The sequence below is a fragment of the Hydra viridissima genome, unplaced genomic scaffold (genome assembly GCF_058129835.1).
Source record: "Hydra viridissima isolate aposymbiotic clone 2 unplaced genomic scaffold, HvirCarnegie_v1 scaffold_14, whole genome shotgun sequence".
NCBI classification, from domain to species: Eukaryota; Metazoa; Cnidaria; class Hydrozoa; order Anthoathecata; family Hydridae; genus Hydra; species Hydra viridissima.
In genome coordinates, this window is record NW_028324313.1 from 3,664,927 (window position 1) to 3,736,622 (window position 71,696).

At 31.6% G+C, this 71,696-nt stretch overlaps 5 protein-coding genes and 1 non-coding gene across 12 annotated transcripts; 4 read left to right on the top strand and 2 right to left on the bottom strand.

Annotated features, from left to right (window-relative positions):
• Window positions 1-20,086: 20,086 nt before the first annotated feature.
• LOC145193049 (xylosyltransferase 1-like) lies at window positions 20,087-29,182 on the top strand. Its single transcript, XM_090071899.1, has 9 exons — window positions 20,087-20,315; window positions 21,063-21,434; window positions 21,535-21,737; window positions 21,888-21,968; window positions 22,262-22,478; window positions 26,990-27,166; window positions 27,316-27,768; window positions 27,867-28,020; window positions 28,276-29,182. Exons 1-9 carry the CDS (start codon window positions 20,124-20,126, stop codon window positions 28,782-28,784), a joined length of 2,358 nt encoding a protein of 785 aa, XP_089928025.1. The 5' UTR covers window positions 20,087-20,123; the 3' UTR covers window positions 28,785-29,182.
• Window positions 29,183-36,807: 7,625 nt separating this feature from the next.
• On the top strand, window positions 36,808-36,878 carry Trnag-gcc (transfer RNA glycine (anticodon GCC)). Its single transcript has one exon. It is a non-coding gene; the product is annotated as a tRNA-Gly (tRNA).
• Window positions 36,879-44,564: 7,686 nt separating this feature from the next.
• LOC149878893 (uncharacterized) lies at window positions 44,565-47,491 on the bottom strand. 3 transcript variants are annotated; one of them, XM_090071073.1, is made up of 5 exons: window positions 47,296-47,491; window positions 46,435-46,491; window positions 45,738-45,919; window positions 45,313-45,502; window positions 44,565-44,841 (listed from the first exon to the last, which is right to left on the bottom strand). In XM_090071073.1, the coding sequence occupies exons 3-5, from the start codon at window positions 45,804-45,806 to the stop codon at window positions 44,771-44,773; spliced, it is 330 nt and encodes a 109-aa protein (XP_089927199.1). In that variant the 5' UTR covers window positions 45,807-45,919; window positions 46,435-46,491; window positions 47,296-47,491; the 3' UTR covers window positions 44,565-44,770. The 3 variants fall into 3 exon arrangements, with proteins under 3 accessions (XP_089927199.1, XP_089927198.1, XP_089927200.1); XM_090071072.1 differs by having other exon boundaries at window positions 46,435-46,505; XM_090071074.1 differs by lacking the exon at window positions 47,296-47,491 and adding an exon at window positions 46,829-46,976.
• Window positions 47,492-50,448: 2,957 nt separating this feature from the next.
• Window positions 50,449-55,803, top strand: LOC145192833 (mitogen-activated protein kinase kinase kinase 3-like). 5 transcript variants are annotated; one of them, XR_016447021.1, is made up of 12 exons: window positions 50,449-50,507; window positions 50,660-50,788; window positions 50,901-51,002; window positions 51,078-51,176; window positions 51,254-51,331; window positions 53,036-53,113; window positions 53,210-53,302; window positions 53,609-53,737; window positions 53,898-54,101; window positions 54,227-54,326; window positions 55,083-55,247; window positions 55,378-55,394. XR_016447021.1 is itself a non-coding variant. In XM_090072213.1 (12 exons), the coding sequence occupies exons 1-12, from the start codon at window positions 50,454-50,456 to the stop codon at window positions 55,607-55,609; spliced, it is 1,482 nt and encodes a 493-aa protein (XP_089928339.1). In that variant the 5' UTR covers window positions 50,449-50,453; the 3' UTR covers window positions 55,610-55,803. The 5 variants fall into 5 exon arrangements, 4 of the variants coding, with proteins under 4 accessions (XP_089928339.1, XP_089928340.1, XP_089928342.1 ...); XM_090072213.1 differs by having other exon boundaries at window positions 54,227-54,345; window positions 55,378-55,803; XM_090072214.1 differs by lacking the exons at window positions 53,609-53,737; window positions 53,898-54,101 and having other exon boundaries at window positions 54,227-54,345; window positions 55,378-55,803.
• Window positions 55,804-56,405: 602 nt separating this feature from the next.
• Window positions 56,406-58,614, top strand: LOC145193524 (uncharacterized). Its single transcript, XM_090072302.1, has 2 exons — window positions 56,406-56,560; window positions 57,607-58,614. Exons 1-2 carry the CDS (start codon window positions 56,491-56,493, stop codon window positions 58,182-58,184), a joined length of 648 nt encoding a protein of 215 aa, XP_089928428.1. The 5' UTR covers window positions 56,406-56,490; the 3' UTR covers window positions 58,185-58,614.
• A 6,800-nt stretch (window positions 58,615-65,414) lies between these two features.
• LOC149878894 (uncharacterized) lies at window positions 65,415-69,526 on the bottom strand. The gene is made up of 4 exons (XM_090072182.1): window positions 69,403-69,526; window positions 66,528-66,650; window positions 66,099-66,398; window positions 65,415-65,947 (listed from the first exon to the last, which is right to left on the bottom strand). The coding sequence occupies exons 2-4, from the start codon at window positions 66,619-66,621 to the stop codon at window positions 65,562-65,564; spliced, it is 780 nt and encodes a 259-aa protein (XP_089928308.1). The 5' UTR covers window positions 66,622-66,650; window positions 69,403-69,526; the 3' UTR covers window positions 65,415-65,561.
• Between the last annotated feature and the right edge of the window lie 2,170 nt (window positions 69,527-71,696).

Consider the following 71,696-nt stretch of genomic DNA (forward strand, 5'->3'; position numbering starts at 1 on the left):
TTTTCCGTTCATTTTAATATGTCAAGAAAAAAAAATTTTTTTTTAAAGGATTTTTGAGAATGGGTCCGAGAAGCAATCAAGATAAGATGGGCACATATTTTCTGTCTCTTTTGAAGTATAATCCATCTTTGAGTGAGCTTCCTGAGACCCAGGGTGTTAAAAACAGTCCGTCTCCTTTTTATGTGGCAATTTTCATTCCTTTTCCATTGCTTTTGAGGTAAGCAATACCATTTCCAACAATTTTTTCGATCAAAGTGGGTGCAAGAGCTCCCAATAAAGGTAAAAGAAGAGGAAGAAACCCTCCTTCTGATTTTATTCCATTTCCTAAAATTTTGTCGATCATATTGGAACCAAGAGAAGAGGCGACACCGCCCAAAGCGGCCTTGCCAAAAACTGGGACGGCTTTGGCTGCAACCCTTCCCAATAAAGGCAAAAGAGCACCAAGAAATCCTCCTTCAACTTTTGCGTTGTGTTCCAATTGAGTTTTGCTCATTTTTATGGTGACTCCAACTCCTCGATGGAGAGCGTCCACAATTTTTCGGTGTTGGCTTTCTGTTAAAAGTAAAATGTCGTTTCCGTGAAGATTATCATTTGAAATGCGGATGCTCGCGGGTTTTCCTTCAATGATTGATTTTTTTATTTTGTCGATCTGTCCCTGAGACACATTTAATTTGACACGAATGTAATTGCTCATTTTTAAAATGCCTGAAAAAAAAATTTATTTCACTTCTCGAATGTGATAACGGATCGTGATGTCCTCGCCGCGAAAGTCGATTAGATTTTCGTTTTGATCGACAATGCGTGTGATCATCGTGGAAATTTCGGGTACTTTGACAGGGAGGTAAACCAAATGGGTGGGTCTTTCAATGATTTTAAAGCCAGGACCCACAGAGGGGTAAAAGGAGTAAATGCAATTTAATTGCGAGCCGTTGATGTATGCCGATCCGATAACGTTGTTGACGATTCTGATCGTGTTGACGTTTGTGATTCTGACAATGTCGTCGGACTCGTATTCGGAATTGGAGTCTAATTGTCTTTTTGTGAAGCCCAAAAGGGATGCGATGCTGCTTTCCACGTTCAAATCCATCAAATAATTTAATCCAAGTTTGATGGTTGATTTTAAAGTGTTTGAATTGGATCCAATCTTGATGTTTTCTGGTGAGTAGTTGATTTTATTTGTGGTGATGTAACTTGCGCTTTGAGACGCATAATTTTTGATTGTGTTTGAGACGGACTTTTGCAAATAATTGTTGATGTCGATGATGTCGTAGCTTCCTTCTGGAATGACGACGTTTTCCCAATTGGCACCGTTGGTCATGCTGTACCTGAAAGAATTGTTTTTGCTGGTGATGTTTGGAAAGCTGTTGTACGTCTCAAGACCGAGAAAAGCCATCTCATATTTTTTTTCTTTTTCAAAAACAATTTTGTCCAAAAAATCTGTTGTTATTATGTTGGATGTTCCATCCACATCGATGATTATTCCTGACATTTTTTTAAATGGGTGAAAAAATTTTTTTAAATGGCTTCTTTTGGAAAATAAAAATCGTCAAATCCGCTTCGATATTTTCCATTGTATTTTTTTGACGACAAATCGATAACAGCAAATCCGTGAGGTTCAGACCAGCATTGTCTGCAAAACTTTTTAAACTCTTCTTTTTTCATGTCGCTCGAAACGTGGTCTCGATAAATGTGGTCAATATTTTTTGAGTCTTGAGGAAACAAGCAAATAAAATTGGTGTTTTCTCGGATGGTTTGTCGGGGGAGCATAAAATAATTTTGAGCAAGGTAAAAGCAGTCGACGTTGGAGTGTCTTCCTCGGATGTAATATTTTTCGCATTTGTTTTGTTTGGTCAATTGCAAATCGTCAAAGATCATTAAATTGTTTTTTGTTGAGTTGAGATCTTCGGGTTCAGGCACATCGTCAGCCGTTTCAAAAAATTGGCACTCCATGTCCTCGGTTTCGGAATAATTTTTTGAAAGGTCGTTGATGACGCATTCAGGGTTTAGATTTAATTTTTCCATTTCTTTTTGCACCTTGAACAAATCGAGGATGATCTCTTTTGGCAAATTTTTTTCGAACGAGCTTTTCAGTATTTTGTACTCGGGTTGGAAAAGAGATTTGCCAAAGACTTGCAAATGGTTATAATCCAACCATCCAGGTTTGAGCAGTAAATTGAGAAGCAAGGTTGTTTTTCCGCAACCGGACTTTCCAACGATGATTCCTCGAATGCTTCTTGGTAAAAGCTCGTTGTTGTTCCTTTTGTTTTTTCCAATATTCCATGACAAATCGGTCACTTCCATTTTTTTGTTTAAAAAAAAATATTTTAAATAAAAAATGTATTGCATCAGATGTAAAAGAGAAACCAGAACCATTAACATGAGAAACGAGAGGACAAAAAACAACAGATCCATTTTGAAAGGGACTTGCGACTCTTGTGGAACGACCAAATGCCAGTTTGTTTCTTCGAATGCAACAAAAGGGGGTGACTTGGTCGAATCGATCAACAATTTTTCAAAAAAAATAAAGCTTCCGTGGGCAAAATTTCCAGGAGAAATGCATATTCCAGGAATGAATTTTGCAGGGCCTGGCACAAACCTGGACAAAAGGCTCACATCCACCGACATGTATCAAGAATGGAGCAAACCGGTGGACAGAGTGGACAATGCGGCATATCACCACGATTTGGCATATAAATATTTAAACGACGTTCAAAGCAGAAATTTGGCAGATCAAATGATGCTTGAAGAAATGAACTCCATTCCAAACCCCACTCAAAAAGAAATAAACGAAAGAAAGCTTATCACACCCATCATCAAAGCCAAAGCCAAATTCGGACTGGGTGTCTCAAAAAAAAAAAAATTCCCCTGAAATGGACGGATCAGCTTGCAGAGGAGCTTCACAAACCGATCATTCGTCATTTTAAAAAAAGAAAAGTGTTTGTGAACGACATCGATGAAATATGGGCTGTCGATTTGGTTGACATGCAATCGTTTTCAAAGTTCAACAAGGGTGTGAAATATTTGCTCATGGTGATCGACGTGTTTTCAAAGTATGGGTGGATCGTTCCGTTCAAAAGCAAAACGGGACTTGAAGTGGCTGAAGCGTTGAAAAAGATTTTTGGTGAAAGAAAATGTGTCAAAATGTGGGTGGACAAAGGAAAAGAGTTTTACAACAAGCACGTGAAAGCGCTGGGTGTTCAATTGTATTTCACTGAAAACGAGGAAAAAAGCTGTGTCGTTGAGCGATGGAACAGAACGATGAAAGAAAAAATGTTTAAATATTTTTCAGCCAACAGCACCAATAAATACATTGATGTTTTGGACGAAATGGTGAAAAATTACAACAGCACAAAGCACTCATCCATCAAAATGACACCGATTGAAGCCAGCGAGGAAAAGAATAAAAATATGGTCTGGATGAACCTGAATGGAAAGATGCCAAAAGAAAGACCAGAGCCGAAATTTTTAATGGGAGACAAAGTGAGGATCACAAAAAAGAAGCCCCATTTTGAAAAAGGGTACACGCCGAGATGGACTGAAGAGGTTTTCACAGTGTCAAAAATTCAGCGAACGGATCCACCCACGTACAAAGTCACTGACGCCAACGGTGAAGACATTCAAGGCACTTTTTATGAGCAGGAGATGCAAAAGACGCATCAAGAAATATTCAGAATTGAAAAAATCGTTCGCAGAACAAAAAGCAAATCACTGGTCAAATGGAAAGGATATCCAGACTCGTTCAACTCATGGGTGAACAATAATGAATTGATCCGTTTGAAAAAAACGAGTTAAAAATATTTTCTTTTCATATTAAAAAGATGAATTTCGTGACGATTGAGAATTTTGACGAGAGCAAATTATCGGTTGGAGAGATTTATTCAGCAACCAAACCCATTCAGTTCCAAAAGATTCCGCTTTTTTATGAGTACGCCTCTGGAAAAGGTCCTTTTGTTTTGAGAACCTCCGTTTTGTTTTCTCTGGGTGTGTTTGAGAACTGCAGTTTTGGAACGAACGAGTTGGAAGGATATTCCATGTCCTTTCTCGGTTTCAACGAAAAAAACGGAATGAGCGAAAAAGAAAAAAAGTTTATCGAGATGACCGAAAAAATATCAAAATTTCTTCGCGAAAAAGTCAAGGAAATGATTCCCACTTTGAAAAAAGGAGGAAGAACCAAAAAAATAATGACAGAATATTTGTCCATTTTCAAAAACAAATCCGATAATCCACATGCATCTCCAATTTTTTTCGGAAAATTGTTCACAAAGAAAATTGAAAAAAACATTGAGGTTTCTTCTTTGTTTTTCAAAAAGGAGAACAAAAAGATGGTTAAAGTGAATCCTTTGGAATATGTTCGACAAAAGTGTTTTGCCGTTGCCTCTTTGAGAATCGAAGGTGTTTTTGTCGGAGCTCAGATCGAGTCCATTCAGGTTAGGATTCCTGAAGTGGTCATCGCAAAAAATGAGACTTCAGTCCAAAGCATCATGGGTGATGATTTGGATTTGGGGGAAATGGAATCTGACGAAGAAATGTGAAAAAAATAAAATGAGTTAAAAAAATTTTCTTTTCATATTAAAAATGCAAAGAATTCCAGAAGTGATCAATGCAAAAAATGCGCATGATAAAGACAATTGGACGTCGTTGCACTCGACATCACATAAAGGTTGTCTCAAAACTGTCGAATTGCTGTTGCAAAACGGGGCCGATGTGAACGCTTAAGATAAATACAAATGGACGCCATTGCACTATGCATCTCGCGAAGGTAATCTTGACTGCGTCAAATTGCTGTTGCAAAACGGAGCCAACGTTAACGTGAAGTGCAAAAGCATGTGGACTCCGCTGAAAATAGCAGCCAATAAAGGTCATCTTGTAGTCTCCAAATTGTTGTTGGAAAACGGAGACGATGTGAACGCACAAGATATACACGGATGCACTCCTCTGCACACGACATGTATTTTCGGTCATCTCAAAGTTGTCGAATTGCTGTTGCAAAACGGGGCTGATGTGAACGCTCAAAATGATTATCGAGTAACACCTCTGGACATGGCATCTCATCACGGCCATGTTAAAGTTGCCGAATTGCTGTTGCAAAACGGAGCTGATGTGAACGTGCGAAATCGTCTCCTCGAAACTCCTCTTCATACTGCATCTCATCACGGCCATGTTAAAGTTGTCGAATTGCTGTTGCAAAACGGAGCTGATGTGAACGTGCGAAATCGTCTCCTCGAAACTCCTCTTCATACTGCCTCTCGAGAAGGACATGTCGAAGTTGTAGAATTGCTGTTGCTAAACGGAGCTGATATGAACGCACAAAACCATAAAAAAAAAATGCCTCTTCAAAATGCCTCAAAAAAAGGTCATGTCGAATTGGTCGAATTGCTGTTGCTAAACGGAGCCGAAGTCAACGCTTAAGATGACGAAGAAATGTGAAAACACGAAGAAAAAAAATGAAAATAAAATGAGTTAAAACATTTTCTTTTCATATTAAAAAAATGCATGCCCCTCACAAGTTTTTTAAAAACGTTTCCTCGGCAGAAAAACACGTCGATTCGAGTTTGGAGATCTCGAAAATGTATTTGGGACACATGGATGAGAGGATCAAAGTGTTGGAGAGATTCAAAGAGTCGGATCGAACCAAAAATTTGGAAAATTTGGTGGAACGGATCAAAGAGCTGGAAAATTTGGTGGAGACAATCAAAAACCTGCAAAAAAAGACATCGCAAAATATTGTTGTGGCAAAAAAAGATTTGGATCATCCAAATTGTTATGACATAAAAGGCCATCATGAGATTTTTGCTCAGAAAGACATAAAATTTGCTGCTCTTTCTCTCACGACAATATCGTTGTCTATTGGATTGAGTTTTGACAAAGGAATTGCTGTCGTCACTTTGATGAATAAAATAAGTGACAAATTAAACTTTTTCAAAAACGATGTTATTTTTTCAGAGTCTGTGGATGACGTCATTTTGGATGTGAGCAACAACAGCACCAATGACGTCATCGTCAAAAAAGGTGAAAAGCTTTGCAAAATAAATCACATCGATTCGAATTAAAAAAATCTGTCTTTGTTAAAAAGATGGAGATATTAAAAAATACTGGAAAAATTTATCCAGTTCTTCCAACGGCACCATCCGATGACGCTTTTCGTCTTCAAAAAATAGGTGAGATCCAAAAAGAAATGGAGGAAGAAAAAGTGAAAAGAATGGCTTTGAGCAAAAAGTACCATAGAGTAGCCAAAATTATTCGTTTCGCAGACGACGGGTTGCAAACGTTGTGCATTGGTTTGGGGATTACAGGCATTGCACTTTTGTCGACCGTTGTTGCCACTCCAGTTTCGATTGCGTGCGAGGGGGTTGCAATTGGATTAGGGGCTTTGTCCATTTTCGGAAATCACCAAAACAAAAAATTGATGCTGAAGGCTGAAAAGCACGAAAAAATAAAAGTTCTTTCCGAGTCAAAATTGAACACGATTAACGATCACATTTCAAAATCGCTCATGGACGGGTTTGTGAGCGATTCCGAATACGAATTGGTTCTCAGCGAGCTTCAAAAATTTAAAACCATGACCGAAGAAATCCGAACAAAAGCAAAAAGCAGCATTGATGAATTGACAAAACATTCGTTAATCCAGAAAGGAAGAGAAGAAGCAATTCAAGCATTTAACAACCTTTACAAAAAAATGAACGCAAAACGCAAACTCGTTTTTGTTTAAGTTTTTTTTCTTCGTATTTTAAAAAAATGGAATTCTTTAAAATACAAGATCCGAAAAAGAGAGATGAGATTGTGAAAAATTACATGGCCAACAGGGAGAAGATTTACAATGAGAGCCTCAACGCAAACATTTCAGATGCAAATTATCAGACTGATTTGTCCAAGTTTTTCAAGCCACTCATCGAGAGCAATGAAAAAGTGAAAAACGAGCTGAAAAGCATCGCATACAGAGAGGTTGAAAAAAGTCCACTGGCTTTGACTTATCCAGAAAGTGAGACGTCTTGTGAAAGTTCAAATAGTGCTGAAAAAACGTTTGGAAAAATGAATGTTGGAAATACAGCATTGGAATATTTGTCAAAATACGCTGCCAAAAAATTTTCTGCAGACAGAGTTTTTGGAATTCACGCAAAAGAACGAGGAAAAATGTTTATTGGGAACAAAGAAATTACCATCAATGAAAACGACGTCATTATTGATGGAGAAAAGTTCGAGGGGACTTTAGGTTTTTGGGAGTTGATCACAAGATCAAGACCTGATATGACAAAGGTGACAGACGAGGACTTGAAAAATTATGAAAAAATTCTTGTCGAAACGCATGCAATGGAAAGAGAAGGGAAACCAACCGTACCAAAAGCTTCGAGAAGCGAAAAGTGGGAAACAATTGTTTCAAAAATTTGGGAAAAAAATTACACAAAAACGAGGGGAAAAAAAGGTCATGGAGTGATCATTCTTCCGAGCGATCCAAATGCGCTTGTTCAAAGACTAAGCTTGAGCATCGCCGCTGGTCATGCTGGAAATATCGCATCGAGAAACGAAGCTGTTGCCATTTGTGACGAGCTTTTGAGGTAGGGGGAAATCAACAAAGAGGAATATCGATCGATTCAAAAATACATCGATTCGTGAAACACGGATCTGAAGAATCTAAAAAAAATATTTTCTCATTTTTAAAATGCTCATTGTGAACAACAGAAGATATATTAAAAAGAACGTGGGAGGAGGAGGAGGGATCGTGGACACGTTTAAAAATTTTTTGAGGAGAATGATGGCTTCAAACGCATCGAGATCTTCTCTTCATTTATTGAGGAAAGCAGCAGCAAGCGAAATTGGAAGAGAAGCGATAACCGCCGCCAAATCTGCAGGAAAAGAATTGGCCTCTTCAGCCATATCAACCGCCAGAGACGTTGCCATCGACAAAGGAAAAAAAGCGATTGAAAAAGTTTACGCCAAGACAGGAACGCCAAATCCATTGGTTAACACGATTTTTTTTTTCTCATTTTAAAAAATGATAAACACCGACAGATTAAGAGTTGATGAAATGCCCGAGTTCGACACCGGAGTTGAAAAAGTTGATTTTTTCGAGTACCTTCCAACAAACCTCGATTTGAATTCTTCAGGATCGATTGTTTTTGAGATTGATTGCCAGTCTGTGCAGACAGTTCCGTCTGATGCTTACATCCTCGTCGAAGGGGTTCTGAAAAAAGCGGACGGAACCGCTTACACAGCAACAGATAACATTGCTCTGGTGAACAACGCCATCATGTATTTGTTCAGTGACGTCACTTATGACTTGTCAGGACAGCAAGTGGAAAGAGTCATGTATCCAGGTCAGGGAACAACCATGCTTGGATTGTTGATATATCCTTTTGGTTTTCAGCTTGCCGATGGTTTGAAGCAAATGTGGTACAAAGACACTTCAAACGCAACTGGAAACTCTGGATTCAACGTCAGGAGAGATCACTTGTTTGCAGACACCACGTCCATTGGAGCATTTTCTTTTAGGATTCCTTTAAAGCACATTTTTGGTTTTTGTGAAACTTATGACAAAATTGTTTATGGTTTCAGACACACATTGACCTTTACAAAAAAAGAATACGATGACGCCATTTACAGAGCCGGAACTGTTACTGCAGGAATGATCGACATCAAAAAATTCCGACTTTTCATGCCAAGGATTGAGCTGGATGCTTTGAGAAAATCCGAATTTTTGAACCTGATGGCAAAGAAAATTACCGTTCCAGTGGCTTACAAAGCAAACAAAGTCGAAAGGCAAGCCATTCCAGCTGGTCTCACTGAATTCACTTGGACACTTGGAAGGATCACAGACAAAAGCGTTCCGAGATATGTCGTGTTTGGTCTTCAGACAAACAGAGGTTCCAGTCAAACCGCAAATCCATCCGTGTTCGATCATTGTGACGTCAGCAATTTTTTCGTGACCGTCAATGGGATAAAATATCCAAATTATAATTACGACTTGAATTTTGGAGAAAAGAAAATTGTCATGGCCCATTCCGACGCGTTCACTTTTGACGAAAAATATTATGGAACAAACGAGCTTGTTTGTCAATCAGGTTTGTCTCTGCTTGAATATAAAAATTTGTTTCCGTTGTTTTTTGTCGACATCAGCAAGCAAAAGGAAAGGGTTGTTTCCGAAACGTCTGAAGTGGTTGTCAACCTAAAATTCCGAACAGCAGTGCCAGAAAGCACCGTTATTTTTGCAGTGATCATTTCTGACAAATTGATCAAATTTGTTTCAGACGGAACAAACATGAACGCTGTTTATTAGATAAAAAAAAAACAGTCATGAGGTTCTTGACAAAAAATTGATTTAAAAAATTTTTTTCTTTTCAAAAATAAAACATGAGACTGACAAAAAATTACTTGAAAAATTTGCTGAGAGAAAATGGTGTCACAAAAACCTCAAACAATTTTTTGACTTTGATGATGATTGCGATTGAGAACAATCTCGTAAGCAAAGATTCTCTTTTGGAAGGTGCAAAAGAATGCAGACAGGTGGGTCGACCAAAAAAAGAAATAAAAACGGAAAATGTGAAAGAGGAAAATTCAAAAAAACCGATCGATCCAAAATACGAGAGGCTTGGTTCGATTCGAAAAAAACCTGTGTCTGTGAAAACGACCAACATCGAAACAGGGGATGTGGTTGAATACAGATCCCTTTACGAAGCGATGAAAAATACGGGGCATGGCTGGAGATATTTGGAGCGTCGAAATGGAAAAGTGGAGGATGGGATCAAGATTGAGATTTTCAATTCTGAAAAACTCGAAAACAGAAAAAAAACTCCAAGTCCGAAAAAATGAAAAAAACTCCAAGTCCGAAAAAAAAATTTTCAATTCTCGGAAAAAAAGAATTGAAAAAAATTCTCGGAAAAAAAGAAAAAAAATTTTTTTTTTCTTGGCAATAAAAAATGGAAAGCAAAATGCGAAAAATCGGCAAGTCCGAAAAAATCGGAAAAACCAAAAAAATTGAATTTGAGTTAAATAATTTTCTTGGCAATAAAAAAATGGAAAGCAAAATCGCCAAAGAAAAAAAAGTTTCGATGGCAACATTGAAAAATCAAGCTCGAGACAGAGCGATAAAAGGATTTTCAAAAATGACGAGGGAACAACTCGTTGAAGCCATAAAAACAACAAGACCTGTCATTGGTCATCCTCGTAGACGGACGACAGATGCGAGGCCTGCTCCACGTTCGATTGATCCACGCCCTGCGATTGCTCCGCGTCCTGAGATTGCTCCGCGTCCTGAGATTGCTCCGCGTCAAACTGTTCAAAAGCCTGTCATCGCTCAAAAGCCTGTCATCGCTCAAAAGCCTGTCATCGCTCAAAAGCCTGTCAACACTCAAAAGCCTGTCATCGCTCAAAAGCCTGTCATCGCTCAAAAGCCTGTCATCGCTCAAAAACCTGTCATCGCTCCGAAACCATCAACAATTCCACCAAGCATGTTGAAACCAGCTCTTACTCAAAAACCAGCTCTTCCTCCAAAGCCGTCATCACAATATATGCTTGACGATCCTGTTCCAGATTCGTCTCCTGTTATGGTTCCTGGAGTTTTTTCAAGGTTTGCGACGTCTGTGACAAATGCTGCTGTTAGCAGTTTCAACAGCTTGCTTGAGTTTGTTGATCCATACGTTCCAGAGATGGTGAAAAAAAGATTGAAAAATACAAAAAGAGAGTTGAAAAAAAGAATCACGTCTCTCAAATCGCTCGTGTTCGCAAACCCACCAATTGATTTTCATTTGACCGATCACGTGCTGAGACATGTTGCCAAACAATTTTCACATCAAGTCAAAGGAAACCAAAAGGACGCTTCAGACTTTTTGAATTTGGCAAAAAACGGCGTGATCAAAATTCTTCAAGAGAATAAAAACAAAAAAGCGAGCCTCGTTTTGACAATCGATATGGAGAGCGTCAGCCTTACAACTGGAGAGGAGGTGCATCGAATCGTTCCTTTTTTGTCAAAAGCTGTGATTATTTTGGAGTCGACGGACTTGGGAGAATTTTATGAAAAAGCAAAAGATGAGATCCTGGAAAATATGGAAAAATACAACAAAATGGGCTCGAATTGCACAGTGTCAGCCATCTTGAAAATGGACATCAATTTAATTGACTACAGACCCATCGGTGGTCGGTCGTATATCCCTCTCGACGATTTTCTGTCGAGCAAAAAAGCAATCATCAACATGGTGAACGAAGACAATGAATGCTTCAAGTGGAGCGTCACCAGGGCGTTGAACATGAAAGAAAAACATGGAGAAAGAATTGACAAAGACTTGATTGAACAATCAAAAAATTTTAACTGGGAAGGGATTGAATTTCCTGTCAAACTCGATCAAATCAAAAAATTTGAAAAAAACAATCCAGACATCAGCGTCAACGTTTTTGGTTACGAAAAAGAATCCATTCACCCTTTGCGAATATCGAAATGCTTGAACAGAAAGCATGAAATAGATTTGCTGATTGTTTCAGACGAAAAAACGAATCATTATTGCCTGATCAAAAATCTAAGTCGACTCATTTCATCCCAAGCATCCAACAGAAACGGGAGAAAATATTTTTGCAGAAATTGCTTGCAGGGGATGAAAAGCGAGGAGGATCTTTCAAAACATTCGACCTATTGCAGAGAGCACAGTGCGACACGAATGGATCTTCCTCCAGAAAATTCGTTCATGAAATTTGGACACATGGAAAGGTCGATGAGGGTTCCATTCATCGTTTACGCGGATTTTGAAAGCTTTGTCAAATCGATGTACTCGTGCGAACAAAACCCAGACCAGTCTTACACCAAAAAGTTTCAAAGTCACATTCCGAGCTCATTTTCCTTTTTCATCAAATGTTTTGACGAAACCGTTTATGATGGCGAACCATCCATTTCCGAATCGTCAAACGAGAACCAAGACGTGGCTCAATTTTTTGTTGAAAGTTTGGAAAAAGAAATAAAAGAAATATTTGGAAAAAACTTGAAAAAAAATATGGTCTTCACAAAGGAGGATGAAAATAATTTCAAATCAGCGACGGTTTGTCACATTTGCGAAGAAAAAATTCACAATGCAGAAAAGGTGCGCGATCACTGCCATTTTACTGGAAAATATCGAGGAGCGGCACACAACGAATGCAATTTAAAATACAAAGTCCCAAAATTCATTCCTGTCGTTTTTCACAATCTGTCAGGTTACGACAGCCATTTGTTTATCAAAAAATTGGGAGGAGAAATAACCTGCGTCCCATGCAACGAGGAAAAATACATCAGCTTCTCGAAAAAAATCAAAGTGGGAGAGTACACTGGGAAAAACGGAAAACCCAAAGAAAAAAAAATTGAATTGAGGTTCATCGACAGTTTTAAATTCATGGCCTCCAGTTTGGAAACTTTGTCAAAAAATTTAAAGCCGGAAGAGTTCAAAAACCTGTCAAAATATTTTGAAGGAGAAAAATTCGATTTGCTTCGAAAAAAAGGCGTTTACCCTTACGGTTGGGTGGATGGATTCGATAAATTTCAAGAAACGCAATTGCCTCCAAAAGAAGCGTTTTTCTCAGAACTCAACCACAAGGAAATAAGCGACGAAGATTACTCGCATGCGCAAAAGGTTTGGAACGTGTTTCAATGCAAAACGTTCAGAGATTATCACGATTTGTACAACGTGTCGGACGTTTTGATTCTGGCGGACGTTTTTGAAAATTTCAGGGACGTTTGCATTAAAAATTACAAGCTCGACCCAGCCTGGTATTACACGTCTCCCGGGTTGGCTTGGGACGCTTGTTTGAAAATGACAAAATAAAATTGGAATTGTTGAGCGACCCAGACATGCTTCGAATGACTCAAAAAGGAACACGTGGAGGGATCAGCATGATCTCCAACCGGCATGGAAAATCGAACAATAAATACATGGTGACTCGTTCGATCCAAGCCAACCATCAAAATTCATTCAATACTTGGACGCCAACAACCTGTACGGATGGGCCATGTGCAAACCCCTTCCCACTCACGGTTTCAAATGGATGTCAGAAGATGAACTGTCCAATTGGAGACATTATCCATGCATTTTGGAGGTTGATTTGGATTATCCGGAAAGCCTTCACGATGAACACAACGATTATCCGTTGGCCCCTGAGAGAATGAAAATTGAAAAAGTTGATAAGCTCGTTCCAAATTTAAACGACAAAAAAAATTATGTCCTTCACTGTGAAAACCTGACATTGTATGAACGATTGGGAATGAAAATTTCAAATGTGCACAGAGGCATGAAATTTGAGCAACGGGATTGGTTGAAACCTTACATTGACCTCAACACAGAATTGAGAACAAAAGCAACCAGTGAATTTGAGAAGGAATTTTTCAAGCTGATGAACAATTCGGTGTTTGGAAAAACCATGGAGAACATTGAAAAGCGAGTGGACGTTAGACTGGTGACAGAAAAGGAAAAGGCAATCAAGTTGTCGGCCGAACCAAATTACGACCGGCACACGATTTTCGACGAAAACTTGATTGCCGTTCACATGAAAAGGACAAAAATTTTTTACAACAAACCAATTTATTTGGGGATGTCCATTTTGGATTTGAGCAAAACCTTAATGTTCGAGTTCCATTATGATTTCATCAAAAAAAAATATCCTGGTGACGCAAAGCTGTTGATGACAGACACGGACTCGCTGGTTTATGAAATAAAAACGGACGATTTTTACAAGGACATTGCCGGCGATGTGGAAAAAAAATTCGACACGAGCAATTTCGTCAAAAGCCATCCAGCCATTCAAAGCGTCGGGTTCAAAGTGGGTTTAAACAAAAAGGTCATTGGGATGTTCAAAGACGAAACCGGAGGAAAACAGATTAAAGAGTTTGTCGGTCTCAGGTCAAAATTGTACTCTTACAAAATACATCAAGAAGAGTACAAAAAATGAAAAGGAGTCAAAAAATATGTCGTCCAAAAATACATCACACATGACGATTACAAAAAATGCCTCGAAACCAAAAAAGAAAAGATTAACAAAATGAATGTCATCCGATCCCATTTGCATGACGTTTACACGGAGGAGATCAACAAAACCTCTCTCAGCTCCGACGATGACAAAAGAATCATTTTAGATGATGGTATCCACACGTTGGCTTATGGTCACCACAAATTAAAAAAATTTCAGAGCCAGAGGCAGAATCAGATCAAGAGCCAGATCCAGAGGCAGATCCAGAGGCAGAGATCTCAGAGCCAGATGAAGAGGCAGAGTCAGATGAAGAGGAAGATCCAGAGGAAGAGGCAGAATGCCGAAAGATAATCGCAGAGAACAAAGAAATCTCAAATAGGTCAAAAATGTTGATCGCAGAGTGCAGAGGGATAATCGAGGAGACAAAAAGGTAAGTGACAAAAATGATGAGACAAAAATGATGAGACAAAAATGATGAGACAAAAATGATGAGACAAAAATGATGAGACAAAAATGATGAGACAAAAATGATGAGACAAAAATGATGAGACAAAAATGATGAGACAAAATAAAAAAAATGAACAAAATTAAAAAAATGATCAATGTGGAAGGAATTATTTTGCCGAACGAGGCTTTGACCAATTTTCAATTGCTGGAAGCAGCAAAAAAACTAAAAATAAAAAATTTTCGCGGGGTTTTTGTCAGAGACATACTGCCAAAAAAACCGAGAAAAAAAGAATGCGGGGTTATCAACACGGGGGATTCAAGCACCGGAGGGTTTCATTGGGTGTGTTGGTTCAAAGACGGAGACGAAAAGTTCAGCTTTGACTCTTACGCTCAACCCCCTCTCGTTGAATTGGTTCAATATCTGAAAAGCCCTGTCTTTTACAACAGCGAAAGGGTCCAATTTGGAAACACGTCTTATTGCGGTCACTTGTGTCTTTACGTCTTGAAAAAATGTGAAGAGGGAAACAGCTTTCAAGACGTTGTCAACACCCTTTGGTGATCACTTGCGAATTAAAAAAAATTTTCACCCTTTTAAAAAATGATTGACAAATTCAACAGAAACGAGTTCAGCGATTATTTAGAAAATCTTACAGCAGACTCAACAAGCAACGTTTATATCAAAACTGATGGATCCAGCACCATCACTTCAGACATTGATTTTAACTCTCAAAAAATCATCAACCTGGCAGAACCAACCAACTCGCACGACGCCGCCACAAAAAATTACGTGGACACGCATTCGACAGGAGGAGGAGGAACTTCAGTTGGCACAGCGGACTTGGATTTGAATTCGCATAAACTGATCAATGTGCTCGACCCTTCAAACGCGCAAGACGCCGCGACAAAAAGTTACGCAGACGTTTTGTTGCAAAAATCCAACTTTTTAGGGCTTGTTCCCAATTCAGGATTTTCGTCCTTGGGATTAAAATCGCAAACAATAGCATCAGCCGCCACGACAACAGTTTTCACTTACTCGGACGGACCTGGAGTTCTGAGAAGGTTGTGGTTGGCTCTCAGTGGAACTTTTCCTGGAAATGTTTTCATTCGAATATTTACAGATGGTGAGATTAACGTTGGAAATTATTCAGAAACCACAGAAGGAATAGGACAACACTGGACTTGCTTGCGACTTGCTTTTTTCACCCATCGGCGGACCTTTTTACGCCAATTCTTTGCAAGGATGCAACGTTTTGAGCAACACTTCGTTGGGAGGATATTTTACTCTTGACATGCCGTTCAGGACAAACATCAGCATCCAATTGGTCAACAAAAATACCTCCACAATCACTTACTGGATTCAACCGTTTATTTCCACTCTTGCCTCCATTCCTGCCTCCATCCCTCTTTTCAAACTTTACTGCAAGACCTTCAGATATTTAAACACCACTTACGGAAACGAATATGTTTTGCTTGACACAAATGGAAAAGGAAATGGAGTTTTTCTAAAATACATCAGGATGCACATCATCGGCGCTTCTGGAAGCTGGTGGGAATCGTCAGAATGTACGACGGCAATTGGCCTCCTGGAAACGGAACCGTTCTCAGTCCTTGGACACCATACAACACCAACAATTACACCACTTTTTCTGGATATGACGGTAACAGCAAATGCATCTTTTCCTCGTCTGGATTGGAAGATTTTTATTTGTCTTCTTGGAACGGATCAAACGTATCCTCATTCAACAACACATCGACTGGACTGCTGTTACGATCCAACTCCACCATCGAATCCACCACCACCATCTCCTTTTACAGAAATTTTGCAAATGCAGACTCCATGCCCAGCGTCGCAGCCGGAAGAAGGCTCGTCGTCACTCTAAACTCCGGCGACGCTCACGTCGGTCAATCCGGAAGCTTTAACCTTCTTCTCGGACAAGCATATTATTACGCATAACTTCGCGCAAGATTCAAACACCTTTACAAAAATTAAATTTTTTTTCATGATGCTTTATCACGTCATGAAAAAACGTTTTTCCCGACACCCCAAACATCCAAAATCATCAAAACATTTTCACATCCCTCACCCCCAAAATCATCAAAACATTTTCACACCCCTCAATTATCAAAAAAATACAAAACGGAGATCAAAACATTTTTACACTCCTCAATTATCAAAAAAATACAAAACGGAGATCAAAAATGGGTTTGTCCCAGAACTCTCCTTTTCTAGTAGTTTCAACGCCAAAATAGCTCTCTTAGAACCCATTGAGATAAAAAAACAAATAATAATAAAATAACCATAAAGTGAATGGTGACAGTTAGCAAAGGTGTGTTACAGAAATTAACAGTAAAAGCTTTAAATAGCCTCAAAATTTATTGCTGCATGTGTAAAGATAAGAATTTTTTTAAAAGTTGCCATGGATGCCAATAATTGTAAATTAAAAGGAAATTATGTTCAATTTTTTATTTATATTAATTTTTTGCAAACAAAAGTACAAAACTATCAGGGCACTAAAGGTCTGCGTCTCGGAATCGTTTTCTCGAAATGAACCAGGAAAAGCGTAACGAGACGAGAAATTTCCCGGAAAAAAATAACGAGACAAAGGAAACGATTATCCCGGAATAAAGTTTGTCGTTTCTGTCAGTCCGTTCAGGGAGAGGCACACAGCAGACAACATTGCCAAAAAAATCGACAAGTAAGTTAAATTACAAAATGTACTTTTTTACATGAGTTAAGTTAATTGTGTTCAACAGTTAAAGTGATATGACTGATCTCGCCGTTATGCACGTTTTTAATCAGTGCAAAGAAAAGTTAGTTATTTTAGTGTTTGTATAAGACATAAATTACCATACTGTGACAATACTAGACATTTCAATTTGCTGTATTTTTTGTTACTTTTTTAGGGTTGTTGCCGATATACCTGCATCAGGAGCTGTTTCAGTTGTCGTAACTCATGACAATGCTGCCAATGTCCAAGCTGCAATTCCAAAGTGCACATTTATTGATGAGTCTTTGCTTTGTGTGGACCATACCTTGACTTTGGCCATCAAGGACACTATTGATGCCACCACAACAGTAGATCATGCAATCACTTGTGCTCAAAGGCTAGCAGAAAAGATGCACAAGAGTCATTTGGCGAATGAAAGAATCAAGGCCGAAATTGCAGCTATGAACAGGGACATTCATCTTGCCATGGAAACCGATTTAAAGAAAAATGTTACAGAGTTGGTCTACAAAAAGTTCATCACTGCCAACAACACTCGCTGGAATTCTATATACATGTTTGTGCAGAGTGTCTTTGACATGAAAGAACCTCTTTTGGCAATAAAAGCAAGGCCAGGCATTGACCCAGTAGATGTTGCAACTCTCGTACCCTCTGAATCGGAGTTTAAAATCTTTGAGGAACTGTTGCCTACTCTCAAACTGTTGGCAAAGACATCTGAGAGACTTAGTGCAGATAAAAAGCCAACTCTACACATCGTTGTTGGTGGTCTCCACAATTTACAGCACCACATCAACAGGCTTGAATTAGTCAAGGATGATTTGTCAGACACAAGCAAATATTTTTTAAGAACTTTTTCAGCCAAGCTTTATAAAAGGTTTCCCAATGCTGGCGCTCATACCATGTTTCTTGGTGTTGGTCATCTCCTTAATCCTTACTACAAAGGTGTGGCATCCAAAATATTTTGGCATCCAAAAAATCATCCAAAAAGCTGCCTTGTTGATATATATTATGCTTTTTTATACAAAATCCTAAACATTTATTGTTAATGTATCAATAGTAGAAATCATACTATTTTTAGAAAAGTATCATTTTTTTAAATGTAGAACAGATGAAAAATTATGTTCTTTTTTACGGGCACATTGCGATGAGGATTTCGGACAAGTCCGACATTGCCAAGGAATGGGATGTCTACAAGAATATGCATCCCTGGCCAAGGAAAGAGGCCCAGGAAAATGTTCTTGGGTTTTGGAAAAAACATGAAATGACTTTACCTCTTTTGGCTGAAGCAGCACGGCGTTACCTAGCAATTCCAGCATCTTTGACCACTTCCGAGAGGGCCTTCTCCGCAGGAGGAAACATAGTCACAGACAAAAGGACCAAGTTTCAGCCGGAAAATGTTGAAAAGTTGCTCTATATCCAACAGAACTATGACTTTGTTCAAATCAAGTCTGGAAACTGACCTCAGAAGATGACAAAGATCCTGGTAGGGCATTCACAAAAATTCTAAAGAGAGATCTTAACTCTATCTTAGCATTTAGTAAAATCTTAAGTTTTGCCACTTCCATTTATTGTATCTATGTTTTTTGTTTTAACTTTAAACTTTTAAATTCTTTTCAAACTGAAATTTTGCTCAGTTTAAAAAAATTTTGTAAATTTCCTTCCAGATTTGTTGTCTCAAGAGAGTGATCAAGCCAATTTATTGAATCTAATGATGTGGTTGAGATTCACCTTAATCCAAGACTGCCAAGTCAGCCGATGTCAACGAGCAAGTATGGCCTCCTCTAGAATCTCTACTGCTACAACATCTCATGTACCAGGTATTACACCACTGATCACCAGTTCAAGGGGTTCTGCTCCAGCTCCTTTAGCTGGACCATCCAAAGTTCTAACTGATGCACCTTCAACTAGTGACACAAGTAAATGAATTGTTTGACAAAGTATGTAATTAAAAACTTTTATTTATTGCCAATAAAATTTAGTTAATGTGCATTATAGTACAACAATCACAAATAAAATTAATGAAACACATGCAAATTTTCACTTTAATTTTTATTTTTCTTGTTAAGTCTTGGTAAATAGTTTAATTACGATAAAGTAACCAAAACAATTGTAATGGCCGAGCCCCCCAGCAGAATACTAAATTTCACAATAAGGATTAACTAGTATGACTCGTTATGACTCGTTATGTCTCGTTACGTCTCGTTATGTCCCGTTAAAAAGATGTAAATTCCGGGAACTTGTGAAGCTTCTATTTTGTCTGGGAAATCTCGCCTCGTCTCGGTATCGTCTCGGATTTCGACTGAAAATTTAAAATTTTCTCGATTTTTATCGCTAATCGGGACAGAGCTTTTAGGATCGTCTCGTCTCGTCTCGATTTAAAGAAATAACGAGACGCAAACCCTTACAGGGCACATGCTATCCACCATAATCCATTACTCAATTCAAACCGATATGCAGTAATAAGATAAACACATATATGAGTAATATAACGATGGCTTAGAGTTGAAATATTGCATCTTCAACAAATCATGAGTAGTATATAAAAAAACAAACTTCTGACTGAAAATCCCAAAGGTTAACATTATATAAAAGACCTATCGTTGTTAAAAAAATTTCTTATAAAAAAAGGTAAATTTTTGTTAAATAAATAAATTTTGTGTTAAATATAAACTTTTGAAGATTTTGTTTTATTGCCTTTAAGAAATAGCTTTAGAGAGATATGCCTTACCCAAAAAACCAAAAAGAAGATCTGTTTTATCAATAACCAGGCAAATAATAGCCGTTTAAACAAATATTATGTTAGTTTAAAGTAACACTCTAACAATCATTTGTATTTTTTATGTGAGTTATGAATGTCTTTTTTTTAAAAAAAAAAATATAATCAATGCTTCTGTGTTTCTATTTAATGAATTTCGTTTGTTAAACTTCCTAAAACTAAAATCCGTTTAACCAAGGGGAATCACCTTTTCTAATAAAACACGTCGCTCGTATAATACATTAGAACTTAGTCTACTTTTTTGAAATCGCAAATAAATCATGGCTATACGATTAAGTTTTGTTAAAATAATTTTATCGATTGCTCTGTTAATAGCCATTGTGCAAGTTTTAACAATTTACCTTTTCTCCTCAAATTATACTTCCGCCTTAGACGAAAGGACCAGAAAAAGTCAGTATACATTCGATGAAACAGATTTTAATGATGACACAGAAAAACAGCAATTCCACAAGGTTAGCCTGTTTTCTTGTTAACAATCATGTTTTCTATTTTTGCGATTTGCTTGTTAGTTTTGTTAGCTTTGTAAATAATCTAACATTTTTATCTTAGAAATGCCTGGACGGTATAATGAATAAGTAAATTTTCTTTTTTAAACTTTTTTAATTTTTTCAATTTTTCAATTTTTGCAATTAAATAGGTTCAAAAACAAAAGTGTTAGCAAAGTCTAAATAATAATCCATATCTTAGTAGAAAATAGTATTCATAGTGAATGCATAGGGTATTTCCTGTGTTTAATTATGCTTTAAAAAAAAAAATTAATAACAGTTTAAGAATTGGCAACTTTTCTTTTTTTCTTTTCATTTTTGTACAAAGGTTTTCCAAGCGATCAAGTTACTTTTGTAGTCCAGAAAGCATCTAAAGATCTTATTTGGTTTTAAAGTCTAATTCTCCATATATTAAGAAAACCCATAGTAATTCTCCTTGTATTAGGGAAAAGCATAGTAGTTCTCCTTGTATTAGGGAAAAGCATAATAGTTCTCTTTGTATTAGGGAAAAGCATAGTAGCTCTCCTTATACTAGGGAAAAGCATAGTAGTTCTCTTTGTATTAAGGAAAACCATAGTAATTCTCCTTGTATTAGGGAAAAGCTTAAGAAATTCAATCAAATGCAGTTAGTATATCAGTATAAAAAAATTTTTATTTTTACTTTTTATTTATACATGTAAAGTAATAGTGACAACATAAATTTTATGTTACTAGATAGTAGATGAAGAAATAACGGAATCTAGAAGTTTACAAGAAAAGTCAACTGGTGGCAAATGTGTTGTAAAGCATAAAGATGCATTATCTGCAATTAAGCGAGCTAAAACAGAAAGTTGTCGAAATGAAATAAATACTATTGCATGTTTAGCTGAGGATGAGAACCTATACTGGACTAATATTACACGACTTTGTCCAGTGGATCGTTCAAAAGGAAGGCCTGCACATAGTGTGGAGCCAAAGGAAGAAGTTGGTCCTCCAATACGTATTATGTATGCAATGGTTGTTCATGGTCGTGCATTTCGGCAAGTTCAGCGATTATTTAAAGCTTTGTTTCACACAAATCACTATTTTTATTTTCATGTAGACTCAGTAAGTTGTTGTTGTTTTTTTTTATCAATAGATAAAAACTAAGATAAAGTTGTTTACTTTATTGTAAGATCCATTTGTTAATAGAAACATTTTTTTTAAGAGATCAGATTACCTTCATCAACAAGTTAAAAAGCTTGCATCGCAATTTAAAAATGTAGCTGTAGCACCATGGAGAATGGCTACCATTTGGGGTGGTGCAAGTTTGTTGTCAATGTTACTCAAAATGATGGAGGATACTCTGAAGATCAAGGAATGGAAATGGGACTTTTTTATTAACTTAAGTGCTTCTGACTATCCTGTACAGTACGTTATCTTCTGACTACCTTGTTTATATATATTATGCTTTTTTATACAAAATCCTAAACATTTATTGTTAATGTATCAATAGTAGAAATCATACTATTTTTAGAAGTATCATACTATTTTTAGAAGTATCTTTTTTTTTTAATGTAGAACAGATGAAAAATTATGTTCTTTTTTACGGGCACATCGCGATGAGAATTTTCTAAAGCCACATGGTGGAGCAGTTGAAAAGTAAGTGAGGAATTTTTTTGCAAATAAGTTCACTAGAATTGTCGTCAATTCAAATAAATCCCAACAGTGCTTTTAACTTTAAAAACATAATGTGTATTGCTGTAAATTTGTAGATGATTAGTTTTTTTGCCTAAACCTTTTGTTGAAGAAAACTTAAAAAGTAAACTGTTTTTAGTTGATGTTCATTGATCATTTGTTCACATGATCATATGATCGTTTAACCTTTCTTAGGCATTTTATTACCATCATTATATTGAATAATGATTTGATGATTTTTACTTTTTTAAATATAGATTTATTCGTAAGCAAGGTATTTCAAGAACTTTTCTTGAGTGTGATGAGCACATGTGGCGGCTAGGAGAAAGAAAACTTCCAGATTCTATTGATTTTGATGGAGGAAGTGATTGGATAGCTTTAAACAGAAAATTTGTAAACTATGTTACTTTCAGTAAAGATACATTAGTAGAAGGTTTAAAGCATTTTTATCGTTATGCTCTTCTTCCAGCAGAGGTAAAATATTTACTTCAAAATGATATTCTTAAGCATCATTGTCACAATTTTTGTTTTACATGCACTGTAAAATTCATTCTTGTTAAAATCTTTATTATCAGCATTTGTTATTCATATTTGTTTGTATAAAATTTAAAGCAAGTTTCAAATACTAAGATTGGACTATTTTACATTTTTTAAATGTAATCAACTTAATTGATTGTATAGTAAAGATTTTCTATGTTATTCTTATGGGGTCAAAGCTTAAAATGATTTTTTTTTACTGAATAAATGGATGTGATTATGTTTTTGCATTTAGCTCTAGATTCTTTTTACTTTGAAAGCTTTTCCTCAAATCAGGCCCATACTGAATTTCTTTTTATTATACAGCAACTAATTTATTGATTGATAAATTTATTAGTAAATTTAGTTTTAGTAATAAACTAAAAAGTTCAATAAGATAAAAATGGATCAAATTAGACAAATTAAATTATTTAAAGGAAGAAGTTTAAAGTTACTTAAATATTAGAAAAATTATTTAAATACTTTTTAATCCATGTATTTATTTGATTGTTTTGAAAAACTAGGTAATACTTAATCATAATTTGACAATTTTTATTAAAATAAAAATATTTAATATGTAGAATATTTATTGTTAAAATTCACTGTTTATTTTGATGAAAATAATTTACTACAATTAAAAATGAAAGGTCAATCTCCAGTAAAACAAATGCACATGTGTGTGTATTTTTTTCTGTGGGAACTCCTGTAGGTGAAGAATTTTCTGATATCCTTTGGCATGAAAAACTCCATCACAAAGTTTTCTTTTCCCTGTTTAATTGAGAAACAACATTAAATGAGAAAGCTCCCCAGACTATAACAGTTCCATTTTTAAAGATAGGAGCTATACAGTCTGACACCATTTTTTCATGCAGTAAGCATCACACATTGTATCTTCTGGTACTGAAGATCTTAAATTTGGACTCCATCTATCCACAGCACTTCAAGTCTTAAATACTTCAATTTTTATGTTACTTAGCCAATTGTAGTCATTTTTTTTAAAGACATTTTCTTGTTGTAACTCAATTGTAAAGAACATTTTCTCAGAGTCTTCTTTTTACAGTCAGGAGGAAATAAATTTTTCTTTGTCCAGAATTGAAATCTATTTTGATTCAAAGCAAAATAATTCACTTGTCTTCAACTTTCAATGTTATGCAAGGTCTTCCAATTTTTAGTTTTGTTCCTATTAGAATTCACTTCTTTTTATCACATGATTGCATCATGTACAGTAGATCTTGGTATTTTTAGTTTTGTGGCAATTGTACAGACAGAAAGGCTGTCTTGGGAGAGGTTTGCTTTTAGTTTCATTAAGTCTGTAATTGTAAGGTGCTATTACATAAAACGTAACTAATATATACACTTAGGTTTAATGAATGTATGTACTCACCTTGATGTTTTTAATAGAAACCAATGTACACAATAAGAGATTATGGCTTATAATATCTTAGAAAAAAGGATCTGAAACCTTGAAAATTCAAGTTGTAACATTTTAAGAAAATCCTAAAAAACTAAACTTACAGATGGCAAATTTTTATGATGTCTACTTTGACTTCCAGTAATCAGATTTCAATAATTTTTTTTTTTCTACAAAAATTTCTAAGAACTTTTAAAAAAGTATTTGATTAATTTTAAAACATGGTAGAAACTCTTATGTTTGTTTGCAAATTTTGTTTTGATTGCTCAAGTATGTGTGTATATGTAAATTGCATGTGTCTATTTAGCATTTAAAAATTGTTAATTATACAATAATCTATTTAAATCAAAAATTTTACTTAAAAAAAATATATTGGTTGGTTGGTTTTTTTTGTTTGTTTGTTTGTTTTTTTTTAAAAAAAAAAAAAAAAAAAAACAAGACTGTTTTATTTTAAACATCATTAGAAAATACTGAATAAAATAAAGATAAAAATTAAAGTAGATGTTTTTAGAATATTTCTTTAAATGTAAATAGATAAAAACTAATTAGATGATTAGATAATTAAATGTAAATTAAAGCAAAAATATAAAAGAGTTTTTAGTTTAATAAGTTAAAAAAATAAATCTGTTTGAATTTTTATTGATTAATTAAGTCAAAAGAATCCTGAAGAAAGATGATAAGACACCTCTTCCACTTACTTAGATTTTAGAATATGCAGAGAGAAGAAGTTTATTTCTATTTGTAAGTTTTAGTAATGTTTAGGGAAATCAACAGGATTTTATTTAAAATGGCTGAAGTTAAGACTCAATTTAGTCCACAAGAGATAAAAATAGTTTATAAAAATTTAATGCAAAATCTTTTTATGTAAAGGAAAGTTTCTAAAAATTCCATTGTGAAAACTTTTAATTATATTTTGAAATTAAGTTATGGTCAAGTCTCCTAAGTGTTATGGCATTTTAAAAGTTCTTTTCTCAATTAGTTTTATTAAGAGTTGGTAACTAAGCATTTTAGACATTATGCCTAGCATTACCTTCTATAAAAATAGCAAAAAAGGATTGATTTCTAACCAACTAGAGCTAAAGGAAATCAAACATCTGAAAATTCTTGAGAGATCATTTCTGTTAAAAAAAAAATGCATTTTTTTGCTTATGCATCTTCAGCTTTTAAAGCAAAATTGAAATTATGTTAACCATATAAAATACACAAATAAAATTTATTTATACAATTAAAATCATAAATCAGAAATGGAACAACCTTTATGCATGCTCTTAGTTAATTAATTACCCATCACTACTTTGTCATGAATGAGTTTATATGTTTAATTATTTATATGATTACCTATTTCTGCAGATTGATGTTTTTGACTTTTTCTTTCTGCTTTATTTTGCCTTAACTTCTAGTTTTTCCAACTCTTCCAAGTATTCATTATTAGTTATTACATTTGTATTAATAAGTTTTTTTTAGATAGGTCTTTAGTTTCACAAACATATTATGTTCTTCAGTCCAAAATCTTTTTAATTGATATGCAAATGTTTAAAAGTTGAAGTTTTATTGGTTGCATGAAGATTAGGGTTGACTCAAAGAACTTGTAAAATGGACTGTAAAAATGCTTTGCCCCTCCTAAGTGATTGCTAATCTATTGCAACTAAAGTCTGTCTATTAAAAAATCAAAAAAAAGTTTGATCTGAAAAAAATAAATGCATAGTACTTTAATTGGATTGCAGTCTTTTCTAGTAGGCCATTAAGTTTGATGCTTTTTTTGCTTGTACATAATTTTCAAGGGAGATGTATAATTTTTGAAACTTATTTATATATAGCTTCATTTTCTTATTAAAAAAAATGCAACTCTTAATGAGGACAAAAGTAATTTTTTATTAATATCTTCATAAAAAGAGTTTTCTTCCAATAGAAAAACTTTGAAAAAAAGTTTTTAAAAGTTTTTATTGATTTCTTGATAATCTGGTCTTTTTAGGTTTTATGTAGATTTTTTAGGTTTTATGTAGATTTTTTAGGTTTTATGTAGATTTTTTAGGTTTTATGTAGATTTTTTAGGTTTTATGTAGATTTTTTAGGTTTTATGAAGATTTTTTAGGTTTTATGTAGATTTTTTAGGTTTTATGTAGATTTTTTAGGTTTTATGAAGATTTTTTAGGTTTTATGAAGATTTTTTAGGTTTTATGTAGATTTTTTAGGTTTTATGTAGATTTTTTAGGTTTTATGAAGATTTTTTAGGTTTTATGTAGATTTTTTAGGTTTTATGTAGATTTTTTAGGTTTTATGAAGATTTTTTAGGTTTTATGAAGATTTTTTAGGTTTTATGTAGATTTTTAGTTAAAATTATCATTGTAAATGAGCATACATTTGCATGTGTAGAATAAAAATGATTAAGTTGTCTTAGTACTGGCATAAAGTCTTTTTATCTGATTTTAAAATTTTGAAATGGTTAAAATGCAGGTTATGATAAATTACTAATACAAAAATAGGTTTTTGAGGGCATTGATCTAATGATTTAGCTTTAGTTGTTTTAGTTTCTTTACATTTGAAGTTTGGAAGCACAACTCATCCCTTGAGAGCAAAATGTTAGTAAGTGAGACACAGTTATAGAGATAGTATTAAAAGTTAACTGAAATGTGTTCATCAAAAAGCTTTTTATGTGTCTACAGTATCCAAGTTCTCAGGATTAATTTATTTTATCAAAAATATTTTTGAATGCTGTAAAAATATATACACATTTACTAATCTCAATATTACTTATTATTTATTTTATAAAATGCAATAAGTTTTTTAACTTATAAAATAACAGTAGGTAATATTGAGATAAGGAAAAAATATGGATTTAGAATTTTACGAGTTTTAAAATAGTATATCTCTATAATTTAATTCTATAATATTTTTTTCTTACTAAATCTGACTCTCAAGGGACAAACCAAAGTCTTTTTTTTTTTTTTTTTTTTTTTTTTTTTTTTGCATATATTTTTTTTGTACATATAGCATTTGTCAAAGCAAAGGTAAAATGGCAGCAGTAGTATTTTTCCTCATTTTAAAATGTTTTTTTTAGTCTTTTTTCCATTCTGTGCTGAGAAACAGTCCTCACTGTGAAACTTATGCAAAAGGAAATCTTCGTTTAACAAATTGGAAGCGCAAACTTGGTTGTCGTTGTCAATATAAACACATTGTTGACTGGTGTGGTTGTTCTCCTAATAATTTTAAAACAGAAGATTTTGTCAGGCTAAAAGTACTTTTTGTATATATATTTTTTATCATATTTTCACATCAAAGTAAGAACGCACCATCTTGATTTTACCATTTAAAAAAATCTTTTTATGTTTGTATCTATCTTTTTATAAGACTTTATGTTAGTTAGTTACATGACGTTAAATTTAGAGTCAAACATTGAATCATTTTGCTCGAAAGTTTGAGCCAATCATTAATCAAGAAATCATCAATTTGCTTGACCAATGGTTGTATGGAGAACTGCAGCATGATTATAAAGGTTTAAATTCTTATTGGGAAAGTTTGTATGATGAAAAAATTGATAAAGTCTCAAAATTTGATATTCCAATGACCTTTTTACAATCATTTGCACGAATTGCTTCAAAATCTTTGTCTGAATTGAGTCAATGTCGCTATACACCCATTTGGAAACCAAAAGAAGCTACCTTGTATAATTTGAATGATAACTTTGAGGGTGTCTTGACAATATTTGATATTAAAGTTGCATCAAGTGCTATTAAAAGAGATTTCATGTCATTAGAGGCATTCTTCAAGCCTAAAAACACAATGATTCTTTTTAATGGAAATCGAACTGAACCAGCTAATAGGTTAAAAGGACTTAGTGTAAGTTGAACTAAAATTTTCTTTATCAATCTGATATCTCTTGTCTTCATTTTCTTGATGCAATTGAATTTTAATTCAAAAAACTCTGTTTTGTTTAGATTGGGACGTCTTGGGATCAAAAAGAGCGCATCTTTCGTAATATAGCTGGTATGATAGGTCCAGATGACAATCCCACACTTGTGCATCGGTGGGTACATGGTGAGGAATTCCATGTTCGAATTGTTTGGCAAGATCCTTTGAATGTTATTGCTGGTGTGTACATTATCTTATGTTTTACGATTTTTATTCTCTCTTGAGAATAATTACCCTCTATAAATTATATAAATGAGGGTAATTATTCTTAAGAAAGAATAAAAATCTGATATGAATATGATATAAATTATGATGTGATGTAAATTTAAATGAAAGTTAGAAAAAGACACATAATGAAGAAATGCACAATAAAATCTATCGCTTATTGTAACTTTCTTTTCCGATGTTATAAAACTTAACTATTTTATTTGTTAGGTATGTACCAAATGAAAGTGGAAAAGAACTGGGTGATTTCGTTTCATAAGCCAACATTTAATAAGCCTCTTAGACCTGGGACATGGGTGGTAAAGATCATGTACAACGATGACGATGTTTTAGGAGAAGTGAAATTTCTTGTGATACCGCAAGCCTTTTTTGATGGCAAATCGGCGCAACTAGAAGATGTGATTGCTACTAACAATGGACCTCCTGCGGGGCTTTACTCAAACGATTTTGTTATAGAGTTTGATCGAGAGGCGAACAATACGTTAGAACGCGTGAAAGAATTTAGCGAGAAAGCTACAAGTACGAGCTTTGAGTTAGACAGTTGGATCGATAAAAATATTCTAAACCATTGGGAACTTATAGCCGTGTGCTCTTTAAACGATAAACAGTTTAAAACATGCGGAGGCATCGAAATATGTTCAGGAACTACTTGGAGTTCAAAATCACCGGATCCGAAATCTGAGATTGGTAAGATAAATCTAAATGGGCGTCTAAGATGAAAATAAAGTGATTAGCTTAGTTTTTGCTTAGGTATGCAATATTTTCGTAGGCTTTTTATACCATTATTTAAGTAAATCAAATATCTAGGTTTATTTTTTAATATGTTGGAAAATAACCGAAGGATTTTTTTTGTTAAAGAGTTTTAAATTCGAATCTGTTTTGACGTTTTGATGCCATATATATGATTTCAACTTTTAAAACGTTGAATATTTTTATAATGAGTAAGATCTGTTGTGCGTGTGTGCAGAATCGTCAAATCATATGTATATTGTATTTATTAGCTGCGCGCGATTGCGAGCATGCTAAGTTAGTTTAACTTTACATATAATGATAAAAGAAATATTGTATTGTATGCATTTTAAAGCCGCAACCTAATCTGTTTTTCTGTTGTAGCTTTCTTACAAATTTAAAAGAGAAAATTCGATTTGAAATCTTTATAAGAAAAAAGTTCTTTCACTATTTTTTGTATTTTTGGAAAGAAATTGAATTTAAAAAATCAGTTTTTTCCAATTCTACCTGGCGGTTCGTTGCCGTTTTTTAGCAGTCAATTATCTTATAGTGGGATTATATTTTATAAAATGTTCGACAAATTAATATTTTAGTTAATATTTTCTTATTTATAGTTGTATAAAGACGGTGAACTTTATGAATATTTACCTGAATTATTTATTAAGCTATTTAATTGTATACAATTTAAAAATGAAATTTTTTCATAATATTTATATTTTCCTATCATTCTGAATTGATTTTTAAAAATTAAATGAAATAGCAGTTTATTAAGAATGAACCATTTCAATAGACTGCTGTTTCATTTTTTTTTGCCAAAATAGTTTTACTGATTTTCGCCTTGATTGGCTAAGAAAGACAAAGAAACGAATATGCGTTTAACATAATTGCTTGATATCGCTTGCTGAGTATTAGTTTATTCCATGTCCACTTTTCTGGTCATTTGAATTTGAACCTACGCCAGATGAATGAACATACTTCTCTGTTCCATGTTCCGCTCAAACCCATGGCGTTCTCTACTGCCTATTCATCGTGCAACCGGAATTTTTTGTGGGGGCCTATTTTTTACCGTTGTAAAGAATTATTTCTCCACCTTCATACTTTTAGCTTTTAAAGGTGAAAATATAATGTTGAATATGATATATTGTAAATTATTGTTACATATAATGTAAATAAACCTATTTAATTTAAACGTGGATTTTTAGAATTAATTTAAAGCAAATAATACTTTTTTAAATTTCAGATTAAATCCTTATATCATACCAAGAAATATTGTGTGTATGCATATCACACTAATTATTAAAATGAAAAAAAAAGGTATATCGAGTGAAGCTAATAAAAAATCTGTATCGACTTCCAAGTGATAGTGTTGAGCGTGAAAAATGGATAAAAGTCGTTCCAATTTCTAATTTAGTTGTTACCAATAATACTGTTATCTGTGAGTTACACTGACCTCCAAATTTTGAAACAATTACAGTACGTGGAGGAAAACGTCGATTAAAAATGTTCCATCTGTTAGGCTGGGAGTATCCTTATCTTAGATTCCGACTGCTAATCCAACTCAAAGAATCGTATCATAAGATTTTTAAGTGGCTACCATAAGAAGTTTAAGTTTTAAGGATTAGAAATACATTAAATGATGAGTGAGATGAAAATCTTAGCTTGGAAACATTTCAAATTCGGGTTAAGTGTCTCTAGTTTTTAACAGTCAATCGAATGATAACTGTTGACAATTTGTCTAACTTTCATAAGATACTTTGGTTTTTAAGTTCCATAAAAATAGACAATAAAAAAGAAGAAGTTATGCAACGTATTTCAGTTATGGGACCAAAAATAATTAGAGATTTAATTTATACATCAGACAGTTAAATGCTCTTTTGTATATTTTTCATCATCAAGAGCATTATATAATCGTATGAGAATGATTTTGTGGTATGGCTCGTAAAATGGCAGGTTCACAAGGTAAATGTTTTAAACAGCTTTCTAAAGATACTGCAACTTATACACATCAAACTTGTTATGACATGGTAGATTTATGTAGACATTTACTTAACACTACTCAAAATTATATTCTTCTTTGTTAATTTACATTACCATGGAAATTACCATAATCACCATGGAAATCACCAGGAAAAAGAGTAGTATACTTCATCATGCTTGATTTTCAACATTGAAAAGTTACTTATCAAACATGCATCTTTACTTTTGACAATTTTAATGTGATCATCATTGTGCATAATGCCAATGTAAATTGTCTGAAGACAGTTGTGAAGTTCTTGATAACTTGCAAGATCTGAAATCTTCTATTACTAAAGATGTTAAAATGTCACTTGTTCAAAATGCTGGCACGATGTTACACGAAATTATAAAGAAAGAAGTGAATTTGAACTTTTAGATCAAACAACATTCTAATATTAGAAATATGGTCAATTTTTTAAATTTTTTGGATTGTGGTGGATCAAAAATAATTCTTGCCAACGGACATTCTTTTATTTCATGATTTTTCAAATAATTAAAGATCGTGTCTGCAGAAATTTTTTAAATAATTTTTTTATGATAATATCAGAATGCTATTTATTGGATATGGAAAAATATAATTGTATGATACTCACGGTCGTTCATAAGCGACAAGTTATTATACGCAAGCGCAGTAGTAACTTTAAAAAAAGTCAAATTTTAATAATGGCTACGGTCCATAGCAACGAATTTTTTTATTTAGTTGACTGATCACTTATATATGTTTCCATATAAATCAACATTTTAAACTCTTTTTAAAACTGAAATCATAATAAGCATATCTCAGTTGCATAAGATAATGATTCAAATAAGATAAAGATTATATCAAAAAGTTTAAAGTTGCGCTTTTCGAAATAAATTAACATTCTTGAATATGCTGATTTGTTTACACTTTTAAAAACACATAATCTAATTTTCTGAGCGTAGAAATAAAGTAATTATTTTTTTAAAATTTAGATGAGTTTTTATAGTATTTAACACTTTTATCAGATCTTAGCACTCAATTTTTTCTTCTTGTAAATAAACATATAAACACCCACACAGATATATATGTACACACAGATACATTACATACATACATTACATTACATACATACATTTTTTCTTTTACATTTTGATACTTTTTACCTTCTGAATTGGGTTTGATTGCTACTCGTTTGCTTAGGCAAACCAATAGCAAGAATTGTTAAGTTTTTCATGTGTTTTTTTTTTTTTTTTAATTTTAATTACTTCTCTTCTCACTCCTTACTCTTGCAGGTTTATTTACTTTTGCTTTGTATTCATATTTGGTCTCTTTATTGTTTACTATTACAATAAACATTTGTGTGCTGTTTTAGGATCAAGGACATATATTGATGCAATGTTTTCAGCTGTTTGGCAATTTTTTACTGATCAACTCTAAAGATTTAATTTTTTAAAATTAGCTTGAAGTTTCCTTGAGTTGAAATTTTGTTCAAATTAGATTAAAAATGTGCTCTAAACAGAGTGGTTAGTTTTTTCTTTAACACTTTCAACATTTTTCACTGTATTATGTGATTAGCCTTTTATATATATATATATATATATATATATATATATATATATATATATATATATATATATATATACATAAATGGCTGATAGATAAAATTTTGGCTTATATCTATTGTGTTAAAAGATAAACTTGTTTTATCATGTTTATATATACAAATATATTTTAGAAATATTCATTTTGTTACGAAGGTCCGTAGCCATTTTGAAAGTTCTAAAATTTTCATAATCCAATTGCGCTTGCGCACAATAACCTGTCTCTTATTAAGAGAGTTTGAACGACCGTGTACTGAGTATCATTTTTTTATGATAATAATCTAGGGAGCAACATTTTTTTAAAAAAAAATTATGTGCTACTGTCACACAAAGATCTGGCAAAGAACCTGCGTTAAATGATATGGTTGTAAAAATATTACAATAGTTTATAAAAGTTTCATTTAGTTGTAGTGCTTTTTTTTCTATTTTTAAACAAAATTCAACTTATGTTTTTTGTTTGGTTACCATTTTCAAATCATTGTAAGAAAATATCAATTTTGTTGTTTCAGACAGTAAATTCTAATATGGGTGAAATTATAATTATGTAAACGTTAAGTTTTAAACTAAAAAATTTTTCAATGCATTTTATCTACTTTTTTCATTACTTTAGGTAATTCCTTTTTTTTTTATTTCATATAAAAAAAAAATTAATAGGTTATACATTTAAAATACGTTTTAGTTTTTAAAAATTAATTTTTGTTAAAGTTATTTTTTTTTTAGCGTAAAAAAGTAGGCCCTCGCAAAAAAATCTGGTTGTGTGATGAATAGGCCTGTAATAGAGAACGCCATGACTGAAACCTCTTCACTAAATTTGAAAGATGGAAAAGCTCGTTTTATTTGCTAGATTACTTTATCTCTTGTTATTACATATATCTTATCTATCTCTTGAAATATTAAAAGTGTTGTGACCAAAACTAAAAATTGTAACTAACCTAACTGAAAAAACCGTAACTAAAATTAGTAGACTAACTTTTTAGCTTAGCTAAATTTAGTCGACTAACATTTCAGTCAAACTAAATATAATTGGCTAACTTTTTAATCTAACTAAATTTAGTCGACTAACAATTTAGTTTAACTAAGATTAGTCGACTGACATTTTAGCGCAACTAATATTAGACAACTAACTTTGTAGTCCAACTAAATCTTGTTTTATTCAACTAATTTTAGTTTGACTAAAAAGTTAGTCGACTAAATTTAATTAGATTAAATTCTCAGTCGACTAATTTTAGTTCGACTAAAACTAACCTTAACTCCTATTCCTAAATACTAATCAAAATGATAAGATAAAAATATAAAAATTCAGAAAAAATCAGTAAATTATTATAAGATTGTTAGTCGCTTTAATATGATATCCAGCAACAAAAGTAGTATGTGCAAATTGCTGAATCCATGATGGCATCATGTAATTTAATTATCATTCTTTACCAAACTTTAGAATTCTACGCGATCCTGGTATTACATTGTAAATAACAGTTCACATAATTGTATGGTGTTATGCAACGATGTCGTTAATCCAAAGCATCGTTTGGAAATATTTATAGTTCAAGTTGAGCGCTGTATTAACAAATATTTACATTTGCTATTATATTAAAGTATTCACTATAAAATAGTGACCTAATGGAATATTTTACAGGACCAGACCCTAAAAGTTCATTTTGTAATATGTTAAATTTGCCGCTTGATTCATTTTTGAAATACATTTATTAAAATAAAATAACATACAAAGGCATTTTTAAAAGTGTGTTTACATAGGGAATTTCATTTGGCAACACCACTAAGCGATGTAATTTCATTTGGCAACACCACTAAGCGATGTAATTTCATTTGGCAACACCACTAAGCGATGTAATTTCATTTGGCAACACCACGAAGCGATGTAATTTGGATTGATCCTGTTCAAATGCCAATTTTAGAAATTTTAATGGTCAGGAAAATTTCTTTCCTATCTCTTCCCTCAGATACTGGGTCCAATCTTAGATATTGGGTCTCTACCTTAAATATTTTCCTATCTTTCTATTTCCTATCTTAGATACTGGGTCACTTGGTGAAGATCCAAGCTTTAACTTTAATTTCAAAACTGCAAAGTTGCCATATTTTAAGAATTCAAAAAAAACTAAAACAACTTTTAAAATTGTTGGTTCATAAAAAATAAATTGACACAACTGACACAATCGCAAGAGAACTGACACAATCGCATAACGTGGATAGAGGCACAACAAGCTTCATAAAACAAAGCATTAAATAAAAATGTTTTGTTTTTTTTTTATAGTTTTTATGGTTTTTATCGTAGAGCCTTTTTAGGTTAAAAAATGAAGAGTCCGTGGAAAAAAAGGGCAGGATAACCAGCTCTGATAGAGAAAGGCCGGTTTACAATCCAGTTTTTCAATGCGATACTTTATTCTGTTACTTAATGAATTGAGATTTTTTGCCAATGATTGCATTACTTTTCCTTTTAGTAAAATACCAAGCACTTTCAATTTGACAATTTTCATCCAAGATTGTATATTTAAAGTAAATGTTAGGGTGTGTATGTGTGTGTGTGTGTGTTGTGTGTGTATATATATATATTGCTTTGCTAAAATGAGGAGAGTGACCTTTGACAAAATAATTTAATAAATATAGTACAAATGAAGATACAATCAAGGTCACTTAAAAATAGTTTAAAACTAATCTTAACTAAATAATTATATATATATATATATATATATATATATATATATATATATATATATATATATATATATATATATATGCATATATATATTGAATGTATTTAAATATAATAATTTTAAAAATTGTTTATTTATAAGCTTGATTATCTTATAGTTATTGTGATTAAAACTTTTGATTTATCTTCTAACCTTTAAATAGCCTTTTCTTTTCACCATTTCTGTTTTATTATTAAATCAATATCTTGCATGAATGTTTTCAGGCTGTTTAACGTAAAAACCTTTATACGAAATTACTGTAATGATGTGTGCTAAAATAAGTGAAATTTACATTATTTATATTATACTGCATCCAAACCTTTTACAGTAGAAATTGCTACTGTAAGAGTTAGGTTGTAGCAAATGCAATTCTAATTGCACCATATTTATTGATGTTTTTACAAAAACATCAACATAATTTGTTGTAATAGCAAACGTACGTTTGCTATTATTTTAAATATACGTATTGTAATAGTAGCACAATAAAAAACTACCATAAACGCAAGAAATTTGCGAAAATATATCTTGTAAACCTTTGTTTTCGCTTCTAAAATCATTATGAAAAACGCAGAAAACAGTCAAAGACGTAATGATTATGGCAAAACGACATTCTGCCAAAACTCTGTAGCCACCACAATCGGGCAAGTGTTAGCCCAATAACAAATGCTGTCGCAGTGGCATACAACTACTCGCCAGAAGCTTGCCTGACTCGCGTCAGTACTGGCCTGTTACTAACATAGGCCCAGAGTCGTGTTCTGTCTAGGATCCTCGAGGATGTATGAATACAAGAAATTTTCATGTAAAACTCCTATCTGAAAAATATGGCCACAAAGCTTTTAAAGCAACTTTGCCACGTACTCGATTTCTTCTTCTTTGCAGAAGAAGAATCACACGAAGAAGAAGAAAAACGTTATTTATCATCAACTCTTCATAAAGCTGCTAAACAAAGTGATGGGAAGAAAAAGTCAGAGGAGATTTTTTGCTGCAATCCAAATAAATGTGGAGTTGATATGTTAGATTCAATGTGTCGACAAATGTGAACAAAATCTGCGTGCAGACGTTGGCCGCTGTTTTGGACTTGAACGGAGTAAATGGATCATTTTTAAGAAAGCTATTAGAACGAAAAAATTATAGACAAAAGTTTCTTTACACTTTATTTGAACAGCTAAGAGAATCAAATATTTCTTAAATCAGTTTACAATCATCAACGCGTTTGAGATGTCAGATCAAAACAGACTGCAAACATAAACTCATATCAACAGTATGTGCAAGCTGTAAGAAACCTGTTAGTGGAAATTGTTTGTCAAATATATGCACACAGTGCAAATAACCTGTCTGCTAGTGACAAAACTTTCAGTTACTAAACTACGTAAAGGCAAACTAGCACAGCAGATTTTGGGTTAGAAACGAATTTAAAACGAGCTTGGTTTTCTTAAAAAACTCATTTCATACCAATATGTAAAGGAAAATACTAACCTACGAAAAACTTACCTACGAAAAAATTAAGAATTAATTTTTATTTTTCAGTTCCTAATTCTTCGATAGAAGATGTCGAATAGGAGTTTAGCCGACAAAATACATGCTTAACTAGTTTAAAAAACAAAAAGTGGATTAGTCATGTTGTTACATAGTATCATGCAAAAATCTGTTGATCGAGACAAAATTTCAGCTTAAAGTTTAATATTAAATTTACAATTTATATATTTTGTACTCTATATTTATGTATGCATTGTTGGTTCAGTGGTAGAATTCTCGCCTGCCACGCGGGAGACCGGGGTTCGATTCCCCGACAATGCAGTTCCATTTTGTTTCTAAAATTTTGTTGGGAGAAAAGATATATTTTTAAACTGAAAAGAAAACATGCGTGGAATTTTTATTTTCCGAATATCACATAAGAAAAGTCAAAAAACTTACATTTGGGGGAACAATAGAGGTTTAACACAAAACTTTTGTGTGTAGTTTTTAATCCGGTCAAAATAAACATTTCAATTTACAATAATTCGCATAAAGCTGAAAATTGGTACATACCTTTAGTATATTATTACAAATAAAATATTAAAAGTCCCCACCGAGTCGGTGGCACCGACCCCATATCTGCAAAAAAAGTTATTAAAGGTTAAAGGTTAAAAAAAATAGTTTTTTCTTTTTTTCCAATTAATAATAAGTTTTATCATAATAAAGATCTAACAAAAGTATTGCATCATGAAAGTATTTAATAAAATTCCCTTTATACATTTTTATAAGAATCGTTATTCCTGAGATATTAATATGATTGCGAAAATATATTGCGAGAAGATATTGCAAGAATATATTGTGAGAAAATATATAGCGAAAATATATTAAGTATATGGCGATTTTATATAAGATACATTGCTAGAAAAGACATTTCAATTCTTGTGAAATTACGAAATTAATATTCATATAATATAATATTAATATTACAAAATTAATATACATATAAATAATATATATATAATATTTGCATTTATTATATATTATTAAATGCATATTATGTATTATATATTCGTATTATTGTGATATATTATATACATTTTCTTCGCTTTCTTCTTCTTCGTAGTCATCTTCTTTTTCAAGGTGGATATGTGAAAAAGATACATCAATTGTCTCCTCATTGATAGCATCAAAATCATCATTTATTTATTTGATCCAACGTTGGAGCAAGACTGGCGTCGGCAATTAGTACACACCGATGAACATAATAACCTGACTTTTTTACAGCTACATTTTGCATTACAACCCTTTTTGCAATTGCAGAAGAGGGTGTTGAGAAGTCTTTCCGGAGCTGGTGGAAGTAAAGTGTCAATTGGCTCTAATGTATTAGGGGAACCTGTTGTTCCTTTGACCACGTTGTACCTTTAGTCACTCTGTCATATTGGCCGACTATTATCATTTTGCAAAAAATTGAAGTGCCATTTGAAATATTAGTCCATGACGACTCTTTTTACCTTAAAATATCATGGTTGGGGAAGATTGTGTTGATCCACAAGAAATTATTAGTTTTAGCTCTTAAAAAGTAAATATTTATGTTTATCTTATTTTAATAACAAAACTGTCATAAATAGTTGTTTGGCTAATTTATGATATTACTTACATTAACCAACATCTTTTTTTTATTATGGAAAAGTTTAAATAATTATTTCTAACCCTAAATGGGGTTTGAGATGATAATTGTTGAAGAAACCCATCTCATGTACCTTTGACCAGCGTAGGACGTTGTACCTTTGACTGGTTTGTACTGCGCTTTAATTTTTTGCGAACTTAAAGAGGACACTTTTATGAAATTTTTCATCAAATTTATCAGACAGCTGTACTCTTGCATGTAAAAATCAGCGAAAAGCGTACTATTACTTTCTTGCTGGTATTTTGAAAGTTTTAAATATAATATAAGTGATAAAATAATATTAACAAATTATATTTTTATATATTTCTATATCTTATGCATTGTTTTATTTAATTTATTGATAAATAAGAGTAAATTTTACACTTGACACACAATCCATTATTGGAATGTATATTTTTATGTACTTATAATGCTTGATAATCAGTTTTAATAATTAAGTTAGTTGGCAGCTGTAGCAGCTTGATAATTAAGTTGATTATATAGTTGTACTTGATTTCTGTACAGCAATAAGGAAGTAAGAACAAATAAATATATAATCATTTCTGTTAATATGTTTTAATCTTAAAATGCCAAGGAGTAAGGTTGGTGTTTTTCGTAAGAAGATTTGCGAGAAGGATATGTTTGATGCAGTGAATTTTGTTCTTCAACAAAAAATGAGTCTAAGTAAAGCAGCAAGACATTGCAACATTAAAAAATCAACTTTGATATATCAGTTAAAGCAGTTTAAAAAATCTGGAAGAACCCAGTATTCATATTCACATAAGAAACCAAAAAAAGTATTCTCAACAAAAGAAGAATTAATTTTGGTAAAATACTTGGCAGATGCTGCAAATATGCATTATGGGCTTACATTAAAGCAAATCAGATTCTTTGCATATGAGTATGCTTTAGCAAACCATAAAAAAATTGAAACTTCATGGATAAAGAATAAATGTGCTGGTGAACAATGGCTACGAGATTTTCGGAAAAGATATAATGATAAGTTATCCCTACGTAAACCGCAGCCAACAAGTCTTGGTAGATCTTCTGCATTCAATAAAGAAACTGTAAGAATTGTGTTTAAAAATTATAGAAATGTTTTAGAACGTTATCATTTTGAGCCATCAAACATTTGGAATTGCGATGAAACAGGAATTACCACAGTTCATGTACCACCAAAAATCCTAGCCCCAAAGGGCAAAAAGCAAATAGGAAGTATGACTAGTGCAGAACGAGGCAATAATGTAACAATGATTGCAGCCATTAATGCTACTGGAAGTAGCATTCCACCATTACTTGTATTTCCGCGTGCAAAATTTAAGGACTACATGTTGAATGGTGCTCCTCCTGGAAGTGTAGGAGCAGCTAATAAGTCTGGATGGTCAAATGAAGTCATTTTTCTGCAGTTTCTTGAGCATTTTATTAGTAATGTACGACCTTCGGTAGAAAAACCAGTTCTTTTGTTAATGGATAACCATGAAAGTCATGTTAACATTTCTATTATTGAATTAGCTAAAAGATCGGGCATAATTTTAATGACATTTCATCCTCACACAACCCACAAAATGCAACCCCTTGATCGTGGTGTTTTTGGTCCATTTAAAATATTTTATAATAATGCCATGAATAATTGGATGATATCACCAGGAAATGCTGGTAAACCAGTTACAATTTATGATATATCTTACCTTGTTGGTCAAGCTTATCCTCATGCTTTTGTACCGATTAATATTGTTAACAGTTTTAAATGTACTGGGTTTTTTCCCTTTAATGAAAATATTTTTACTGATATTGACTTCTTAGCTGCAACTGTTACTGATAGGCCAATAGTGGATACTGAAACTTGCATTTCTAATGATAGCAATGAGGTTGAAACCACTCCTGGCAATTTACCATCAACATTGGAAATTGTTTCACCTGAAATAATACGACCTCACCCAAAAGCCAAATTAAGAAAGGCAGCTATTTCAAAAAGACGTAAGGGAAAATCACGCATTTTAACTGATACACCTGAAATGAAAGTTATTTTACATTCAAAATCTAATAATGAACAATGTCAAAAACCTTTTTCAAGACAAATAAAATCCATGGCAAAACAGATTATTTTTAATCAACATTCTGACACAAGTTTAACTAATGAAAGTTTTGATGAAATTGATTTTGGAATAAATATACTTGACAATGAATCAGAAAATAGTGAAATTGTTTCAGGAAGTTTCTTACTTGTCAAGTTAAGTGAAAAGAAATACTCTAGACATTATGTGGCAGAAGTTATTGAAGTTGTTGGTTTAGTTTACAAAGTTAAGTATCTTAAGAAATCAGGAGACAATAAATTTATACGAGAAGATGACAATGTTTATGATGTAGAACTTGAAGATATTATAATGAAAGTTCCATCACCAAGTGTTGGTCATGGATCATCTAGACGCCAGTATCTTATGTTTGATGTTGATCTGACATCTTTTACTGTACAGTAATGTTTTTTAATATAATATATTTTATTTTCATATTTTTCATTGTCTGCATTAAAAGATTTCCTCTAAAAAGCATTATGGTCAAATCTAAATGAATCTGACAACTAAAAATAGTTTTGGTTGGGTTTTAAGAGGTTTCTAAGTTAAAAACCTATTTAGGGGATATTAATCTACTTAGGGCCAGATTTTTTGTATGATCATATCATACAAATTACTTCCTATTGATATCGACATAATTACTTAAAATATAAAACTCCGCCAAGTAAAAGGGTTTTAAAATCGGTAAACTTAGGTACAATGAGTTCATTTCTAATTGCAAGTATAGCAAGTTATAGAAATATATTTTTGCTCTTAAATTATCTAAAAGAGAGTAACAACTTAATTAAAAACATTTTGTACAATTCAATCACATTTGAAGTTTCCAATCTTAACCCGAACCGTCCCATGTAAATAGCATCCAACTGAAAAAAATGTGACTAAATCGAAATAGTACTGATAATTGATGTCATTTTCTTTTATTTACTACAAAAAAACAAAAAAGCAAAATCATAAGGATTATGACCGTAGGTGTTACTTTAAAACACGGCCCTAAGTACAAGGACAATGAATGACCCTTTGTACAAGACTAGATACAAAACAAAATGTATCAAAAAATCCAAACTAAGGGAGACTTATGTAATGCTGCAGTTAGTAGTTATTTTTCAAAGCAAAATTAATAAATTGAATTACAACAAAACGTTTTACTTGAAATTGTAATATAAAAGTGACAAGAAACAAAATTTTACTTTAGACCATCAAAAAATGTTTTTTGGTTATAACTTGCTGCGGCTGTGTCTTTAATTTCTTACAAAATGGTTTTATATAAGCATTTATTGACATGTGGTTGGCTAGAAATTTCTTTATAACATATAGCAAAGCTGTAATATGTCATGATTACTTATTAAAAGTCCAAATAATTCATAAGAACTTATTAATAACATTACGGTCAAAGGAACAACACACCTCGGTCAAAGGTACAACGTACATGTTGTACCATTGACTATTTGAGTACTTTTTTAAAAACGCTCAAAAATGATACTTATTGGTTGAATGAGAAAAAAGTCAAAAGTATAATTTTTGCGCAAAATATAAGAGAATAACATTAACTTTGAATGGTATAAATTGATTCAACCGTCGAGCAAAAAAACGCCCGGAAACAAAAAGTGGTCAGAGGTACAACAGGTTCCCCTATCTACTAATTTCCAACCCCAGTCAGATGGGTTGATTGCCTAGCCATACTTGAACTTGATAATATACTCGATACAAGTGTTGACTTGAAGAAGCAGATGTTGTAGGTTTATGATTATCCTCATACATCAAAGTGTCATTGTAGGATGCGCATAAACCAAAAGACGAAAAGATTTGTATAACAAGTTTGGAACCGTCGATGGAAAAATACTGAGAGACCCAATTGCAATTTTGATTTAAAACAGACATAATGCTGTGGCTGATACTTGTACAAACTAATTTTAAATGTTCTAATTTAGATCGTTTATTTTTCAAAATAACTTGCTCTAAAAAATAAGTCAATGACTCTGGAATATCGCTGTTAATATCTTCAAACATTTGACTAGGCAAGGGATAATTGGTATTATCAAATACCAATGATTGAATGTCCTCTCGAATGATTGCTGCCGCAGTTTTTAAAATTCGAAATTGTTCTCCTTCTTTATTTTGGCTTTTCTTCTCATACCAAGCTTGGTTAAGAATATCGCTTTGATTGTCAAAAAAAACAGATAAACGTTAATTTTCCCGGTTTTTCAGTGATAATAATTTTATTACCGAACTTCAACTTTAATCGTGTCTTAATTGTTCTGTTATCTAAATGTGGATTTTTGCAAATATTTTTTAGTTCTTCTAATGAAAACTGACAGTCATCGCTATTTTCAATGTATTTAAATAGTTCTTACATCGCAACATTTGTAGATTCATCTTGAGGACGACCGATTTTACACCCATTGGTTGGTCTCAAGAAAGAATTATAACAGGTATTATGATATTTAGCCTCAGAAGCAACTAAATCAAATTCATATTCAATGCGTGCAGTAACCTTTTTTGCTTCCTCGTCAAAACGATTCCATGCTACCTTCAGAATTGGTTCTTTAAATTCAAGTCGCAACTTTATGAATTTTTACGTTGAACTTTCTTTGCTTTCTTCTTCTCGGCCTCCTCGTTTGCTTCATCGCCGCAAAATAGCAACATCTTTTTAAACAAAAAAGTGATTCACTTACGCGCGCTCTGGTACGAGGTGGACTATTTTCAGATGTGCTGACTTGATCTATATCTTGCTGTCTTTTTATTGCAACAATAGTACTCTTTCGAGTATACTTTTTACGGCACACCACATGAATCGTTACAGACTTCAGATCTTTCAGGTATTCATAAAACCCGTCACTTCTTTTAACACTTGTATGAATCAAAGTCTTCTTTCCACGTACAACAACAACAGTTTCACTTGCTATTAAAAGTTTACTACATATAAAACATAGTTGCGACATTTTAATAAAAGTATTAAACGGTTCCAATCGTAATAAAAAATACTGCTCGATACTCTTAACTGCAACGGAACGTTCAACGTTAAAAGTATTTCATCGTTCATAACTTTGTTTCAAGAATTTTGGGAAGTCAGACGAGAAAAATCAGCTGAAAAAATTAGTTGAAAAAAGCATTTTTCATTGTTCTTATACAAGTTCAGAGAAAAGCCGACGAAACAGTTTATTCAAAAATACATTTAAATGCTGTTCGCTTTTGTTTGATCTGTTTTTATGATAAAAACTTTCCTTTTTTTTTAAAAAAAAAACAACTTTTTTTTATACCTTAAACCTTGAATAACTTTTTTTGCAGATATGGGATCGATGGGGACTTTTAATACTTTATTTGTAATAATGTGCTCAAGGTATGTACAAATTTTCAGCTCTATGCGAATTATTGCAAATCTACCACTATTTTTATATCTATTTTGACCGGATTATTTATTGATTCTGTACCACTCTATTACTAAAAGTTTCTCAAGATCAAAAGAGAGAAACAGTACATAAAATGCAATTTGGAAACATGTTTACAAGTAAGCTAAAATGTTTTACAGTCAGCTAAAATTATTTGAATTTCATCAACATTATTCAATGTAATACAATCCTCAGATTCGTCCCTGAACTCTTTGTAAAAATAAGTTTCTTATCGAAAAGTAAATAGTACAAATAGTTTCTTCAGATTTTGAGGCTTCTAATACACTACCCAGTAAACATCGAACAATTGGTAAGTAGTTGGCCCGATCCTAATAACCAACTATTAGCTACAGTTGGGCCAACAGTCGGCTATTTAGTTGGTACCGTGAAAAAAACGTAACGCTTTTACCAACACTTAGCCAACTGTTTTTAAACTATTGGTTGCCGTTAACGGCCCAACAGTAATAAAACAGTTGGCTAACAGTTGGTACCATTACCGGCCCAACTATATGATTTTTTTTCGCGATTTTTTAAATTCGCTTTTGCGCTTAAATTAAAAGTGCAAAAGTTATAAATCATGTTTTGAATATTGCTTAATAACAAAGTATAACTTTGCTTTTTAATATTTAACTTTCTATCTAATAGTGATTGTTTGTATATCAGATTTTACCAGTCAAACAGTACTACTGTCCACACAAAATATTGTATTATTTATTGATAACTTAGTTGAATACACAAAATAAACAAATTTTTAATCATTACACTTTTATTTCCAGATCATTAAAGAAAAATATTTACAAATAAAAAACTGAAAATATTCTATTATTGTAGTTAATATTATTAAAGGTTTGAAATTAATATTGGCAGCTTTAATTAAAAACAATATTTTAAAACGCTAGTATTTAAAAACGTGGCGATTTATTAGATAATTATTAATAATAATTAAGAAAAATTAGAATTATAAATAAAATCAAGATAAATAAGCTTTTATAAATTTGCAAATGAAAATAATAACTAAATATTCTTTTCATTGATTAACTGCAACTGATTTTTTATAACCTTGCTTTTCATCTTTCTATTTATTCGCCCATCTCCTTGATCAATTGCGCCCTAAAACCATCTTGAAACTATGGGGTAAATATCTTTATCCTTGGAATTCAGATACTGAATTCTTACTGTTGCTAAAAGAATAAAATGAAAATAAATTTAAAAACTCAATTTATTTTTTGTTTAAATATAAATTATTTTTAAGTTATTTTTAAGTTTTTACACGTATACTTTGCAAATCAAGAATTACATTAACTGGTTAGCAGTTTTAAAAATAAGTGCATATGATAACCGAGAGCAATAAGCTTATAGGTTCAAGACAAACTTCTATATGCTCTTTAAGAATCATATAGTTGAATACTAATAAATCATGGTCTACATTGGCAATTAACGTCTCTAGTTAACAATAAAATACAGCATTAATAAGTTCAAGACACCAAGGGAGAATATAATATCTTACAATGTCACAACTAATGACAACACTGGTAATTGTCATAAGTACTAACATATTATATTCTTTCTTAGTGTTGTAAACATTTTTTTGTAAATATAATAATACAGTTGACTTTAATAGACTAAAAATTTACATAATTAGTAATACTTACATAATAAGCACTTTAACACAAAATGATAAAATTGCAACTTAATCTTGCTCATTCCAGTAGCTATCATCTTACTTGAAGATCTGTTTAGATTAGAAAAAACGCTAAAGTTTTTGGAAAACATGGCTCCCAACACACATCGTATGTATTTTGGACATTCAACTTTACTGCCAATAGAACGCAGATATTCGACCTAAAAACAAATAATGCTACATATTACAACTTTTTTTATTTAAATTATTTTTTCAAAGGTAAATAAAAATGTAATGGGGTATAATATAACTAAAGTATTATTAAATTACCTTTGATAATTTACAATTATAAGATTTATAAAAAAATTATCTTTGATCTTATAAAATAATAGTTACTAGTTTAAACTCAACCTGTAGACTGGTAGAAACATAATATAAAAAATAATTTCAAATTACATAGAGAGCCATCTCAGATTTCATCTGTAGCATAAAGTTAAGCCTCTCCAAATCTTCCTTACTTTCCATTGGAAGGCCAAGGGGAACAACAATGTCTTCATTATCCAAAAAACTTTGAACTTCTAAAAACTTATTTTTTTGCTCCAGTTCTTTTAATCTTAACTCCAAAGCTGCTAACTTCTCTACAAACATACATAAATAATTATTTAATATTTAATTGCATTTGAATCTTATTGGAAAACTGGTTTCAAAAACACAATCTAGTTATTAAATTGAAGACACACATAGATGAAGGTGTTATGGAACTCAAATATTTGGAGTTAAAGTTTTAAACATTCATGTTATTTATCCCTGTAGGTGAATTGATTGCTGTGAAAATGGTATTCTAGCACATTTTTGTGCTGTGTTATTAAGGTCACGCGAAAGAGCATTACTTAAAACCTTTATCTGCATAAAAAAGTAGAAATGTGTATTTTTGTAACATGAAATATGTATTTTTTTAAAGCCTTCATCCATTTATGACTTAAATTAAAAAATAAATTTTTTTTTTTACATAAAATATAAATAGTTTTCTTTTGTCAATATATGTCAGCATCATAATCAATGTATGTATGCATAACACATATACAATGTATAACAAGTAGTAAAACAAAAAAACAAAAAAAACAACAAACAAATAGTTTAACCAAAACCTTACTTTCCTGATCCCCAAAATTTTGAACAGTTTTCTCATAGTTTTTAGAAGTCGATGCCCCTTTAAATGAAATGCTATAATTATATGCATTATATGAATATATATATATATACACACATATATACATATAAATATATATATATACATATAAATATATATATACATATAAATATATATATATATACATATAAATATATATACATATAATTATATATACATATAAATATATATATATATATAAATATATATACATATAAATATATATACATATAAATATCAGGGTGTTAGCCAGCCTGACAACATCACATAAAACAAAATTCCCAATCATTACAAAACTCCCAAAAGGTCAAAAAGCAAAAGATAAAAACAAACAAAAAATAAAAAACAAAAAACATACCATGTCTTTAATGTGTTAAGTTATTTTATGTTATAAAACATTATAAAATGTGCATTATATACGAACTACTTAGTAAAAATACGTAGTGGGTACGCCCAGATACTCTGTTTATACTGACAATAAAGCACATTTTATTTGGATGTATCTATGTGTATATATATATGTATATGTATATATATATATATATATATATATATATATATATATATATATATATATATATATATATATATATATATATGTATACATAGATACATACAGAAATATACACGTAAACATACTACTTTACACGCACATATACATTTTAGCTGTATTTTAACTTTTAATAATAGTTATAATAGAGCTAAAATGTCTAATACAAATACAACAATGGTGTCATCATAAAAATAAATTAAAAAACTCAACCAATGTCAAAAATTATATCTGAATGTGTAACTAATGGATAAATGTAAAATATTTGTACTTACCAGCGTTAAGGTTATATTAAGAAGTGTAGTAGAGTTTGAGTTTAAAAGTTAAATTAAACGGTAAAAAAAGCGTTTGAAAGAAAAAAAAAGATAAATAGCTTCAAACTAAACTAACTCTATTGAATAGTTTTAATTATTGAATGAATCTATTTGGATAATTTTAATTATTAGTCGCATGGTTTCAGTGAATATATTCACTTAGACCATGAGAATTATTTTTAAAATACATTTATAAAACTTACGGGAAACTTTAACAATTCAAAAACCCGCGGTACACAGTCGGTTAAAGGTTGGCACGAAATGCCAATAGTTAGCCAACTATAGCCGATACTGGCCCATCAGTTGGACCAACTAAAGCTTGTTTACTGGGTACTTTCTTATAAAAAAAGTTTCTTATAAAAAAAAAAAAACGTGTATAGCGCACGGTACTGAAAAGCTCTACGATAGTTCAACCAACATAATTAGCTCTGACTAACTATGATTTGGTGCCTTCATTTTAAACTCTAACAAGCTCTTACATGGTCGTCAGATTTTTTTGTCATCCAGGAAATTACTCATAACCAAAACAAATGAGTTCTAAGCTTTGGATTCGGCTTCAGCCATTGATTCGAATTCAGTCATTTATTTGACAAAATTAGGATCTTTCAGGAGTTGCTTAACTCTTTCATGCGCTGGTTTGTTATATAACAACAAATTAATCTAAGCTTCCCCAATTCAAATAGTGCATTCTAACCGATTGAAAACACTATTATTTTAAAAATGAGAGTTGAAAAAGGCTGTAGAAAAAGTCTACTTTAACATTTCATAGCACCGCTGTCATTTTGTAGATGATTTTTTATGAGTTATGTTAGTTGTGGAAAAATAATTGGTGCATGAAAGGGTTAATCTGTGATCCATAAAAAAAAACCGGCTTGTAATTCCAGTCTCGGTTAAATGAGTATGATGCGGTCTCGGCTAAATAAAGTTTATAACATTTTTTTTGAACCGACTTTCAGCTCTTCCCGCACTGGCCAAACGTTTTGTGATCAATGGTCTTGCTTGTCACAACTGTCCCAGAGACAAATAAAACAAGGGAACTTTGTTTACTCTCCTTGTTGACCTAGAAGGAAGTCAACCATTTTCAAAGCAACACAAATGACCAAGTTGTGGTCTTGATAATTAATTTTTTCCATGACCTTAGAAACATCTGGTTTTTTTTCTTTTAAGCTGTAGAATGTGCAATAGGAATGGATCCGTACTTGTTACCGTTATGAAGCGAAATAGACTTTAAACTTGAGTCTACAAAAAGGCTCCAATCACTTGGTGGTAGTTTTTTAAACCCATCTGTTACAAAATACCACTAACCTCGTTACAAAAAAATCCTTCTCTTAAGAAAAATACTGTAGCAGATTCTTTTCTCGGGTACGATAGAAAGTGATATTGGTTTCTGAAATGAGCAAATTTTATTCTAAATTTTATTCAATATGCTAAATTTCCAGACGCTTCTTTCGGTAAGTTCAGATCTCTAACTAAGTCATTTAGTTCTATATGATTAAATGGTTGAGGTTCTGAAAGGCTACATTTGTAGTCTGGATCAGAGTATTCAACTAAAGTATTTTGTTCAGGTTCACAGAGATTTAGATTATCAGAGGATTTAGATGTGCTGGGTAGCACCATACATAGTAGCCGAGAGAAATTTCGGGCCCCGGGGAAGTTTTCTTAAGAGGCCCACATTATGATCAATTATATACCCAGTACTAAAAGAAGCATGCTCTGGTCATTGAAAATTAAAAATAAAAGTTAATTAAATCTTTTAAAAGTCAAAACTATTTAAATCTTTTGAGAATTATTTTTAAAAAATTTTTTGTACACACGGGGCCCCGGGAATCTTCCCCGTCCACCCCCACTCTCGGCGGCCATGGGTAGCACACTGTGTCAAGATTTTAATTGAGGTCGTTGTGCAGAAGACGGACCATAACCGTAGACATACAACCCATTTTTGGCATACAATATGAGGAACCCATGGCTTGTTTGATTACACAATTTTATTTTAAAGTAAAAATTTAGATTAAAACAAAAAAAATCATAGAAAACAAACTTTTTTTCTTTTTCTTTTGTTGACCAGCGTAATTATCAACATTACCAGGAAAGTTGTTCTAACGGTGTGCATGAAAGTTGTTTACAAAGTTTAATTACTTAAGTTTTTTTGTTTTTTTTTTACTTGCAAATAAGGATACGACAAATAGGTTTTTTTTAGATACTATAAATCTCTTTGTTATTTAATGGTTTTTTTATATTTATTTGTTTTTTATATTTACTTTTGTTTGACCTCCCTAAAGGTAGGATAATTCATTCTCATATGGCCATGTTTTAGCAATGAAAAATGAACAGCCATATTATTTAAAGTTACTAATAAAGAAAAACTAGTTTACTTCTGGAATAAAATATTTCATAGGTAAAATTTTTGCATGTAAGAAAATTAACTTTCAATAAAACTATATTAAAAATATGAAACTTCTCAGGTCTCATCTACATGATTTAATATGGTCTCTAATTGAACTAAAATTTTCTATACAATTCAAGACATCTGTTATGTCTACATCTTTCTATTTTGAAAACTTACCACTGCTTCTACTGAAATCTTTTCATTAAAAATTCTCAAGTTATATGAGTTGAAAGACTAACCTGTAAACGACAAATCACTACCCTGTGCGTTACCCTTTAAGTATTCCGATTAACTAATTGAAACTAATAATTGATTCATCAAATTATCTAACACATAACCATTTTAATTAACTCATAGCAATTCTGCTCATTTTATGATCATCGCCATTCATTTATATCCATCATAGCTAATGATCTTAGTTGCTATCACAACTAATAATGCAAACAAATAATACAGTAACAAAATAGATCTTAGATTAATAAAAATGGTTTACAAAAAACCATTGAGGTTATTTTTTAAAAAAGTAAATTTTTATGAAAGAATTCTTACAAATAAAATTTAACAAATTTTTTCTATTTAAAATTTTTTTATTACTCCAATTAAAAGTCCTTAGGGAGTTCCTTTCCTTTTTTATTGGGTAAAATATTTTTGTAATTTGTTTGTATAGTTTTTAAAGCGTGACAATTTTTCCAATTAAAGTAAGGCTTTATGCTCTTCTATATCTGACTTTGACATGGATAGAATCAGCAAGTTAGACGAAGACTTTGTTTCAATATACAGCCCAAGGGTAGTTATTTAAAGGTTTTATTTCAAAGTGAATGTTTTTGGCGTTTATTTCAGTTGTAAACCTGTGTTAAAATTACCAATTTCGCTGTCATTTTCAAATATTCAAAAAAAGGTTTATTTTTTTAAATCGTTTTAAATATCTTTCAAATTAAGACCAAAGAGAGGAAAGATATACTACGAACAACCTTAAGCCAAGCTTTGATAGACGCAGTAAAGGAAAACGATATTGGGCTAGTAAAGCAACTATTACAATACGGTGCCAACATCAACGCTAAGGATGAGGTTTTTCCAGCTACTTTTTTCTTTTTTTTTCTCATCTTTGCTTTTAAATTGAATTTTAAATTTTGTTTCCTTGGTGCCACAACTCATTATCATAACAATAGGCTATACTTAGTGTGGATGTACCCCCCTGCATTGGGCAACTATTTATAACAAACCTGAGTTGGTCCACTCTTTGCTGAATGATGGAAATTGCAACATCAACTCTGTAGACAAGGTCAGTTCAATTGCAGATAAACTCATGGGGTTTAATCATCTTCTCCAGAGAGAGTGAAATGAACTTTGTTTTTAGAACCAGTATACCTCTCTACATTTATCAATTAAGTATGGTCACAAGCAAGTACTTCAGCTTTTACTAAATTATGGAGCGGATCTTGATTTCAAAACAAAGGTGTTCTGTTATTAAAATATTTAAATTTTAACAACAACATGAAACAAAATTTTAATCTAGTCTTGGCAAAATTTTAGGGAGGGCGTATCGCTGAAGATATTGCCATTTCTGGAGATAGTTGGGATATTGTTGCAATGCTTCAAGCCGCTCGCAAGGTAAAACTTAATTTTTTGAAGAAAAAAAAAAGACAACGAAAATTGGCTTAAATGGTAAGATTAGTTTGGTTAACATTATTTATGATTAATTATTATTAATTATTATTTATCATTATTAATTACTTACATAAAATTACTCATGATTTTGATCACTTTTAAAGTGAAGATCAGTAACAGTATAGTGTGCGTTACTTTTATAATGTTATTTTTAATAATATTTAAAGATTTTCTAACAGTTTTCAATAAGTTTTGCTTAATGACGTAAATCACTACGAGTTCATCTCATTTGCAGGGTGGCGCCGGTAAATTAGAACAAATACAATACGAAACAAAACATCATTTTATAAAACAAATACTTACTTTATTTATATTTTCAAACATGTAAAACAAAGTTTACCCATAGCTCAACATGACCATTCTCAGCAGTTATGACAGTTTTTAAACAGGATCTTTATTCGCCACCGGTCTTAATGTGTTCTTGATCATATGACTCATCACGTCAACAGCAGTTATCTTGACTACATTTATGGTAATACAAAAATTTATGGTAATAAAAAAAAAAGTAGCTGGCATGGTTGACCTCTGCCTCAACTACTTCCATCATGTAATAGTCGAGCGGGTTGCTGTCTGGTTAGCTAGGGGACAACAATTTAGGTGGCTAGTCGAATGAAAAAATTCTTCATAACCCAGGCCTTACATCACAGCAATTAAGGCCTTAAATCGCAGCGAAAGGCATATTTTTGTGTGAGGTTTTAAACGTCTCAGGAGCGTCTTAAACCTTCTTTACTTAGTAAACCATGCTCTTTTGTAGCTATAGGAACTCGATAATTTTCTTAGGTGTTCTTCCGTCACGAACAAGTGCGACAATAATGACAGCTATTCAGACAGGCGTTCCGTCACGAACAAGTGCGACAATAATGACAGCTACCTTATCATATTCAATGGAAATTCTTATGTTTACGTTTATATATATATATATATATATATATATATATATATATATATAATCAATATCACATACAGATCTCAATATAAGATTTTATTTGATCTACTTGATAACAAAGTTCGTCCTTACTTACTAGTGCTACTCAGTACTTTATGGCTGTTGTAAATTATGATACCTTTTAAGACAATCTTCGTTAATTATACACCCAAGGTAAGTTAGACAGCATAGGAAAGTTATTATGGGACATTTTTAGAAATTAAAATTTTTACGGGAAAAAATCTATTTTAAAAAAGAATAAAGTTGGGCATTGTTGACATTGCAATTTTAAAATGTTCTCATGTTTAATTTTAGGCACTTTTCTATACTTTGAATTTTTACTCCACTGACCATACATGAATTAAATTCCAAAAAATTGATTTTGGCAAAAAATGATAAGTACTGTTATTTTCGTCGATCAAACAAATGAAGCAGTCCTAAGTATATAATGGTATGAGTATCCTAAGCATCAAAAGGTCAAAATAAATTAGGATCTTATAGCTGAAAGGTAGAAAAATTGTATAACAACCCCTAAGTCTTATTAGACAAAGTTTAGTGTAAGTCTTATTGAACGAAATTTAGTATAAGTCTTATTAAAAGAAATTTAGTATAAATTTTTGGGCTGATATTTGTATATTAACATCAACTTCTCTTTCAATTATTTTTGTTTTTGCTACGCAGTGCTCTTTAATATTTATGAATCTTAAACAAACTTCCTACAGAATATAAAGAATAAACATCATGATATACCTCGTAAATGGGAACTTGGGAAGTTGCTCGGTTGCGGTGCATTTGGTCAGGTAATTACAATTCTCTCTCAAGTTGCATAAAAATGATGGACTATTTTTCATAAATATATATGTTTTTATGCGTAATTGATTACACCTCTAATTTAGGTTTACCTTGGTAAAAACAAGGGGAATGGTAAAGAGCTTGCTGTTAAGAGAATTTACACACGTTATGAACAAGGACTTAATGTTGTTCATAAGGTACTTTGTTTTTATTCTGTTTCTATAGCAGGAATTAAATTGCTAAAACTGCTACATATTACTACAACTGTCATTACTACAACCTAATAGAACTACGTGAATCATTTTACACTATTCAATGAAACCATGAAAGTAACTTCACCACTACCCCGCATCTTCCCTTCCCCCCGTATAAATGCAAAAGGCTGAAGTTTTAAAAATCAAAATTTCTTTAAAATTTCCAAGAGTGTAATGTTTGAAAAAGAAATAAGTGTAAAATTTGTTAAACATTTTTAATTCAACTTTTAAAGATATATTTCTATTTAGCAAATAGAAGAGCTTGACAATGAGATCGGAGTCTTAAGTAACTTAAATCATGTGAATATTTTAAGATACTATGGATTCGAGAAATCCAACTACTCTTCTATGTTTATTTTCATGGAGTACCTTCCTGGAGTAAGTTAACATTAGTATTTGATTAACGATGACGTAGTTCATGATAACATAGTTTCAAGGAGAAACTCTTTAAGCTGCAGTCTTTTTATTGCAACAAATTTTATAACGACAATATCTCTAACAAAAAAGATGAATAAAATAAACTACACTTTGGTTATAGGGAAGTATGCGGGATCTCGTCCAAAGTGCTGGCGGCTTGTGTGAGGCTCGATTGCGGCTGTATACCCATCAAATTTTAGAAGGTTTATCGTATCTCCATAAAAATATGGTCATACATCGAGATATAAAAGGAGCAAATATCTTACTTGATGCAAAACAAACAACCATTAAACTTGCTGATTTTGGGCTATCAATGAAAATTGAGGCATTGATTATAGTTTTTTTAAACCGGTTCATAAAAAAATCTATAATAATGTAAAAGCGATATCGATTTACTCCATAAACTGTTGAAGATTTTAATTTATAAATTTATAACTTTTTTATCTTTAGAGATGCAGTACATTATCCAGCAATCTAAAAACTGTAATTGGAAGTCCGTATTGGATGGCTCCAGAAGTCATTAAAGCAACACCGTGTAAAAAAGGATATGGTAGAAGAGCTGATATTTGGTCAGCGTTACTCAAAAAATAATTTGATTTTAAAATTTCTTACTTTAGTAAGGACAAACGGACAGTTTAGTAAAAATGCCCCATCAGGCTGCTTCATAAAAGTTATCAGTCTTATAAAATAAATAGTTTCTGATAAAAAAGTTTAAGAAATAAATGTTCTGATAAAAAAATGAATAAAATAAATGTTGCGATAAAAAAAATTTGTAAAATGTTCTTCTTCTGATAAAAGTGTATCCTAGGTTTTTCACAATAGTTAAATACGTTCATCGGCATCGACTAAAAATATTATTAATGTAATTTTGCAAATACTAAGATTTATCTATTAAAAACAGTAAAATACTAAGAGATTTATCTATTAAAACTATCGTATAAAACTATCGTATAAAACGGCGACGAATGGACATCGATGGACTGTAAATGTTCCTACTTTTGTTTGACAATGTTATTTTCTTTTTAATGTAAAAAAAATGCCTTGAGAAAAATTATTAAACAACAACAAAAAATGGTTTCAAATAAAACGTTACACAAAAAAATACAAAACAGTGTAAAATGTATCTTCTTTGATTTTGATTGCTTTTGACAAAATATTTAGAAATGTTTTTTTTCCTGTGCAAGTTTCTTCGCCTAAATTAAACTCTAGTGAAATTTCTTTTATTCTTTGTGTTATTCCTTTTGCTATTATGTGTTATTCTTCTTACTATTTACAATTTTTGTAATACAATTTTAAACTTTTTCAGGAGTCTCGGCTGTACTGTAATTGAAATGTATACAACTGCGCCCCCATTCAGCTGGATGGAGCCGATGTCAGCCCTTTATAATATAGGTTCAGGAAGGAAGGAACCAGATATTCCTGAAAACATGTCTCCTCTGTTGAAAGATTTTCTCGTTCAATGTTTTAAAAGGTCTTCCTTATAAAACAAATCTTTTTAATTCTGTAAAACAAATTTGTAAACAACAAAATTTTTTCATAAAGATAAAAATTACCATAAAGAATTATCCAGTGAAAAAAACGACATTGATTTTTTAATTTAGAGATCCCAGAAGTCGACCGTCCGCAGATGATCTACTGAATCATCCGTTTATCAAAGCTGCGAGGAAAACCTCTGATAGTGACTCTGTGTGCTCAAGATTAAATAGGATGAGAAGAAATAAAATAATTCGACTGATTGCGAATCCGATCAATTCAGTTTCAGTGTATATTTCAAGCTGTTGGAAAACAAGCAATCTTGGATTTCAAACAAATCATGGATTTCAAACATTTTGAACTTTAAAAAACCATTCAAAATCCATAGGGTCTTCTTCGAAAGATTTTTTTTGTTTATTCCTAGATTTGTAAATAGCCAAATATTTCAAAACACCGTTCATTGTATATATTTGCATTGTAAATTGATCGCTATATACATTGTTGGTATTTCGTTTGTAAACAAAACCAAATAAAAAAGATAAAATTTAATAGAATTTTTTATTCATATCAATATTTTATTCATAATCAATTTATTGCTAAAAGTTTTGAATGCCATTATGCAAATGCTATTATGTTAAAAAAGATAAATAATTACAAACATAACTATAAACATAGTTAAAAAATATAAAATTTCATAATGGTCAGTAAATTTAAAAGCATTATCTTAAAATATTATTTGTAAAAAATATACATTTAAAATATATATATTGCTAATGAGCGACTACCAAAAAATAATCACTTTTGCTTATGAAGGCCAGAACTTCGAGGGAAACCTTAATAAGGATTATACACAGACCTAGAAAATTACAAAAAAGTGCATTTGGTTACCCGATTTTGTTTCTAACAAGAACAAAAAATCTTTTTGACAGCTTTTTTTTTAATGATATTTTTCAAGTAAATTTTCTGAACAAGTTTTTAAAAATTATTTAAGTTTTTTAAATTTTATGAAATTTATAAATTTATAAATATTACCCTGCAAAAAACTTTTTTCGTTTTGTAGTTCTTTTACTGTTTTTAAACTCAGAATATATTTAAAAAACAACACTTTTTTCTTTTTAAAAGCGCACTCGACTTTAAAAGAAGATTGCGTCAATTAAAACCTATTGACAAACAATAATAAATGTCAGCATATATATAAAACATTATATAGGTGTTTTTAACATATCGATCACAAAGTTACAATGGGTGTACGGACTTTTCAAAAATTGAAGATTGTTTTTATCGCTATATACTTCGCGTATGACCAAGCTGGTATATACTTTTTTCTTTTTAACTTTACTATTTGATTTTTTACTTACAACAACTTTTAGTAAAAGAAAAGCTATTTACCGATATCAAACGTAAATAGAAAGAACATTGATAAGCCATCGATTCAGGAGAGTGAAAATCTTCACTGTGTAAAATAAAAGATTTAGCTTTTATTAACCACTAGAATCATGGCGGAGATTTTTAAGTAATGGGTAAATAACGATTATAGAAATCTAAGTTTTTTTCTGAATTTTTCTCTTTTTTTTTCTAAGCTTTTGACTTTCTAAAAAAACTTTAATTGGTCACAAAATTTTTATAAATTTAGGAGACAAAATTCCAGGAAGGAGGAAATCAGGGGTCGTGGTGGGGTTTGGTTAGTATTCATTACCCTAATTCAATACCAGTCAACATATTAGAAATTTGAGTATGCCTCATGCCTTTTAGTCACCTATCTACCTTGAATAAAAAAAGTTCCTGAATACTTCACTAAAATACGTGATTTCTCCCAAGGTACCGTGAAAATCACGGTATAATTTTAGAAAAAAAAATTTTTGAATCCATTTTTTTTAAGACCCATTGGCCAGGACTTTACGAATGGCACTGCCCAGCAAGCACACAACGTTGAAACAACGTTGGAATAACGTCGATCAACGTTATTTCAACGTTGTTTTAACGTTGTGTGCTTGCTGGGTAAATGGTATTTAAATTTAGAAATACCCATCTGTAAATATGTTAAAATACATTTAACTATTATCTTTATTTCTATAATTTTTGCTTTACAAAGCTTCTTTAAAATATTCCTAAATAAAAACTGTAGTTGCGATTTAAAAAAAAGAAAAAAAAAAAAGAAAAAAGAAAAAAAAGCACTCTTGAGGAATTTTTTAAAACCTACATTTTTCACCTTTTATAAAAGCTGTTTATCTCGTGTCTAACCATACACTAGTAATCTTGGTCTAAATTCTGAGGTATCTTTTAAGGAAATTTAACTCCATATTTTACAAGGTGTAGGTTGAAGATCGAAACTACTAAACCATTTCTTCATAATTTAGGTTGCAATAGGCTTCAGAAATGTGTTGACAATGATCCAGCAGCCTGTGAAAAACTGACATCCCAAAAATGCGCTTTTGAACGCCCTTTTATGACTGCTAACTGCTCGAAAACATGCAATATGTGTGGAACAAACAATGAAAACTTTGATTTGGACTCTGCTTGTTTGTACTGGAGAGACAATAAACAATACTGTAACCCTGGATTTTATTGCAGCGGAGTTGTTAACAAATGTCAATACTCGTGTAATTATGACCCTGTGAAAAGATGTGAAGAACAGATACCTAAAATAGTTGAAGTGGTTGATTTAAAATGCGAAGACAAGAAGCCAGAAGAATGTAAATTGTTGACACAAAGTAAATGCAGTTTTCGAAGCGAGTTTATGTCGGTAAATTGTAAGAAAACTTGTCAGATGTGTGGACCTAAGAATCCCAACTTTGATTATTCTTCTCTTTGCCAGTATTGGGAAAAACAGGGTTACTGTAAGAAGAATAGTTCCTATTGTTCTGGTACAGTTAAAGTGTGCAAGTATACTTGCAACGAAGACCCAACAACTTGGTGTAACCCACTTGTTGTTTGAAATTAAATTTTAAAGAGTGTGGAATTTTGTTTTTACAAGTAAATAAAAATAGAAGCTATCCATTTTTTTACGAGTTTTTCCATAAACGTTAAGTTACAATAAGTAAAATTTGTTTTAATGAACTTCATTAGGTAATCATCATGAGGTAAAAAAAAAAAAGTAAAATTTCATTTTTTTGGTTTATACGTTGGCGTTTGGAATTTAAATTTTTTACAAAACTTTATTAGTGAAGTTTTACTTAAATTACTTTTTCGTTGTACTTTTCATGATTTTTTTTTTTTTATAAACTTGAAACTTTAAAAAATTAATTGAAAAACTGTTCAGTAAAATTTTATTTTAGTAAATGTTGTTATTATTATTAAAAATGGAGAAATTTTGGAAAAAAGTTTTAAAAAAAATACAAAGGTGTAATACTTAAGATGGTTGATGATTTTCCACTTTTTTTTTTGAATTTGCTCCTTTAATAAAAATAAAATAAAATAGGAAAATAAAAAAAAAAAGGAAGAATTTGTCAGAAAAGTAAAAAGAGAGATAAAGTTGAAAAAAAATCCAGTGATTTGAATAATGCTATTTACAATGATGCTGATTTTAAGTCTAATACAGCGTTTGTATTGAGATGAGCGTTGTTTCCTCTAAACAGGATCTTCCTCGGATTAGAAGGCTACACTCAGCTCGTTCACACAAAAATATTGTGCGGGTATGGGAGTAAATTGATTCTTAAAAGTTTAGAACTCCCCAAGGCAATTTGAGACGCAGACTTTCAAATGTTTACATATAAGCTCCAATTAGTATAGGATCTAAAGCCTATGGATCATCAAGCACCACCGCAGTTAAACTACTGAGGCTGTATTTTAAAGGAAGTCCTGAGGAGATGACAACTTTGTTAATAAACTTTGCTAATAAACTGAATGTCACGATTATTGCTGAAAGATATCGCTAAATGTTAAAAACGTTAGGTTTCAAGCTGCTAGTAGTAAGATAGGGCGCTGTGAAGACTAATATTCAAAGGAATAATAACTTCCTTCAGATTTCCTTTTCTGGCGGTATTTGAAAGAACAAGTGTTTATTAGGAAACCCCGAACTCTTTTTAGTGTTTGCTAGAAAACTCAAATGACAGTATCACTTTCCGAACAGTTAGAAAGTGCCACATAAAGAGCTCATCTTTGTCTTTGTCCGTTTTCCCTTGTGAAGGAAAACGGACATCATTTGAAAGATGTTTAAAGATCTTTAATATTTGAACCGTAAAGGAAAAGAACTTCAAAACAAATTATTTTTTAAACGGTGAAGCCCACCCAGTAGTATGTCACTTTTTTTTTTTTCACTTATGACGTAAATATATAAAAATTCCATAACAATTCTGAAATGAGTACATTTTAATTTTGCCAATTATTCCGTACAAACTAAGAAAGAAAAAGCTAAATGATAATTATTCACTGCAAAAGTTTTTCCCTGCCTTTTTTCCGAACTTCTTTTATTTTAGACTATAGACGGAGTTAGTGGAAGTCTGGAAATCAATTTCTAGACCTCCTCTAACTACTTTTAATGTTGAGCAAAGGTCGAATCTTAAGCGTTAAACTCGTGCAGACACTCAAGTTAAGTGTCTAATGCACGCATAAGATCGTCTTTCAAACTTATTCGACCTATTAATGCTTACACGAGTTTTTCTTTTGAGCTTATTCGATCTTCTAATGCTTGAGTAAGCTTGTCTCTTGAACTTATTTAACTAATGCTCACTCTTTTATAAATCCTTTATACTTTTGTCTCGCGATATTGTCCTACCCTTTTGAGGTTTAATACAAAAAAATTTTTCTACAAAAATTGAACAACCTCAAAAAAGACTAACAATTTAAACCTATACGTCATTGCTGGCTGCTCCCATGAAATAAGTCATTGCTGGCTGTTCCCATGAAATATGTCATTGCTGGTTATTCCCATGAAATATCTCTTTAGATTTTATTACTACGCCCTCATAGTAATTAAAAATGAAAAAATGAAAACCGTTGTGTCTGGGCAAAGAGTCATAAAAGTCATGGCGGAGGATTTTCTGGAAACACACAAGAATGCTTTTTAGAAATGTCACTTTCCTTCAATTTGTCATGCATCTGCGATCAATAATTTCAACAGTGGCTCCTTTCTATGCACTTATCGTATTTCTCGGATACCATTTATTTCAAGCATGATTATTTGGCTCTTTTTATCAAAGTGACCAAAGGTTCACACAATAATTCACTTTTTGAATTTCGCTACTTGGACGTGGGTCGGCACTTTTATCTGAGAAAACTTGAGAAGCAGTTATGGCTTTATTTTTTTTTTTTTTTTTTTTTGCAGAACTGTAAAGCTAAATCCAATAAAAATCAGTTCCCAGAAAAACGCCTTAAAGACAATTAAGTATCAGTTTTTATGGCAGATTGTAATGATTTTTGTATTTTATGGTGAAAAAAGAGTTTTTTTTCGCAAACTCTACAATGACGTCATGGTAATCGTAATTTCGTGCATTTATCACCCTCATCCTACTCTCCCTTGGCCTTCACATTTCGATGAATTCAAAATTAACAGCATACTTTGGAGTTCTCTGCAGCTAATTTGGCTTTGTTTTTTATGACTGATTCCTGAGTCCCTAAAAGATTGGTTATTAATTATTCAGAGATTCAGGAATCATCAGGTATTCATTTATCAATCATTCAGTATAATACTTTACATCCAAATTCCAGATATTAAAATACATTTGAAGCAAGGATGTCGGTTGAAAAAAAACCGTCTTCCTACTCCTGAGTCAGTTTTCCGGCTACCGGCTACTTGACTCTCTACTCGAATCTTTTTGATTTTGCAACAGTTGTTGCATGGGTAGAAAAAAAAGTCAAAAATATAGAAATAAAATAGAAATAAAACAATAAGTTTTTGACATTAGGTTTAATGCAGTTTTAATGATATGCAAAAATGAAAGATTTACAAGAAAATTTTAGTTCTCAATTAAAATGTATATATAACTCTAAAACCAGATTTGTAACAAAAAAAGTGTTAATTGGATTCACATGCACACAAACACATGTTTACAATCACGTGGCTGTGCATAAGAAGTAATAATAAAATTGCCTTTGAATTTAAACTTTAAATCTTTTGAGGTTAATAACTAATTAGTTTTAAAACTAAATTTGCAAAAAGAGTTAGTGATATGCAACTCCTTAATTTATTTTATCTTGTATTAACCTGCTAAATATATCATACGCTTCATATGTAAAGTAGCTACAAGCCAAAAAATACTTTTTTTCCAAAAAAAATAAAAAAAATTATAAGAATACATGGCGCACAGATTTCCTCTATTCGCTCTAATTATGTTGGAGATGACCAGTAGAAGAAAGTTGAAAGGCGGATTTAAAGACTAAAATCTAAATAAATACTTTAAGCACTATATCGTTTATTTGCGGCAGCAGATTCAATTGATTCGAAAAATCTCAAACAAAAACTATAATTAGTTCAATAAAGGCTGTGCATACCGTATTTCAAACGTTGAATTTATAACTTGGTTATTGAAGCTTGTTCTTAAGAAAAGAATTGCCCTCAACTCTTTCAAATTAAGTCACAAATGGGATTTAAAGAAAAAAAGGCAGAGCATTCGCTGAGTTGAAAAATATGCGATCTACACTGATTTGTGTATTGGTGGCAAGCCAGTAACTGTCGTGGCTGTAACTTGGACCATTTTTGGATTTTTTGAAATGGCATCTTTCACTTTTTACTTTGATTTTATATCAAATTTCTCAACTTGAGCTAAAGCTTGTATAAATTTCTTTCAAATTTTGTCACTGGGGTTACTTTTGGAAGAATAGACTTCTTTACGCCATCATTCCCACCTTTATCCAAACGAATTCGTTTGATTTTTGTCTTCATATTCTGTTTTTTTTTCTTTTTCTTTAATTTTAAGTAACTTATAATTGGTCATTTCTCCAACAGAACTTGAACAAGAATCTTGACGAACAAGAAAACACCCGCTTTCACTATTTGAATCTCGAAAATCTTTTTTAATATTTAAATTTGCGAACCAACATCGCACAAAGCTTTTTTTTTTCTTTGACGCTGTTAAAAATATCCTATTGATTTGATTTACATAAATTGCTGCCAGTGACACATACATGTATTTGGCTTTTAGTTGAAAACACGAGTTAAAAATATTTCGCTAAACATAAAATGATAACACGAGTTAAAACTTTCAGCGTTAAACATAAAATATGGTTTTGTTGTAAAAATTCTGCTATAGATGATCTTTTTTTTCAGAATTGAATACGCTAGTTCCGGAAGAAAGTTATGAAAAAATAATAAAATAAAAAATTTCCTGTTTTATTGAACACACTTCTTATTTATTTTACATATTTATATAAATATTTCACACTTGTTAACTAAATTTAATTACGCACCTAGTCCTTATATAAATATGAGTCACCCACATAAATTAAAAACTTAAAAAAAAACAATTATTCACACTATCTCAATCAATAAAGAAAAACAAAATGACAAACAAAAAAGCAAGGAATTACACTGACAAGTAATTCAATGCTGCAATTGCACAAATAAAATATGCTGACTTATCGTTATGTAAAGCATCATTTATGCTTTGGATTCCAAAGGGAACTTTTTCGATCAGGATAAAGCACCCTACAAACTCTATTGGCACAGTCACCATTTTAAGTACTTTTACTCAATTAACATTAGTTGAAATGCTTAAACTTGTCAATTGGGGTTTCGGTAGAACCCGCAAACAAGTACTTGAACTTTTTGCTAGTTATTTGTAAAATATTAAACAAACTAACTTATTTACGAAAGGTAATCCAGGTAAAGCTTGATACAAAACTTTCATCAAAGTTGGAAACATAAAGTAAGCGAGAGAACTGCAGGTAAAATTGAAACGCTCAGAGCAGCTTCTTGTACTGGAGATAATATAAGTAAATATTTCAATACATACAAGGCTCATTTTTTTGAAGCAAATATCAATGAATACTCTGTCTCAAATGTCTGGAACTTTGACGAAATCGGCTTCAATGGTGACAAGGGTAATCAAAAAGTTCTCTAAAAACATGGTTCCAAACGTCCTCTTAAAACTAAAACGTTAAAGCTGGATGTGTTTTGCATGCTTGCTAAAAAAATATACGCTTGGAGATGAGTACTTTTGTACCGAAAAATGTAGAGATTGATATTTTTTACTTTAATTCCTCATCTTTGTGTTTGATTGTATCAACTTAAATATTTAATTGGTTTATTTCTATTAATTGTATAACTTTAATTGTAACATGTGACAACTAAAAATCTGGACAAAATTTGTAATTTCAATAATTCTTATGTCTAACAATGTTTTATAATTTTTTAATCCTAATTATTATGTTACAAATTTAATCCTCTACAAAATACTCGAGCTTTATTTTTTCCGAACTTAATTAAACATGTTTAAAAGCTTGAATAATCAAGAGGCATTCCGTGAACGAGTGTATGCTTTTTCAGATTTGCGTTCAAAAGAGGACAAAATGTTTATTGTTAATTACTTTCCCTTGGAAAATGTCCTAAAATCGACCATTTACGATATACTGCAACAAAAGGAGAATAATATAGTACCAGAACGAAAGGTCGGAAGTGATTGGATAGCAAGAAAAATGCCTGAAAAACAGATAAAACTCGTGGATTAATTGATTGATAGGAAGGATGGTGTTTCACACTGTAGCTTAGCCAACTGATTTAATGTTTCTCAGCAGTATATATCCAAAATTATCAAAGAAAATACGAGCATTCATTGTCGTATAAAAGATTAAAGCGCCAAAAAGAACAACGACTCAGAAAGCGGCTGTGTGTCTTAAGTACCGAAAATTGGTTGCATTTTTTCTGGAAAAATTGTGATCATTGACAGTAAGTCATATTTTCTTTTAAGCAACGGTGATCTTTCTGGCAACGCAGGGTATTATACTTTTGATCCCAACGCAACGCCTATTTAGGTCCAGCTCAAAAGAAAAAGCAATTATGAACCAAAATTATTTGTTTGGATAACCTTGTATGAGAAAGGAGTCACAAAGCATTACATCGCTCCTTCGGGCCTAGCAGTCGACAAGAATGTGTACATTTCAACATGTATGTTTAAGTTAAACAAGTTCATCAACGAGGTTCGCTAAGACGAAATTGTGTTCTGGCCTGATCTAACAAAGTGCAAGATTACCTAAAAAACGAAATTGTCGAATATGTACCAAAAGACAAAAGCCCTGCTAAATTGCCCGAATTGCGTCCGATCCAGAGTTTTTGGACTGAAATTAAAAGATTGTGTATGCAGATAATTGGCAAGCTGAAAATCTCAGCCAACTAAGAAATCGAAATGAGTGTTTATGAAAAAAATTGATCAAAATCGAGTACATAGGCTTGGGGCGAGTACTTTTACAAGAGTTGACCGTGTTCGCCGAAATAGACTGATATACAAAAAAAAAATTATTTGTAGTATACAAGCTCCTTGTTATTATGCTTTTTTTTTACTTTAAATGCTTGTAACTTGAAAAGTAAATAAAATAAAATTTATATCTTCTTGTTAAAAGAATGTTTCTTAATAGATCTATGTATATAGATAATTTATATAGATCTATATATATAGATATTTATATATATAAAAAAGTATGTCAGGATGTTTGAGTGCTAAATTTATTCTGGAGTCGGATTCATAACTTCTGGAACTGGATTGTGTTGTCGAAGTGAAACTAATTTGCAAAAGATACTTTTTACCATCTTTTTCAACTTGACATATATATATTTAAAACAATGATATATTATATATACTAGATGTCTAGCTTCGATCCGAAAAGTGAAGCCGTGGAAGCCATTTCTAATTCGGGCAAAAACATGCATTTTTAACTTTTATTTCGCACGTCGGATATAGCTTTTGCCCTTATTACAAATGGCGGATTCAATTTGTAAACAAAAAAAGCGGCTTCTCTTTTCGTCCAATAAAATCCTGCAAATTAGACTTCTAGCATATATAATATATCATTGATTTAAAATGAGTTAAAATATTTTTTTCATCTTTATAACTTTTCACTTAAAACTTAAAACTTGAATTAACAGCGCCATGAAAATATTTTTATAATTTTCATTTTTTCGCTTTAAAATTAACTTTATTTATATTTTTCATATAAATCGAAGTACATCGAAAATCACATGAAAGCCACGTGCTTTATTCCGCTTAAAACCATTCGACGATATAAAATGCAAGTGTGTACCAAAAATAATGATATTAGAAATATACAAGTTTATACAAATATTTAAGGCTTAAATTTATACAAAAATATATAAAATATGAATTTTTACAAAGAGATAATATAGAGGGATAAAAATAGGTTTAAGACGATATCAAAGTTTTTACTACATAGCAAAAACTGATGGATTCGATGAAAATCTAATGATGCGCTCTGCTTCCATTCTTTCCCTCCTGGCTGCTTCAATTTCACGCTCATTCTCGATTATGCTATTCTGGTATTGTAAACGAATTTCACGCAACTCTTTTGTTGTCTCTTTTTTAAGCTGATCGGCTTTGCTGTTTCCAATATCGACTTCATACTGCCTAAACAAGTTTTGGGTTCTGCTGGAAATTCGGTTCCCTATAGTTGCAGTAGGAGGGTCGATGTTCTTAAGACGATACATAGAAAGATTTTGTGAGCGCTCTCTAGAAGAATTACCTTCCTGAGCACTTTTATTTTCGAGTAGTTCATCGTCAGATGTCGGCGACGTGGCAGCTTTTTGTTTTTTTTCTAATATACATATATACACATATATATACACACACACACACACACACACACACACACACACACACACACACACACACACACACACACACACACACACACACACACACACATTAGTAATTCTAAAAAACAACTTTAAAAAGCAACTTCTTACTGATTTCTGGAGATTCGTTTGAAACTTTCTCAGGAGTTCTTTTGAGAAGGGAATCATTTTTTTCGTCTTCCGTAATATTAGATGCGGTGTTAAGAGATTGCTCTAATAACTTTTCCGCAGTAGACTTTTTTGAGCTCAATGAAGTCCTTCGCAAACCTGCTGATTCTATAAAGTCATCGTCTTGTAAATGTTTTACAGGTCTGTCGTTTGATTTTGATGCTTCCATCGCTGTTTGAGGAAATGTTATTTGGCGAGTAATTTTATTTGTCTGAAGTGGTTGCGCAGTCTTCAATAAATTTTCTATTGAATGGAAGTTTAAGAAATAAAAAATAAGAAATAAAAAATAATAAAACCCATTAATAAAGCCACCGTTGATAAAACTATTTGTAAATACAATGAGCTAGAATACGAAAAAACTTCAACGCCTACCTAACTTTTTCTCCGTCGATGATTTCCTTTGACTTGCTTCAAGTTTCTGCAGACCAGCGTCTTCAACAAGGTTATAGTTGCGATGAAAATCCATATTAGTAATTTTTTTTAATAGCCTTCTAACTAAAAGAAATAAAAAAATTCAATTTTCACAAAACTTCCTGCCACGCGAGGTTTTCACCAAACATTTACAGATTCGTTTTATCAACTTTGTATGGATTTTGTCGGAACCTCAACAGTTAATAAAATAGTTAAATTTGAAACCATCATTTCAGCCAAAGTTTTAAAACCATTAAAAAAAAAAACTCTCATTGCCAGAAAAACTGAGTGCTACTCAATCATTTTTCCTTTTTGCTTCTCTGAGTGACAAACTCATCCTTTTATCTAAAGTGTCTCTTGACTCATCAATCAGGCATTAGCGGATGTATGTTAACTTGTCTTACGTCATTTTCAGACAAAAACATTGCCTTTAGATGTGCCAACTGGCGAGAGAAAAAACTGCAACAATAAAATTTAGAATGAATTGAACAAGATGATTAATATGTCATTGTAAAGTTAATGCTTACCAAGTTGGCATTTGCTAAGAAATTAGAATAAATGAAGTTTATTTAAAAAGTGGCAGTAAAAAAAGCGGAATTTAAAATATTTGTGACGTCAAAGACGTTTCTCGAAATCAATGACAAATTATCTCAATATATAACTAAAAAAAGATATGGTAACTGTCTGAGGACCTTTCAAAATTTTTCTTTCTTTGCCGGACGTCTTTTTCATTGTTAATTAAACGGTACGTTTAATATCCATAAATGAAAAGAAAAGATTAACGAAAAATATTTACAACCTTGCCCTAAATGTTTGTTTTAAAATTTTTTCAGGAAAACGTTATTTCTCGAACTCTAGAACTGAAACTTAACGAAAAAAGAATATTAGTGTATTACTTTATTGCAGAACTGTTTAAGCGATTTCTAAACGGGCTTTTTATTGTCATTTTGATTAACCGTTTTTTAACCTCACCGGTCCAAAATATTAACCTTACCGATGTAAAATATCAACCTCACTGGTTCAAAGTATTACTTCAAGTCGTATTTTATGACGTAAATCTTATCGTATTATTCGGTTCAATCTATTATGACGTAATAAACTCCAACTATTTAAAGCCTAATTTAGATGTCTTACCGTCGTTTGATTATAAACTTTAATCATTAAGTTTAATCTTAAGTTTCAATATTGATATTTTTTTTCAACTGAAATAAAAGTGCTTTCTAAAATCTGTTCTAAAAATATTCGATAGAGTCATGTTACCAATTTACTAAGAAACGGAATCTTTGAGAAAACGAGATTGCGAAAGCTGATTAAAGTAGGATGTGTTCGAGATCATGTTTTACTCTCTCAGAGTTTCATAGTTTCATTTGTTCGTTCCATAACTAATCTTTTTTTATTATTTTTTTGACAACTTAGACTCAACCTAAATTTTGTACAATTCGTAAATTTTATGTACAATTCGTAAATTTGTTGTACAATTAATCATTATTAATCATCATTAGCGCGTTAACGTTAATTACGTATAAAAAAAAAAGTTACGCATACTTCAAACGCAAGTACAAAAAAAAAAGTACAAAAGTATTTTTAATTGGCGTTTCCCTGACATCATACAAAGTCATTATAGAAAATATTTATGCGTAATACGCGTGTCTTCCTAATTACGCCAGTTGAGTATTGATAAAAAATCTCGTAGAAGGATTTTTAAATTCTTATTTGATAAACATTCACGTTGTAAATAGCGTTTTATTTTGAATTTATTTTAAACACTATATAAATTAAGCGTTAATCTTTCACGCGAGTATTACATCACCTTCGACTTCAAGTTACGTTAATATTTTTGCAGAGGTTTGATTTTTTTTCCTCTGAAGAACATAGTCCTTCTAAAGTGTTTTAATGCTTTGCAATCACTACGATAAAAAGTATATAAATACCTTTTATGCTAGGTTATTTTTATTATAAATAAAATATGTAAAATAAATTGTTGAATGCTAATTTTCAGACGGCGTAGGAAAAACTAAATAATAGTTCTATAAATCAGACTCTTTTAAGCCATACATCTTTATTTTGATTATCAGATGTTTGTAACTTTTACAGATCATCTATATATCTTTTATAGATCTTGTTCATCCCTAATTTAGGGAAAAACTTCTAATAAAACATTTGATCTTGAAATTTAATCACAATTGAACTTAAATACACTAAAACTTAATAATTGGAAAAATTAAAACTAAAGATTTTTAAAAATATCTTTCGATTCTTCAGCAGCATCTAAACACGCAACAAAAATAATAACAAAAATTGTAATAAAAATAATAATAATAAAAATAATAATAATAATAATAATAATAATAATAATAATAATAATAATAATAATAATAATAATAATAATAATAATAATAATAATAACAATAACAATAATAGCAATAGTAATAATAATAATAACAACAACAACAACAATAATGATAATAATAAATAAATAAATGAAAAAATAAATGAAGAAACAAATGAAGAAATAAATGAAGAAATAAATAAATAAAAGAAGAAGAATAGAATATTTCAACAGTTTCATTCCAACGAATTTCAAAGTTTCATTTAATGAATTTTTTAGCTTTAAGAAGAATTATGCTTTTAATCAGTTAAAACGCTAAAATCACTATTCGCTGAATCTTTAGAAAAAAATTAAGAAACTAAGTTGATAATAAACAAATATAATTATAAAAAAATTAAAAATTTTCCCTAAAGTAATAATTTAGTAAGCATCTAATTACATGAGCGAATTTAAGTAATAAAAAACAGCAAAGGTATCGCCATTTATTTGATTTTCCTTGAAACTTACATGAATCACACCATTGTGCTCTTCTGGATTAAAAAAAATCTCTGTTGTGCATTTAACTAGATAAGTGACTGATCATTTCTGAACTTGAAAGTGAAAGAAACAGATTGATGAAATGTTTTATAGGTTTTTTAAGCTTTTAGGAAGGTTGGTAATAAAAAAAAACCACGTGAAAATGTCACGTCTAGATTTCTAAAATTAGAAGATAAAAGTTCACACCAGGTGTTTAGCACGTTTAATGCGATAACATAATGTCAGCCCTATGGAACTATTTACGGTGATAAAATCCATGTTTGCGTTTTTCCTAATAAATAGCTTTCTCAAAAAGGCTTACTAAAGATCGGTGCCCTTCTACTTCTTTGTGCAGTCGGAAACTTAAATAGTGTGATCAATTTCTAAAACAAGAAGCCGCCTTTAGTCATTAAAACAAGATATACTTATCAGTTTTAAACTGAAATATCTTTTTCTCTAAACTATTTTAAGATCTATGGAAAAAAGGATTATCACATCTTGGTTCTTATCACAATCAAGTTAATTACTATCAAATTACATTCAGGTTAATTACAATCAAGTCAATTCAATATCAAGTTATTGAATCAAATAATCCCAACGCTATCTTATTAGACTGACGCACAAGATTAATTTAGGAGTAGATCCTTAGATTTATCTGGAACCTGAAGTATTAAATATAAAATAATAAGTAGTAGATCTTTTAAAATCATTTTTTGAAGTATTTTTTGTAGAGCAGAAAAACAAATATAGGATTTGTTTTTTGGATTGCTGCTACAGTTTTAATTCAAAGTATACAAACACATTTTTCTCGCATGTATAAGTTAAACATTGTGTTAACACTTTATTTGACATTATAACGAGAAAAAATAAGCAAATTCTAAACTCTATTTGCTCAAGCAACTGATGGGATCGTTTTACCATTTTTTCCGACGTTTTGATAACATTATTTAATTGATTGTGATTGCACACCGCACAAGACCAACTCTGTTTGTTCGCACCTTTCCACACTTGAGATGAACACTAGGCTGAATAAACAAAGCGCAGCATAACAAAAATACACTTGTACTCCCCGGAGACAGAACAATAAACAAACGTTTAAACAAGAAGCAAAAAAATAGAATCAAACCAAAAAAAAACTTAAAGCATTAAAAAATTAAAAATTATGCTTTGTAGAAAGAGTAAGAGTTTTTTTTTATGATAAAACCTGGTTTACATTTAATTTATAATAAAGTGCAAATGGTTTTTGTTTTTTTTGTTTTTTTGTATCTTTTATTTATAAGAAATGCTATCTCGGAATACCATAATTATCTCTAAATACTATATAAAACCTGGTAGGATGTTGAGGTTTACACAACCAAGTTAATTATCGATAAGTCAATCTGCAAATTGGCCAATTCCGTTTTATGTTATTTTACAGGAAGGTAAAAAAGCTAAATAAAAAGATCAAAATATTTACAATACCTATATTCAAAAATTCTGTTTGGTGCTTTTTCATTTTGCATACAGAGTTAACTGAAACGTATGTAAAAAACTGAAAAGTATGAAAAAGCATATTGATCACTTTCCTATATAATTTTTTTTTTTTAAATTGATCAATTTCAAAAATTAAAAATGTAAAAAATACAGGATTGATGTCCGGTTTACGTGCTGGCGATACTCTCAGTAACTTTGAACGGCTTAAGTTTGGATCCTGCAGGTGACGAACCCGCTTATTTTGTATACTACATGTGACAAACCCAACGTTTTCAACGACGTCAAAACTAGATTTTGCGTCAAAATTGGAGTTAGTAACAAATTTTCAGGTCAGGCCATCGTTATCTCGTTTACTTCACCAAAGATAGATACGAAGGTTTCCCCTAAAGTTTAATAACTTTTAAGTATAACGCAGACCATCTGCTTTTGATTGAGAGGAAAAATGCATTTTCCAACGATAAACATTTCAAATTTATTAGGAGCTCTCAATTCAAAATAGACGAAGAGATTTTTAGAAAATAGTTATAAAATTTTATAAAATGAGATCATGGTCTTAACTTAATTATCACTTAGAACGGATGCTAAAGGAACAAGTTACAGCACTAATGACTAAAGAAGTACGATATACACTTAAAAAAACACAACTCAACTTCGTTAACTTATTAAATTAAAGAAAAAAATCGGGTTATCATTTTGTAAAACTTAAAATTGCACGACGTGTTTCAAAAAAATCTCTTCGAGTTTGTTTTAAGATTTTTTGGAGAACATATACAACAATAGAATTCTATTTTTTCAATATCTTTTTAATTAAA

Bases quoted from the DNA above. Each gene is read 5' to 3' on its own strand.
- LOC145192833 (XM_090072213.1), top strand. From the start codon at position 50,454: ATGGATAGAATCAGCAAGTTAGACGAAGACTTTGTTTCAATATACAGC. The intron at 50,789-50,900 runs GTTTTTCCAGCT...GGCTATACTTAG, and splicing joins ACATCAACGCTAAGGATGAG to TGTGGATGTACCCCCCTGCA. The intron at 55,248-55,377 runs GTCTTCCTTATA...TTTTTAATTTAG, and splicing joins CTCGTTCAATGTTTTAAAAG to AGATCCCAGAAGTCGACCGT.
- LOC145193049 (XM_090071899.1), top strand. From the start codon at position 20,124: ATGGCTATACGATTAAGTTTTGTTAAAATAATTTTATCGATTGCTCTG. The intron at 22,479-26,989 runs GTAAAATATTTA...TGTTTTTTTTAG, and splicing joins ATGCTCTTCTTCCAGCAGAG to TCTTTTTTCCATTCTGTGCT. The intron at 28,021-28,275 runs GTGTGTACATTA...TTTATTTGTTAG, and splicing joins TCCTTTGAATGTTATTGCTG to GTATGTACCAAATGAAAGTG.
- LOC149878893 (XM_090071073.1), bottom strand. From the start codon at position 45,806: ATGGAAAGTAAGGAAGATTTGGAGAGGCTTAACTTTATGCTACAGATG. The intron at 45,503-45,737 runs GTAATTTGAAAT...ATTTGTTTTTAG, and splicing joins AATCTGAGATGGCTCTCTAT to GTCGAATATCTGCGTTCTAT. The intron at 44,842-45,312 runs GTAAGTATTACT...TTATTCTTTTAG, and splicing joins TGTGTTAAAGTGCTTATTAT to CAACAGTAAGAATTCAGTAT.
- LOC145193524 (XM_090072302.1), top strand. From the start codon at position 56,491: ATGGGTGTACGGACTTTTCAAAAATTGAAGATTGTTTTTATCGCTATA. The intron at 56,561-57,606 runs GTATATACTTTT...TTCATAATTTAG, and splicing joins CTTCGCGTATGACCAAGCTG to GTTGCAATAGGCTTCAGAAA.
- LOC149878894 (XM_090072182.1), bottom strand. From the start codon at position 66,621: ATGGATTTTCATCGCAACTATAACCTTGTTGAAGACGCTGGTCTGCAG. The intron at 66,399-66,527 runs GTAGGCGTTGAA...TCCATTCAATAG, and splicing joins ATCGACGGAGAAAAAGTTAG to AAAATTTATTGAAGACTGCG. The intron at 65,948-66,098 runs GTAAGAAGTTGC...TATGTATATTAG, and splicing joins AAACGAATCTCCAGAAATCA to AAAAAAAACAAAAAGCTGCC.